We start from the raw sequence: 66,490 nt of genomic DNA, 5'->3' as shown, positions 1-66,490 counted from the left end.
AGATTGAAACATCGGGGGGAGGGTGGTTTTGTGGCCTCCCGCTGTGCCTGGAGGGTAGACCTCTAGGTCCCTCTCGATGATGTTGGATGATGTTACCAAGGTTTTCTACGTTTATGGATTTGGACTTTTTTTCAGTCTTAAATTTTTTATATTCTGTTTTTGCCTTATTTTTTTTTCTTTTTCTTGTGTGGAGGAAGAAGATTTGGGGGCCATTGTTCTCATTACATTTTGTGTTGTGGAGGGGTTTGGGGGTTAATGATCATGTTGCCATTTTTTTTGTGTGGTGGGCCTCTGAACTGACTTCCATAGTTTTTTCTTGGTTTCGTGGCTATCTGGAGAAGAAGAATCTCAGAGTTGTATACTGCATACATAATTTGATAATAAATGAACCTTTTGAACCTTTATTGGGTCGGAATGTTAGGCTGTAGTTGTATAATACACTGGTGAGGCTAAATTTGGAGTTCTAGTCACCTACCTACAGGAAAGATATCAATAAGATTGAAATAGTACAGAGAAAATTGACAAGGATGTTGCCAGAAGTTGAGGACCTGAGTTATGGGGAGAGGTTGAATAGGTTAGGACTTTATTCACTGGACTGTAGGAGAACAAGGGGAAATTTGATGAAGTTATACAAAATTGAGGGGTATAGATACGGTTAAGGCAAGCAGGCTCTTTCCCCAAAGTTGGGTGAAACTAGAACCAGAGGTGAAGAGAGAAAAGGTGAGATATTTAAGGGGAACCTGAGGGGTAACTTCTTCACTGAGAGGGTGGTGCAAGTGTGGAACGAGCTGCCAGCGGAACTGGTGAACGCAGGTTCAATTGCAACATTTAAAAAAGTTTAGATAAATACATGAATGGGAGGGTGTGGAGAGCTATGCTCCAGGCGCGGGTTGATGGGACTAGACAGAATAACAGTATAGCATAGGCTAAATGGGCCACAAGGCCCTATATCTGTGCTGTAATGCTCCATGGCTATTATGAGGAAGTGGTTGCAATGTGGGGAATTAAACGTTCTGACAAGATGGGCAAAAGTGGAAAAGGAGGTGGAGTAGCCCTGGTCTTAAGGAATGGGCTAAAGATGATAGGCAGAGAGAAAGAAACTTAACTCAGAAAATAATGAAGTAGCATTGGGGTAGGTGGAATTAAGAAACAGCAATGGGCAGAGATTGTAAATGATGTGGTTGGCTTTCACAGCTATTAAGAGGCTCTGAGAGAACAGTGAATGTAATACAACAGAATTTTGCATAAAGCAAGAGTCTCAGTCCAACCTGAAGCCAGAAGTTTTAAACTGAATAAATCAAGTGGCAAAGGCACGTTATGAATTGATTTGTTACGTACCCCATAACTGGGTTGCCAAACCAGCAGAAATGGATCACTCAGTTGGAGTCTGGATTACTAGAACTAAGAAAGTTTTATTAAAGAAACAAGCAACACAGTACTCTAATCAAAAGGATAATAAATGCAAAGTTCAGCAATGATAAACACACATGTACACAGAATTAAGATAACAGGATTAATCAAGCTCTATCGTTGTCTAGGGGTAAATGACCAGTTTCAAAGTGATGCAAAGTTCAGTTCAATTTAGTTCAGTTCAGTTCGCAGTAATCGCTGCCGTGGCGATGGACAGTGGGGGGGAAGGAGAGAGAGAGCAAACGAATGAATATTCAAGGTTTCCACACACAGACCTTCGCAGTCAGCTTTCGGGCAAGTCCTTTGTGATGTCATCTGAGGTCACCGACCGTGACCCCTCCGTTTCCAGATATGATCGTTTCCCTGCGCTGAACCTGGCACCCAGGCAAGGGTGGACACACACCAGGTTCCCGCCGATCGTCCCTTTCCACCCTGTGCGTTTATGACCCGATACTTCCCACCGACTTGTGAGAGACGCACCGCTTCCAGGGTCTTGTTACCTTGGGTGTCGTGTGTGTGTCGCCTTAGCGAACCTGTCCCTTTTTATCCCCCTGCTGGGGTATCGCCTGTCCATCACTTCAAACAGTTCAGGGTTCAAAGGGGGAGCCGCTCTTGACAGCTCTCTCCTTCTGTTATTCTCTCTCCCGTCCCTTCATTACACATCTCCAAATGCTGCTCCATTGTTTTCCTTATCTCTCTCTCTCCTGAGGACAGGTGGCAGACCAACTGCTGATCCCACTGGTGCCAGCACAGGACAGCTACATCTTAATCTATGTGTATTCTTGTCACAGATTAAATAAACTGGGAAACTACATTAAAAACAGGAGATTCTGCAGATGCTGGAAATCCAGAGCAACACACACAAAATGTTGGAGAAACTCAGCAGGTAAGCAACATTTGTGGAGGAGAATAAACAGCGAACGTTTTGGGACAAGACCCTTCACCGAGCCAATTACCTTTAAAAGTATGACAGTAAATCAGCAAGGGCTAATTTGTGAACAATATTTTGCAAGTATTATATATTCCTTTGAATGCAAAAAGAACAGGAAAAGTGGTCCAGCTGAAGTTTTCAGAAAACAAAGAATGCATTAGATGAAAATAATAAGATTTATAACATTTCTGAATTATAACATTGTAGAATTCATCAAAGAAGCATCAAAAAATAGGACCAGGAGAAGGCCCGTAGTGTTCTGGTGCAGTGTGTTGAAACTCTGACTAAACACCAAGTTAAACTGGAGCCAATGAAGACAGAGTTGTAGTAAGGTTAACCATTCACTCTTCCACATTAACATCGTATGGTGAAAACTGTTGATAAAAAAATACAAACATATACAGGGTCTGTTTCATTCTGGAGACCACGCGCGCTCACTGCTTTTAGCGAGGGTCTCCAGCCGCCCCGAGTAGCGAGTGACGGGGTCGTGTCAAACCACCATCGGGCTCCAGCCCACCCGCCTTTCAAATTGAAAAGCGCACCGCCTCAACTGCCACTTCCTTAACAGAAACCGCGTTAATATTTTTACCTCAAACATATTCTTATGAATTTACGGCATTGCTTATATAATGTTTCTTTGTGGGTAGAAACGCAGCTCTTCACGATCATGCAACACACATCAAAGTTGCTGGTGAACGCAGCAGGCCAGGTAGCATCTCTAGGAAGAGGTACAGTCGACGTTTCAGGCCGAGACCCTTCGCCAGGACTAATTGAAAGAAGAGCTAGTAAGGGATTAAGAGTAATCTCTTGTAAGTGTAGTAAGGGTAGTAAAAATCTCTTACTAGCTCTTCTTTCAGTTAGTCCTGACGAAGGGTCCTGGCCCGAAACGTCGACTGTACCTCTTCCTAGAGATGCTGCCTGGCCTGCTACGTTCACCAGCAACTTTGATGTGTATTGCTTGAATTTCCAGCATCTGCAGAATTCCGCATGTTTGCGTCTTCACGATCATGCTGCACGCATGGCGCCCGCCTTCACACCTTCCTGAACCAAGGCGCGGCAAAACTGGAGTGACATCATCGCATGCCGTGATATACCATAGACAATGAACTTACCTTTGTTAAACTGTAACATAGTTATCAACCTTTAACTTTAACTAGAAAATAGTTACAAACAAATCATTCAAAACGTAAACCCAACAAAGTCAAATAAATGCCTTAAGGGCAACACACTCCCCACCTGACCTTTGTAAGGTCACTATAAACATAGCATAGAACTTTAGTCTGTAGATCAGTCTTTAGGTGGAAGTAGAACAACCTCTGTAACTGGTCTCAGGTTTCCTTTTCAGGGTTCGTTGCAAAGATGTGAACCGGTTGACTGCCTGCTCTTTCTTGTTTGCCAAGCACTGGCACGGTACTCTGAATGGTAGTGGGGTGACCCAGTTGTTCGCTTCATCTCTAGAAACCTTTGTGTCCATTATTTTTAAGAAGATGGCGCCTTCCACCGATGGAGCAAGTTTATTATCTGCTTAGTTTGAGCGAAGACTGACTGTCCCAGTGTCTTCTCAGTGACTTTACTATGCTCGTGCCTTTGTTGTGCTTCCTTGATACACGCAACACTTGTGGAGGGCTGAGAAATTGAATGGCGGCCTCTCTCTAGCACGTTAGTCTTGAGCGTGTTAACTGTCGGTTTGTGTACTTTGCCAGGGCACACCTCTCCTATCACCACCCAGCCCAGATCCAGACGGTGGGCGAAGGGGTCATTGTGTGGTCCATTGACCTGCTGCCTGACTTTGTGCACCCTAAGAACGTCTCTTCCGAATAGCAGGAATATTTCTGCTTCCCGATACAGTTCTGGGATGTGCTTAGCAATGTGGGGGAGATGGGGCTGGTGTAGCACTGCGTTTGGCATTGGAGCCTTGGATTGGTTATTTAAGATCTCCTTGCACTCTAAGAGTGGAGGGAGACTGATGACGACTTTGCCATCCAGCGACTCGATCTGGAAGCCTTCTGCCTTCCTGCCATATGTTTCTGCGATGCCAGAGCAAGTTCTGAGGTAGTATGGGAATGGATTACCCTTTACACTGAACAGCTCTAAGAACTCTGGTCTCACTAGTGAGCGGTTGCTCTGGTCGTCCAGAATTACATAGGCTTTGATGGCCTTGTCTTTGGCTCCCTTAGGGTATACCTTAATGAGGCAGACCTTTGAGCACGAACAGCTCGACTGACCTGGACTGCAAACTTCTGTGCAGCTCGAGCTGACAATGGTTGTATCAGAGTGATGCTCTCCCTCCCCGCCATCCTCTTGTGGGAGTGGAGGAGCCTTGGCAGTTTGCGCTGAGGGGCCGGGATGCATCACCCCATCGTGATTGGTGCTGTTACATTCCGAGCACTTTACGGGGAACGTACACTCTTTAGCAAGGTGGGAGGTGGAAGAACAGCACTTAAAACATATTATTTTTTCCTTGAGAAGGGCTTGTCTTTCATCAAAGGGTTTGTTTCGAAACATTCTGCATTTTTTGAGGGGGTGAGGTTTGTTGTGCAATGGACAATTCTTGCTAGGGTCGTCGTTGATTGCGGAGACTTCAGTCTTATGAACTGAGACGGGTTTATTGATGACAAAATTGTTCAAAATGGGTTTGACTGGCTTGGTGTGGGTTGTGGTGCTGCCTTGATTCATGAAGCTGGGGTTGTTTCGCCTCTTCGCCTCCTTGCACACAAACTACAATACTCAAAGGGAGGGAATCGACCACTGTTCTCTTCCTTGTACTCTGAGCTAATAGACACCCATCTTTCCTGCAGCCCGAATGGAAGTTTGTCCACAATTGGTCCAACTCCGCGTGAAGTATCCAGATATGACAGGCCAGTTAAATCGCCGTCTTCTTTAGCACCTTGAATCTCTATGAGTAAGTCTCCAAGTTCTTGTAATTTAGTGTGGTCCTTGGCTGACACCCTAGAAAAATTGTCCAGCCGTTGAAATAGCGTCCTCTCAATAATTTCAGGGGCCGCGTAGCAGTCCTGAAGTCTCTCCCATGCTTTGTGTAAGGCTAGCTTGGGGTTGTTGACGTACACTGAGCGTATGCGTTTCACCTGTTCACTTGATTCCTTTCCTTTCCCAGCCATTTAGCTGGACTCCGCCAGTAGCACTGGTGAATGAGGAGTACCACGCACGGTAATTTTCAGGCTTATCGTCAGACTGGTACAGTCCTGAATTGACGAGGTCTTGTAGCGCTAAATACTGTGCCAATGGTTCTGCTGCAGGTGGCGTGCTAGCTGGGGGAATATGTTGGGGAACATATGACTGAGCGTGTACGTTCATGATGTGATTTGATGTTCTGACTTCGGCCTTTGTTCTTTGATCTCGCTGGTTCTGGTAAGTTCGGTGTCAGGAAGTACTCGTAGTCAGCCCTTTCATACTTGAGTTTGTGGCAAGGTTGCAATTGTGAGTTGTCTTGCCCAGGTGGACGCGATGCAACGAAGCTTCCCTGTGATTTCACATGGGATGGGATGCCAACAGGCAAGTATGGAGAGGGAGAATGAATCTGCAGGTCAATTTGAGATTGGAATTATTCGCTGGTGCGTTCCAATTTGGCCCTTTCTGACATAGATTTTCCTGTTTCGTCTAGAACGTGCATTTCTTCAGCGTTTTCCAACACTTGTGCTTCCACCGCGGCCGCATCAGCTTCTTGTTGTAGCGTCAGCACTTCGAACTCTGTATCTGTCCTTGCCTTTTCCTTCTGGTTTTCCGCTTCTCTATCAGGCTTTTCCTTCTGGTTTTCCGCTTCTCTGGCAGACTTTTCCTTCTGGTTTTCCGCTTCTCTGACAGACTTTTCCTTCTGGTTTTCCGCTTCTCTGGCAGACTTTTCCTTCTGGTTTTCCGCTTCTCTGGCAGACTTTTCCTTCTGGTTTTCCGCTTCTCTGACAGACTTTTCCTTCTGGTTTTCCGCTTCTCTGACAGGCTTTTCCTTCTGGTTTTCCGCTTCTCTGGCAGAGTTTTCCTTCTGGTTTTCCGCTTCTCTGGCAGCTTTTCCTTCTGGTTTTCCGCTTCTCTGACAGACTTTTCCTTCTGGTTTTCCGCTTCTCTGGCAGACTTTTCCTTCTGGTTTTCCGCTTCTCTGGCAGACTTTTCCTTCTGGTTTTCCGCTTCTCTGGCAGACTTTTCCTTCTGGTTTTCCGCTTCTCTGACAGACTTTTCCTTCTGGTTTTCCGCTTCTCTGACAGGCTTTTCCTTCTGGTTTTCCGCTTCTCTGGCAGACTTTTCCTTCTGGTTTTCCGCTTCTCTGACAGACTTTTCCTTCTGGTTTTCCGCTTCTCTGGCAGACTTTTCCTTCTGGTTTTCCGCTTCTCTGGCAGACTTTTCCTTCTGGTTTTCCGCTTCTCTGACAGACTTTTCCTTCTGGTTTTCCGCTTCTCTGACAGGCTTTTCCTTCTGGTTTTCCGCTTCTCTGGCAGAGTTTTCCTTCTGGTTTTCCGCTTCTCTGGCAGCTTTTCCTTCTGGTTTTCCGCTTCTCTGACAGACTTTTCCTTCTGGTTTTCCGCTTCTCTGGCAGACTTTTCCTTCTGGTTTTCCGCTTCTCTGGCAGACTTTTCCTTCTGGTTTTCCGCTTCTCTGGCAGACTTTTCCTTCTGGTTTTCCGCTTCTCTGACAGGCTTTTCCTTCTGGTTTTCCGCTTCTCTGGCAGAGTTTTCCTTCTGGTTTTCCGCTTCTCTGACAGACTTTTCCTTCTGGTTTTCCGCTTCTCTGACAGCTTTTTCCATTTTTCATTTTGGTTAGCGTATGACGCTCGCACCTTGGCGGCTTCTTTAGCTCTTGCGAGGGAAGCCACACTCGTCGACGTCCTACTGCTCTTGGCGCTGAGTGCAAGCGACCTGGTGCTTGATGGCGAAGCCGTTGTACCACTTGTCGAAACGTCTAATGATTGCGCCTTTTCACTGTAGTGTTCCGTGCAGTGTGTTGAAACTCTGACTAAACTAAACTGGAGCCAATGGAGACAGAGTGGTAGTAAGGTTAACCATTTACTGTTCACTCTTCTACATTAACATCGTATGGTGAAAACTGTTGATAAAAAATACAAACATATACCGCGTCTGTTCCGTTCTGGAGACCACACGCGCTCTCTTATTGTAGCGAGTGTCTCCAGCCGCCCCGAGTAGCGGGCGAGGGGTCCCGTCAAACCGCCATCGGGCTCGAGCCGACCCCGCGTTTTAAATTGAAAAGCTGGCATGCGCACCGCCCCAACCGCCGCTTCCTTAACAGAAACCGCGTTAATATTTTTACTTCAAATACATTCTTATGAACTTACGGCGTTGCTTCTGTAATGTGTCTTTGTGGGTGGACACGGAGCTCTTCATGATCATTCCGCACGCATGGCACCCACCTTCACACCTTCTCCAAACCAGAGGTTACACATAAGACGCGGCAAAACCGGAGGTACCATAGACCATATACCATAGACAATGAATTTACCTTTGTTATACTGTAACTCAATTATCAACCTTTAACTTTAACTAGAAAATAATTACAAACAAATCATTTAAAACGTAGACCCAATAAAGTCAAATAAATGCCTTAAGGGCAACACAAGGCCACTTCAAGCTTGTCCAATTTACTGTCATCTGCACAAGTATGTGTATATGTGTGCAATGAAAAACTAAACAGCAGCAGCTTCACAGGTACATAAGCAACATCCATAAGAAAACTATAAATATACTATTAAAACTTTAAATAATACACAATTTTTACAAGAACACAAGTAGAATAACAAAAAGCAAAGTCTATTTGTGTGCTAAACTGTAGAAATTGGGGTTTTGATGGTTGGTTCAGGAACTGAATGTTTGAGGGAAGTTACTTATATTCAGTAAGATCATTACTGATCTACCCCAAGCCTCAATTTCTTGATATTTAAAATGTACTTATCTTTAAATACTTATAATGACCTGGCCTCCACAACTCTCTCTGGGCACAGAATTCCAGGGATTCACCACTTTGCAAGAAGAAATGTCCAGATTCCTTGGTTTAAAAGACTAGTTTCTTAGGCTGAAAATGTGTCCCTTGTTTTAAGATGTTTCCACAAGTAAAAACATTTCAACATCCACTTTATCATGTCATGTCAGAATTATTTTTATTTCAATCTTATTCTTCCAAACTCCACAGTAACATAAACCTTGACTGTTAACTGCATTAACACTTGAAACTCAACCAAATAGTCCCATCTTTCAGTGCTGCTTGTACTTCTACGAATTGGCTTTTGAGGAATGAACAGAATAATTTTTGTAACCTACTTCCTCCATCTGCATACTGCTAATCCTCATGAGGTATTTTTACTTCCAGTACTGGGCCGAATATACATTTCCTTACACCCAGACTACCTTTCCCACGATTCGGTCGTTCAGATCAATGCCAGTTACACACCCGTGTAACCTATTCTCTTTCCTATTTATGTGAGTGGTAGAACCAGGGGAGGATTGATGGTAAAGAGGAGAGAATAGGTTACGTGGAAATAGGATTGCTTCGGAAACTGGCATAGAACGACCAAATTTTGGGGTGTAGGAGGAAACCAGAGCACCTGGAAGAAATCCACCTGGTCACAAGGAGAACACGCACATTATACCTCGACAGCACCAGAATTTGAGAATTAACTTAGCAGCTTTGTTGTCCGAAATGCCGAAACGTCTTTCCCGCGGGTTAACATAGCTGCAAGCAGAAGCTTCATCTCTGATGAGAGTTAAGTAGAAATTCTACAGATTGTACAAACACAAAACAACTGAATTCCAGTCAATTCCTTAAACAGTTACGACGAGAAAAAAAACTGCACTTCATGTCAATTATATTGAATTGCCTTGATTACACAATGTTTGAGAAAACTTTTGTACGTGCTTTGGGGCTTGTGATCTCTCCGTGGTTAATGCTGCAAGTGCAGCATTGTCCCCTATCAACTTTTCCGTAAATTGTCTACATAAACGAAATAAAGAAAAAATAGATTACATTAGCAGCTACAGGGATAGAAAATGTGTCAGTTACAAAGAAAATATAACGTAAACAAAAATGTAATAAAGTAATGTTAAATGGACACCAAGAGTAAGTGGGTACTGCAACAGCAGCAAGGGACGGAACCAAAGACACGCGCTTAGAGGAAGCCAGGACAGTTTTCTCGGATGCAATCGAGCCGGGTTCCGGATCCGCTGTGGGAGGTTTCCAGAATTTGCGACAACTTTTGGTGAATTTGCTCCGGGATTCAAAGCTGCAACCATGGGGATCCTGGAGAAAATCTCGGAGATCGAGAAAGAAATCGCACGGACCCAGAAAAACAAAGGTTGGCGCCGTGGAAATAAAATAAACTTCATCCGTAGCCCGTAGACTGTACGGTACAATGAGTTCTTGCTCCCCTCCCCCATGGTCTGTGGAATGTGTCCATGACCCCCTCGCCCCCTCCCGTAGCCTGTAGAAAGTGAACGTAGACACCCACCGTTTCCTTCTCCAGAATATGCCCATTGCACGAACCCCCCCAGTACCTTAACAGAATTTGCGCATTAACCCTGGGTTCATGTTCAATATGCTCATGGGCCCTTGCGCCACATACGAGGTGCTAATTAACCTCTGCATCCTTAGCATGTGCTTATTAGCCTCATTTGATTCCTTAATCCCCTGCACTTTTTAGAATGTGTTCATTATTTTCCATTTGCTCCTTATAAAACATAATAAATAAACCTTCCTTTGATTTATTAATTTACCGTTTATCGAATATTCATTAACCCCAGCTACACACTATACATTATCATTAAATCACCTTCACTCCATTCCTTGCTGTTATGTACACTGAAACATTCATTAATATCTGCATGTACTTGTTAGATTTTATTTATTAAGTCTTCACAATCTATAGATTTTTAAAATAAGCTCACATGCCATTCAGTATACTTTTAACAATACCTCCCATGTGCATTTTATAAATTTTGTCCTCAGAGGAGGGTAGTGGGTCTTGTTCTGGCTGGAGGTCTGTGACTAGTTTTCAGGGATCTGTTTTGGGACCTCTTGTTTGTGTTATGACATGAATAAAAATGTAGATTCGTGGGTTAATGAGGTTGTGAATTAGTGGTGTTATGCTTAGCGTAGAAGACTGCCGAGGGGTACTGTGGGATATAAGTCATTTACAGATATGGGGGGAAAAATAGTAGACAGAGTTTAAATTGGCCAGATGTGAAGTTTTGCACTTCGGGAGATCAAATGTAAAGAGATGGTACATTGTTAATGGCAAAATCCTTCATAGCCAGTTTTTCCCCCAAGGTTGACATGTCTAATACCAGAGAGCATGGACTTAAGGTGAGGTGTGTGGAGCAAGTTTTTTTCACAGAGTGGTGGGTGACTGGAATATGCTTCCTAGGGTGGTGGTGGAGGCAAATTCAATGGAGCGATCTTGGGGTCCAAACTTAGCTTCCAGAAAGTGTTATGTAGATTCATAGGTTGGTGAAGAAGACATATAGCATGTTTGCCTTTTATTAGTTGATGAATTGAATTCAAGAGTCAGGAAGATATTTTGCAAAATTAATTCGGTCACATCTGGGGTATTGTATTCAGTCATGTCGCCCCATTTCAGGTTTTGGAGAAGGGGTTTACCAGGATGCTGCCTGGATTAGGGGTTGTGTTATAAAGTGAGATTAGACAAACTTGGGTTTTCTCTGGGCTGGCAGAGACTGAGGGAAGATCTGATAGAGCTTTATAAGATTATGAGAGGCATAGATAGACAGTAACTTTTTCCTAGGGTTGAAATGTTTAATATCAGAGGACATACATTTAAGGTGAGGCGGGTAAGTTCAAGGGCGATATGCAGAACAAGTTTTTGCACAGGGTGGTGGGTGCTTGGAATGGGGTGGCGGTGGAGACAAATAAAATAGAGACCTGTAAATGGAAGGATATGGACATAGTGTAGGGAAAAGAGAGTAGGTCAGTTGAGCATTTCATTTCGAATTTAATTAGTTCAGCACAACATTGTGTGCCTTAGGGGCTGCTCCTGTAATGTACTGTTCTGTGTTCTAACCCTTCCCCTCTTCCTGCAGATTATATTTATTACCACTGCATCATCCTATATGTTGTTTATTTGCACTCCCTAAATGGTCATTTGTCCTCCTGCACCCAAGACCTCTTCACACCCTTGAAATTTTAAAGAAAAATTCCCCTTGCAAGCTATAGAACGATCATCATTTCCTCACTACGCACGCCAATAATTGCCAACACAACACACACAAAATGCTGGAGGAGCTCAGCAGGCCGGGCAGCATCTAAGAAAAGAGTAAACAGTCGACGTTTCAAATCGAGCCCCTTCATCAGGACTGGACATTGTGTAGGACTCCAATAATTAGCTGTTTCCATCTTACCCATTGAGCTCATTGTCCTTCACGAGCCTAGGTATATAATGCTTAGTAACCACCCCTCCCGCATGTAGATTTGTTTATCCCCCTCTGGCATTTTGTACCACACCGAGAGACAAAATGCTGGAGGAACTCAGTAAGCCAAACAGCATTTATGGAGGGAAGCAAATGGTTGATGCCTTAGGCTGAGACAAGGATGCTACCTGGCTTGTTGATTCCCTCCAGCATTTTGAGTGCATTGTTCAAGATTTCCAGCATCTGCAGAATCTCTAGTATGACCACATTGACATTCATTTGCAAACATCACACTCTGTAGTTTGTAATCCTCTTTCACCTCATTAATTTCACTGTTCCATTCCTCAGACTGAGGCCAATGGGTTTCATGACCTCAGCATTGTGTTTGGTAACTCTGTTGTGTTTGGGACAAGGTTTCTTCTTCTTCTTCTATTTCCGGCTGTTTAGACGCATCTAGGCGTATTACGGCCCTCCGCAGGATGTGTAATTAATTATAGAACTTCAAGGAACTCAAATTCTCAAATACAACCTAGTCTCATGTATAAACTGAATTTTAGACTATTCAATCAGATGTTGATTCTTTTGACGGCCAAACAAAGATTTAATAGAAAACCAAAATAAATTTAAGCCAGACAGCCTCCTGAACAGCATGCTTCTTTCAATTTTGTATCTATTACAGCTCAGCAAAACATGCTGAACTGTCTCTGGACTACCACAGTCACATAATCCAGTAGAATGTTTTCCTATTATCTTTAAATAATAGTTTAGCTCACAATGCCCCAACCTAAGTCTTGTAAATTTCACCATATCTCTGTGACTTAAAAGGTAACAGTCTGAAACCTTTTTAACTAGCGGGTGACAATAAAAATAATGCCTGCCCCTTAATTCATTTTTCCAATCCTCCTGCCACTTCTTCTCTATACCTTTTTTAATCCTACTTCTCAATTCTGCTCTGCCGAGGGGAACTCTAATTTCTACTTGCCTGCTCTGTAGGGAAGACTGCAATGCCATCCACAATTTCATTTCCCTCCACCCCACCATGCCCTGGTATCCATGAAAATCTAACTGCACAACCCATCTTCCCTACTCTAAACAGCACTAAGAGAGTCTCAATAACTATGTCAGGACGAGCTTTTGATTTACTCCCTTTTATAGACTCTAAGGCAGCCGCAGAATCCAAACAGATGATAACCCTACGTGGTCGAGAGTCTTCTATCCACCATAAGGCCCAGAGGATTGCTAATAATTCTGTTGCAAAGACAGAAACCCCATCTGAAACCCGATGACCAATCTTAACTCCAAGTTGAGACACATACATCCCAAATCCTGCCCTACTGCTCTCTGGATCCACTGAGGTGTCAGTAAAAATCTTCAGATAAGATCCCCATTTATTATTTAAATATTCATTTGTGATCAACGCTGATGAAATTGCACTGCTTCCTTGAAGCTGAAAAAGGAGGAATAGGTCTACTTCTAGTTCTGGAAAGAGCCAAAAAGGGATAGGTGGCAGGTAAATTTGGCCAACTATGTCTTCCTCAGTCAGTTTCAATTTCACAGCCCAGTTATTAACCAAATCTAAAAATGGGTATCTTTTAATCTTACTTGCAAAAGACACTATTACGGACAGCTGTGATTGAATCCATTTAGTTTTACCCAATACTGCAGGCCGGGACAAGGTTTGAGGAGTCAGGGTGTTTATAAAGCTTTGGAATTTGCATCACCTGGCCTTTCCTAACGACGATTGCGAACAAGTCATAGCCCTAACAAACTAATTAAGGTCTGACATATTGATAAAAGTTATCTGAGAGCTCAAATCTCTTGGGGTGCCCAAACTTTTGCATGGTGTTCCTTTCCTTTTTTCTCCCACTCTAAGATTGTAGAAAACAAAAATAATACACACTAATCTTCCTTAAAATGTTGAAAAGAATGTCTCATCTTCAACTTTATGACTTTTGGAGATCAGTTCATCTTCTACCCTCTTAACTATTCACAATAACAGAAATTTTGACCGGGGTGCCCAAACTTTTGCATGCCAATGTATTACTGTGTATCCAACAGCATACTCATGCCTGGTCATCGATTTCTGCTTTCAGTGATAACATCATCTGTGATTCTTTTTAATTATAAACTCATGCTGGATCTGGAGGGAGCTAATTCTTCTGTGTAATTTGGGGTGATGGATGGTATCTACAAGTTCACCAGTAGGAGTAATAGAACAATTTTAGAGACAGAGCTGTGAGTTTTATACATGAAGCATATTACCCTTGAGTGGTTTGTTTTCCATTGCATACAAATGCATTATCCTGAATTTTATGGTCATTGGACCGCACACTGAAACAGGTCCTTTGGCCTAAGATGTCTGTGCTGACCATGAGGTCAAATGAAACTAAACCCAGATCCCTCTACTCCCTTCATGTTCATGTGCCTCTTAAATGGCACTATCAGATCTTCTTTCTCCTTACAGTCACTGATCACTCCCTGTGGATTAAAAAAAAATGTCCCTCTCTCACCATAAAACTATGCCCTCTGGTATTTGACAATTCTACCCTGGGAAAGAGACTCTGATTATCTACTGTATCCATGCCACCTCTAATTTTATAAACTCCTGTTAGACCTCCCCTAAACTTCTGATACTGTAATCCAAATCTGTCCAAACAATACTCTTTAATCCAGGTGGCATCCTGTTGAACTTGCTCTGCAACCTCTTCAAAGCCTCCACATCATCTCTAATGGAGTGACCAGAACTGAATGCAATATTCCGAACAAAATATTATGCAGCTGCAACATGGCTTCCTAACTCTTACACACAACACGCTGACTGATAAAGGCAAGTATTCCATGTCCCATCTTGACCACCTTATTCAACTTGTGTTGCCAACTTTCAGGGAGTTAAGGACCTGGACCCCAAGATCACTCTGTTATTCAGTACCACTAAGCATTCTCCCATTTAATGTGCATGTTTCCCTTACGTTTGACTTCCCAAAGTGTGACACTTCATACTTGCCCAGATTAAATTCTATCTGCAGTTTCTTCACCCATATCTGCAACTGATCAATATCTTGCATTTGACAACCTTTTACACTACCCACAACTTTACCAATTTTGTATCATCTGTAAACTTACTAATAAGCCCGTCTTTTTTAAAATCTAATTATTTATATATATATATCACAAAGAATAGTCTCATAGAATACTGGAATAACTATGCTGAATAGATCTGAAGTCAACATTACCGGAGAACTGACTATAATGTGATTGATACTTTCCAGCCACTGAGTATCATTTGGGCTTGTTAAAAGCCAAACTTGCTAAGTACAGAGCACACTTGTTGGAACCCCCAAAATCTGCTGGATCCAAAGGTGAAGGCTTTGATGTGATGAAATCAGGAGATGCCAGGGTAGCATTGATTGGATTCCCTTCTGTGGGTAAGGTAGGAATAAGTTTACTCTGTATGTCTTTTACACTTTTCTACAACAATGCTGTGTGTTGGACTAACATGGTTGATGGGACAAATTGGAGGAGATACTATAAAGTGGACAGAACTTCATTCATTCAGCATCTTAACTGTGCAAGCCTTGTTTCCTTTAGAAACCACTCAATGAATGCTAACACCCAAAGCATTAATATGTTGTATTGTGCACTTCCTATTTTGGCCTTACTTTTTTTCCCTCTTGAGTAAATAAAGTTAGACTTTATCTCCTCCACATAATCCACCACCATGTTCAAGGCCAAAAAAATAAACGGGAAGGGAATCATGACCACAACAATACAAAAGCCTGTGGACCATTCGCCGTAATGTGTGTTTTTTACTGAGATGTACAAGGACCTCCACCCTCATCAAAGTTTTGAACAGAATTCTTTTGCATTCATTGTAGTGTTAGAAGTGCAATACCAATCAAATGTAGATTTATTTTTCTGGTTACAATTTCTAATTGCTATCAGAGCATAAAATCTTCGTTGTAAATGGTTGTATGAAATGATGTACACACTTGTGAAATTGTTGTTATAGGCAGTATTTGTTTTCTGTAGATCAGAAGTTTGTGATCTTCATGCCAGGTGTTTGTGTTTTTATTATCAGTGCATCAACCATATGAATTAAATGGAATAAAATATTTCCAGCTCCTTCTTATGGTTCAGATGGGCCTTAAAGAACACCACTCATTAGCATTTAAAGCATTTTGAAAATAACTCCTTCAATGCTTTGAAACATTTGATAGGATGATAAGATGCTACATAAATGTAGCTTAGCAGAGAAATGGGTTGATCCAAGGTGATTGTTGCTTGTATGGAGCAGTCAACGCAAGAAACATGAGCAAACCAAAGCATAATGTCATGTATCACTACAACACAGAAACTGGCTCTTTGGCCCCTCTGGTCCATGCTGAACTGACATTCTGCCTAGTCCCATCAACCCACACCTAGACAATAGCCCTCCATGCACCTTCCATCTGTATTCTTACCAAACTTCTCTTAAATGTTGCCGTCAATACGGCTTTCACCACTTCAGCTGGCAGCTCGTTCTGCACTTACACCACCCTCTGAATGAAGAAGTTCCTCCTGAGGTTCCCTTTAACTATTTTACCTTTTACCTTTAAGCTATGACCTCTAGTGGAAAAACCCCACTTGTGTTTACCCTGTTTATACCCCTTATAACTTTATGTACTTCTATCAAATCTCTCTTCATCTTCCTGTGGTCCAGTGAATAAAGTCCTAACCTATTCAACCTTTCCCTATAACTCAGGTCCTTAAGTCCCATCGACATCCTTGTAAATTTTCTCAGTATCCTTTCAATCTTATTGATATCCTTCCTGTAGGTAGGTCACCAGAACTGAACACAATGCTGTAAATTTGGAGTTGCCATGTCTTACGCAACTTCAGTATAACATACCAACACTTGTGACACCACTTTCAACAGATTGTGGATTTGTATTCCCAGATCCCTGTGATCCTCAGTGTCCTACCATTCACTGTGTATACTGGTTTGTTCCCAAAAGTGCAATTCCTCACACGTCTGCTTTAAATTCCATCTGCCATTATTCAACTTATTTTTCCAACTGGTCCTGATATCCTGCAAGATTTGATAGCCTTCCTCATTGTCCACTATGTCCTCAATCTCTGTGTCAGCCGTAAGTTTGCTGATCCAGTTTACCGCATTATCATCCAGATTATTAATATAAGATGACAAACAGCAATGGACCCAGCACTGCTCCCTGCGGCAGACCACCAGTCAGAGACTCAACCGTCTGCCATCACTCTCTGGCTTCTCCTAATCCAGTTTACTATTTCACTTTGAATGCTAAGCGACTAAACCTTCTGTACTAGCTCCCATGCAGAATTTTGTCAATGGCCTTGCTAAGTCCATGTAGAACATCTTCTGCCTTTCCTTCATCATCTTTTCCAGTAACCTCCTCGGAAATCTGATTGATTGGTTAGACATCACACACATGTTGACTATCCAAAATCAGGCCCTGTGTATCTAAATACTTATATGTCCTGTCCCTCAGAGTATCTTCCAATAATTTACCCACTATTGATACCAGGCTCACCAGTCTATAATATCCCAGTTTATTCTTAGAGCGATTTTTGAACAACAGACTGACATTATCTGTGCTCCAAACCTCTGGCACCTCACCCATGCCTAAGGATGTTTTAAATACCTCTGCTAGGGCCCCTGCAGTTTCTGAACTAGCCTCTCACAAGGTGTGAAGGACTTCTTGCCAGGCCCTGGCAACTTATTCTAATTTACCCCAAGACAGCAAGCACTTCCTCTTCTGTTATCTGGATACGGTCCATGATCCCACTACTGTTGTGCCTCTAATAAAAGTTCTATAGACTATATCCATTTCCTGAGTAAATACAAATGCGAAAAATCCATTTAAGATCTCCCCCATCTCTTTAGGCTTCATGCTTAGATGACCACGCTGATCTTCAAGTGGACCAGTTTTGTCCCTTGCTATCCATTTAGTCTTGATATATCAATAGAAACCCTTGGGATTCTCCTTCACCTTGTCTGAGAGAGCAACCTCATGCCTTCTTTTAGCTCTCCTGGTTTCTCTCTTTTAAGTGTTCTCTTCTGTCTCTTATACTCCTCAAGTCCTGTATTTTCTGTGTACGACAGGTACGTCTTCTTAACTGGGGCCTAAATATTCATCAATATTGATCCAAAATCTGAAGCCCTCCTTCCTGTACCATCTCCTTAGCCATGTGTTAAATTGTATTATCTTCTTGTTTTTAGCCTCACTAGCACGTGGCACAGGGAGCAATCATAGATCACCACCTTGGAGGACCTGTCCTTTAATTTAACACATGACTCCCTGAACTCACTTTGCAGGACCTCATCAACCTTCCTGCTTATGTCATTGGTACCAGTGTGGACCATGATACCTGGCTTTTCACACTGCCCATTAAGAATGCTTCTGTGATCTCAAGCTCCGCAGAAAGTTCCAAGTGACCCCACTGGCTTTTTAAATCTGGTGCTAAAATCCACAAGCAGTGGCTTCCATGATCACAAATTCTGCAAGAAAAAAAGTACTAAACTTTTATGCACAAAAGTTCTTCTCAGTAGTCTGAAAATTATCCTTAAATTTGGGATCTTTAGTGAGCATCAGTGTACAGCTTTGTACCTTCGTTGTATTGAATTAAGTCACTCCTTGTTTTTTCTAAATTATGCTACATATTTATCTTTCAGTCAACGTTTTTGAGTTTGATGACTTCCACTGCAAGTGAAGCAGCTTCGTATGAATTTACAACCCTTACCTGCATTCCAGGTGTCATAGAGGTGAGATACTTGCATCAAAAACATTTTTTAAAATTGCAGATGCTGGAAATCTGAATTGTAATCAAAATTCCATAACTACCTTCATAGCTGAGGCCATCTGTGGAAAGAGAAATGGAATTGACATTTCAGTTCAGTGATCTTTCAGCAGGACTATTCTCTTCATAGATGCTGGCTGACTTGCTAAGTAAACACAAGATAATCTGTAGATGCTGTGATCAAAGCAACATTTTCAGTACGCTGGATGAACTCAGCAGGTCGGGCAGCATCAGTTAGAAACGATGGGTCGACGTTTCGGGCCGGAACCCTTTGTCAGGACTGAAGAATGAAAGGTGAGGAAGGATTTGAAGAATGCTTGTAGCTTCAGTTGAAAGACCAGTAATTTGAAAGACAAAGGGGTGGGGGAGGGGAAGCATTGACGTCATAGCCCTGAAAACAATGGGTGGTAGAAGAAGGAGGCGGAACCATGAGGGAGCTGGGGGAGGGGGTAGAGTGAAATAGGGATAGAGGAAGGGAGGGGGAGGGAATTACCAGAAGTTGGAGAATTCTATGTTCATACCAAGGGGCTGGAGACTACCTAGACGGTATATGCTCCTCCAACCTGAGTTTTTTCCAGGTGAGACAACACTTCACTTGTGAGTCTGTTGGGGTCATCTATTGCATCCGGTGCTCCCGGTGCGGCCTCCTCTACATCGGTGAAACCTGACGCAGATTGGGGGACCGCTTCGTCGAGCACCTCCACTCAGTCCGCCACAACTCCCGGTAGCCACCCACTTCAACTCTGCTTCCCATTCCCATTCAGATATGTCCATACATGGCCTCCTCTACTGCCATGATGAGGCTAAACTCAGGTTGGAGGAGCAACACCTCATATACCATCTAAGTAGTCTCCAGCCCCTTGGTATGAATATAGAATTCTCCAACTTCCGGTAATTCCCTCCCCCTCCCTTCCCCTATCCCTATTTCACTCTTTCCCCTCCCCCAGCGCCCTCATGGTTCGACCTCCTTCTTCTACTACCCATTGTTTTCAGGGCTATGATATCAATGCTTCCCCTCCCCCACCCCTTTGCCTTTCAAATTACTGGTCTTTCAACTGAAGCTACAAGTATTCTTCAGTCCTGACGGGTTCCGGCCCGAAACGTCGACTCATCGTTTCTAATTGATGCTGCCCGACCTGCGTTCATCCAGCGTACTGAAAGTGTTGACTTGCTAAGTGTTTCCAGGGTTTAAAGTTTTATTTGAGAACACTTGTTTTACATTTCATTATTGGGATTTTTGCAAGATTAAATAATGCTGTATTTTCATGTGTGTCTTGCGATGGGGAGGCTAGTAGACTACATTCAATATGGTCTACCCTTGACAGAAGAATGTACACCATTCTGTTCAATTGAATTCCAACCAGTTTAGGTTTTAAAATTCAAACCTTAGCAGTGCTCACCCTAAGTTCACCTGCTGGTGATTAAATCAGTGTTCATTCCTAAAACAACCAGACTGCAGTTGTTGTCTCTTAATATTCACCTTCAGGTCCTTATTCCTATGTTCTCTTGCTATTTTTAGTTGACTGCTCTTTTTGCTGTATAACAGTTTGCACCTATTTCAGTATCAGTGAAATGAAAAGTAGCTCCTTTCATTTTTCAACAATCTTTTCCTCCTTTCTTCTGAATGTGAATGCTTGCCCACAGTGTCTGCAGCACCCCTGGTTTATTTGCAAGGCTGGAAGTTGTTCGGAGGCAAATCAGAAACAGTATTTGAAGGAGTTGTAATATGCCAAGTTCCTGTTAAATAGATTATCCTCTGGAAATAATGTTGATGGGATATTGCTCTATTTCTCTGTGCAGTGCATGATAACTTCTAAATTCTAACAACAGACAACTTTTGCTCTCAACTCTTGTGAAGAGTAGGTTGCAGTCAGCACTATTATTGTTTTGGAAGTTGGAAAGAGTTTTCCATTGCAAATGCAGACGTAAATGTAAAAATCCAGCTGTTAAGGTCTGTGGCTCTGCTGCTCTGTAAGCTGTGATTATTATAACTCCATATCATTCCATGTGCTTCACAGCTGGGCTTCTTTATGCGTCCTTCCTTAAAGACATGGTACTGAAGCAAGTGCGACAATGTATGCAAACTGTTTGCAGGAAAATATAACTGCTTATTTATTTTAGTGTATGTATGCCTTAATGACTTTAACTTGTAATTATTGACAAGCAACTTATTTTGGACTGAAAATTAACTTTAAGCAAACGTGCTGTTTGTCATGGAAGTTTGAAATAGCAACATCTGAATGAAATGTATTGTTCTTTAACTGGCAAGAGAAAAATAATCAGAAAATTAAATCACCATTAATGGTTATATATGAACAGTCAAGCATGATGGTAGGGAGTCTGGAGCCAGATCTTGAATATTGCATGTTGGCTGCTGCTGTTCCTAGTTTGTGATTTTGGAAATCACAAAAGATCCATTAAATGACATAAATATATTTTGTCCCTGTGTGCCACAGATTTAAGCTATTACGAGCAGATTTTTTTTTGCTTAAAACAGGAATAAAATTACTTAACATGTTTCTTTTTGTAATCCAGCATAAAGGTGCTAACATTCAGCTTTTGGATCTGCCTGGTATCATTGAAGGAGCAGCACAAGGTTTGTACGTGACATTGTAGCCTTGGGATTCATTTAATAATTTGTTCATAAAGGTTTTGCTGTTGTGCTGTTGTCATAAAATGTTTATTCAGTGTTCTGATCACAATTTTACACTCTGGCTTTGGAGGAAAGAAACTAGGAAAGTTGAAATGAAAGATTTGGTATTGAAGAATGGTCCTCCAAACTGGTTGTGCCACTAACCAAGGTACATTTGCAACAGTGGCAGCTGTCTAATAATGGGGGAAATTGCCAAAGTATGTCATGTTTGCAGAAAGTAGGACAAATCCAATGTCCATTCAGTCTTTTCTAAGTCATCAGCAAACTGATGGAAGGTGATTTCAACAGTACTATCCAACAGCACTTTCTCACCAGTAACTTGCTCATCAGTTAGTGTTTTGCCCAGATCACTTAGCTGAATTCCAGAGGTGAGGTGAAAGTGAATGCCATAAATACGATTTGACTGTATGTAGCATCACAGAGCCCTGGTAGAACAGAAGTCAATAAATGTTAGTGGGTAAAAGCGTTCCAGTAATTGGAGTCATATCTTGCACCAAGGAAGCTTGCTGTGATTATTGGCAGTGAAGAATTCTAGCCCTAGATATTGCTGCAGGAGTTCCTCAGGGTATTATCCTAGGCTCAATCACCCTCAAATGCTTCATCACTGACATCCATCAATTACATTCCTTTCATCATCAAATCAGAAGTGCTGATCTTTGATGATTGCGCAGTGTTCAGATCCATTCACTGCCTTCAGTGAATGAAGCAGAATGTCTGCAGGCAACAACGTTGAGGTATATGGGCTGATAAGTGGCAAGTAACATTTGTGCAACAAAACACAGTAAGGAACTAGACATTCCCCCCCAATGCCTGTGTACCTGTGGACAGCCAAGTGGAGTGGGAGTTGTGGGGCAAAGGTGCAAGAAATCAGTAAAGCATCATTAGAGCAGGATGAGGTCAGAGAGGGGCTTTTCAGACAGTGAGAGAATAAGGTCAGACACAAGACACTGCAGATATTGGAATATGAAGTTAAAAAAATCTACTGGAGGAACTCAGTAGATCGGGCAGCATCTGTGGGAGGAAAGGAATCGTCAACGTTTGAGATTGAGACTGCACCTGGACTAAAGGTGAAGAGGGAGGATAAACAGTATAAAGTGGAGAGGGGGAATGTTGAGACAGTGGAATACAGGCAGGCAGATTAAAAGCAATCCATCCTTGTGGGTTGAATGGTTTAAAAAGATTTTGAAATAAATGATGGCACTGGAAAGTGTAAAACTGGAGGGCAGAAATTTAGAAGGAGTAGAGATGATCTGAGGGAAGATTTTTTTCACCCAGAGGATGGTTGCAATCTGGAATATATTATCTGAAGGGGTGGTGGAGGCAGAGTTTCTCACAACATTTAAGAATTTTCTAGACAAGTGTATGAATCATCAGTACAGAGAGGGCTGTGGGAAAGTGGGATTAGTTTAGGTAGTACTGGACAGTTGATATTGGTATAGATTCATTGTTATCACATGTACCAAGATGCAGTGAAAAGCTTAGCTTGTTTACTGTTCATACAGATCAGATCATTACACTCTGCATTGAGGTAGAACCAGGTAAAACAGTAACCATGCAGAGTCAGTGATTTTAGATTTAAAAGAGTAGAATAATTGTAAGAGAGGTAATGAGTGGATCTGCAGGAAGCAGCTTGCAATAAGTTGCCGATCTCTGGCGCCATCTTGTGCTCCGTGGATGTGGACATGGTGGGCCAAAGAGCTTATTTCTGTCCTGTATGATTCTGTGACTAAAAGTACAAGAACACAAGGATATAGGAGCAGGAATAGGTCACCACTCAATATGAACATGTCTGATCAACTCCAGGTCTCAGCTCTTCTTCTTCTGTGCTAAATTCCCTTGTTTTTTCAAAAAATTATCTGCCCCCACTTTTTCTAAGGAGAGCTTTTAGCCACCTACCCATGATAATCGGTGGTACTTGATTAGATTCTCTTCATCCCCATCAAGGCTCTTTGGGTGTCTGGATGACTGCATCTCCATCAAGTCTCACAAAACTTGACGAAGCAGTATATTTGATAGATACACCGTCAGTTTCTTTCCATCAGCTGTGCACTGTGGCTACAGAGTATGCCATCCAAAAAACACACACTTTGCAGTTACTCATCTAGGCTACTGACAGCACTTCTTCAGCCCACAAAGAAGGATGACACAGCAGATGCATAGAAACACCACTCCCTTTCACATTGCTCACCATACTTGTGTGGGAAAAATGTCACTAGCCGTTCATCGCCACCGGGTCTAAATTCAGAAGTCTGTAGCAGTTGAAGGACGTGGTCAACTACTATCTTCTCATAGGCACTTATGGCTGGCAGCAAATGCTCACCTTGCCTTCAACCCTTAGATCTCAAAATGTGATTTTTTAAAAAGTTAATCACAATGACCTTGTATTTTTCAAGACATTTGTCCGGTTGGATCTTTCGTTGACCTTGTGGAAATATGATAATGTTGAGTGTGGGAATTGGTATATTTCTTATATTATCACTGTGGGCTATTTTGAGGTGATGAAGGGACAGCTTAAATATAAGCCAATTAGTTTTCTTTTATGAAGTTTTCTGTGCTCTTCAGACGCTCCTTAAAGTTCATTCTTTCAAACACACCCACATTTGCCTACCAAAAAAGTAATTCATGAAATTCTTGATTGATTCTTTTCAGCAGTTTATATTGGGAATTTTACCTAAATTTGTTGACTGCTAATATATATTTTAAATCTACAGGAAAAGGTCGTGGTCGCCAGGTGATTGCAGTTGCTAGGACAGCAGATGTTGTAATAATGATGCTGGACGCAACGAAGGGTGATATCCAAAGGTGTGTCCGCATGGAAGTGTTAAAAATGTCCATAACCAGCTATTCTCAGTTTTTCTAAATTTAGAAATGGAAGTATGTTGTTATGTTAAAAGGTAGCCTAATGATTCAGGTATTTGTTCCATTTCAAATATGAATATGCCACTATATGCTACTTTGAAGTTTGTTTTCTTGCAGGCATTTATAGGAAAATAAAGAAATACGATAGAATTAATGAAAAACTATACATGTGTATGTGCACTATACTATATAAACATCCAATGTGCAAAAGAGGACAAATCGTGCAAATAATAAAAAAGTAAATAAATAATACTGAGAACATGAGTTGTAGAGTCTTGAAGTGAGTCTGTAGGTTATAGAGTCAGTTTGGTGTTGAGGTGAGTAAAGTTATCCATGCTGCTTGAGGAACTTTTTCCTGAATCTGGAGGTGTGGGGCCAAAGGCTCCTGTACCTCCTGCCCGGTGGTAGTAATAGGAAGAGAGCGTGATCTGGATAGTGGGGGTCCTTGTAGCAGCGCTGTCTGTAAATGTGTGCAGTGATGGAGGGTTTTGCCTGTGATGGACTGGGCTGTATCCACCACTTTTGTAGACTTTTCTGTTCCTAGATATTGGTGTTTCTATACCAGGACATGCTGCAAACAGTTAGGATGCTCTCCACCATGCGTCGGATAGAAAAAGTTTTGTCAAGAGTTTTAGATGACATGCTGAAACTACGCAAACTTCTAAGAAAGTAGAGGCGCTGTTGTGCCTTCTTTGTGATGTTACTTGCATTCTGGTCCCACGATTAGATTCTCTGATATGATAATGCCAAGAAATTTAAAGTTACTGACTTTCTCCACCTTTGATATTCTAATGAGGACTGGCTCATGGACCTCCGACTTCTTACTCCTGTAGTCAATAATCAGCTCTTTGGTTTTGCTGATGTTGAGTGCGAGGTTGTTGTGAAGATATCATTCAATTAGATTCTCCATCTCCCTCCTATATGCCGATTTGTTACCACCTTTTTATTCTGCCAACAATAGTGGTATCATCGGCAAACCTAAATATGGCATTGGAGCTGTACTTAGCCACACAATCATAGGTATATATATGTAGAACAGGGGGCTAAGCACACAGCCTTATGGTGCACCTGTGCTGATGGTAATTGTGGAGGAGATGTTGTTACCAATCTGAACTGACTGGGGTCTGCAAGTGAGAAAATCGAGGATCCAGTTGCACAGAGAGGTATTGAGGCTTAGGTTTGGAGCTTAGTGATTTGCGGGAATAATAGTGTTGAATACTGAGCTGTAGTCAATGAAGATCATCCTGATAAATGCATCTTCATTGTCCAGGTAGAAACAGAAAACCTACAACACAATACAGGCCCTTCGGCCCACAAAGTTGTACCGAATACGTCCCTACCTTAGAATTACTAGGCTTACCCATAGCCCTCTATTTTTCTAAGCTCCATGTACCTATCCAAAATCCTCTTAAAAGACCCTATCATATCCGCCTCCACCACCGTTGCCGGCAGCCCATTCCACGCGCTCACCACTCTCTGAGTAAAAAACCTACCCCTGACATCTCCTCTGTATCTACTCCCCAGCACCTTAAACCTATGTTCTCTTGTGGCAACCATTTCAGCCCTGGGAAAAAGCCTCTGACTCTCCACACGATCAATGCCTCAAGATGTTCCAGAACTGAGTGAAGAGTCATTGAAATGGCATCTGCTGTTGACATGTTGTGACTAAGTAAATTGGAGCAGATCCAAGTCACTCCTCAGGCAGGAGTTGATATGTTTTATGACGAACCTCTCAAAGCACTTCATCACAGGCTATGTAAGTGCTACTGGACAATAGTAATTTAGGCAGATTACCACTTCCTTCTTAGCCACTGGTATAATTGAAGCCTGCTTGAAGCAGGTGCATATTGCAGATTGTCAAAGCGAGAGGTTGAAGATGTCCATGAACACTCCAGCCAGTTGACAGTTGTTTGGATTGTTGAACGCAAAGTGGGGATTGAATATTTTCTTTTTAATATGTAAGGTTTAATACAACATTAAATCATGGATGGTTTAACAACAGTTTCATTTTCATCACTCTTTGTTGACACAGTCTGTAGTTGTATTTTAACACTAACCAACTCAAATTTGGTTCTCAAGGTGCATGTGCTTTTGCTTAACCTGAGCTGATGTTTAAAACTTGTAATGAAGTTTAGTAGTTGAATATAGCTGCCGGAGGCCATTTTCTTGCAACCATAACTGAATTTCCAGATATTCCTTTCTGGGGATGGGGTGGGGGGGAGGGATGTGGGAGTGTGCTCCAACTGTGAATGTTATGACTGAAATTACAAATTTTAACTACTTCCTATTTTCACATTAGGAATTTACTGGTAAAAGAGCTGGAGTCTGTTGGAATCCGATTAAACAAACCTAAACCCAATATTTATTTCAAGGTAAGGCATGTAGATTTGCTTTTTCCAGGACTGCTTTACCATTGGTGAACCCAGTCTCTTCACTTTGTGTGTTGAATTGTAAATCCTATAAGTATTTTCTTATGAATTCTGTTACAACAGTTGTTAACATTTTGAATGCTTTAAAATTTTTGAATTTAGATTATATAATCTACATTTTCTGTTTCCAACCTTTCTGTAAATGTTTCGGCTTCTTTTAATGTGTTAAATGTAAACTATAAATACATGGTTTTTATTCTTGTGATATTGCAGCACTAAAGAAATGAAATTTTCTTAGCTTTTTATTGCTTCTTTGAGAATAACTTGAAACAGTACATTTTTAAGTGGAGGGGTTTGATAATGTGATGCAGAAGTTAGACTGGACATGAAAAAGCATCAGGTTTATATAGGGAGGTGAAAAGTTTTGGTGAGTGACAAGCCTGAAGCAATAGTGCACCTAGAGTGATTGTACAAATGTCACTGTATTGTTATATGGAGTAATGTATATTGTCTGACTCCAATGCAAAAGCTGAAACCTAAAGTAACTTAGGTTTCACCAAACTATCAATCTGAAGAAAGAGCAAAATCTAAATGAACCTTGACCAACGCACATCAAATTCCCCGTTCCATCAACAACAACAGAACAATTCCACGGACAGAGGACATGGGCTAAAGCTGAGGAATAAAGAAGTTAGAGGGAATCTGAAGATTTTTACACTTAGCTATTGGTTGCAATCTTGGTGAGCACGCTGCTTGAGAAGGTGTTTGAAGCCAGATATTCTTACACATTTAAAAAGTATCTGGCTGAGCACATGAATTGCAAGGCATTGGAGGCTAAGGACTAACCACTGCCAAATGAGAATAGTATAATTGGTACTTGATGGACAGCATCAAAGTGGTGGGTTGAAGGGTTTGTTTCTGTGCTATATGACTAGCAACCGATAAATCAATGTATAGAAATGTACAAACCCCATTTCCAGAAAAGTTGGGATATTTTCTAAAATGCAAAAAAAAAATTCTGTGATATGTTAATTCACGTGAACCTTTACTTAACTGACAAAAGTACAAAGAAAAGATTTTCAATAGTTTTACTGACCAACTTAATTGTATTTTGTAAACATATACAAATTTAGAATTTGATGGCTGCAGCACACTCAACAAAAGTTGGGACAGAGGCATGTTTACCATTGTGTTACATCACCTTTCCTTTTAATAACACTTTTTAATCGTTTTGGAACTGAGGATACTAATTGTAGTAGATTTGCAATTGGAAATTTTGTCCATTCTTGCTTGATGTAAGACTTCAGCTGCTCAACAGTCCGTGGTCTTCGTTGTCTGATTCTCCTCTTCATGATGCGCCATACATTTTCAATAGGAGATAGATCTGGACTGGCAGCAGGCCGGTCAAGCACACACACTCTGTGTCTACAAAGCCACGCTGTTGTAGCCCGTGCAGAATGTGGTCTGGCATTGTCCTGCTGAAATAAGCATGGACGTCCCGGGAAGAGACGTCGCCTTGATGGCAACATATGTCTCTCTAAAATCCTAATATACACCTCAGAGTCAATGGTACCTTCACATACATGCAACTCACCCATGCCGTGGGCACTGATGCACCCCCATACCATCACAGATGCTGGCTTTTGCACCTTTCACTGATAACAATCTGGATGGTCGTTTTCATCTTTGGCACGGAGAACTCGACGCCCGTTTTTTCTGAAAACTAGCTGAAACGTGGACTCATCTGACCACAGCACACGGTTCCACAGTCTTTCGATCCATCTGAGATGAGCTCGGGCCCAGAGAACTCACCGGCGTTTCTGCATAGAGTTGATGTATGGCTTCCTCCTTGCGTAATACAGTTTCAGGTTGCATTTCTGGATGCAGCGATGGACTGTGTTGAGTGACAATGGTTTTCCAAAGTACTCCCGAGCCCAGGTGGCTATAATTGTCACAGTAGCATGACTTTTCTGTGCACTTTTCAATCTTATTTTAACTGTCCCAACTTTTGTTGAGTGTGTTACAGCCATCAATTTCTAAATTTGTGTATATTTATAAAATACAATTAAATTGGTTAGTAAAACTATTGAAAATCTTTTCTTTGTACTTCTGTCAATTAAATAAAGGTTCATGTGAATTAACATATCACAGATTTTTGTTTTTATTGCATTTTGGAAAATACCCCAACTTTTCTGGAAATGGGGTTTGTAATTGGGAATTGTTGGATTATGTACTTAAGGGTTTCAGAAGATTGATGTAATTTGTGCTTCCTGATCTTGTGTTTGCATGGTGTTAGTGTTCCAATTTGTCCAACACAGAGAGAAACGACAGGTACAGGGATATCCTTACCCATATTCATGAATTTGTCATTACCGGCTATGATTTTACTAATAGCCTCCTGCTTGACCCCTTCACCGCTATAAATTCTGTATTAAATATACAGTCTGTGATGCTTTTTTCATTACTTTGCTGAACTTACCCCAGCCAAATATGAACTTCATTTCATGCCACATCGCTAACAGGCCTTCTCTGAATGCTTTCTCTTTCTGTTTGCCTGATCATTAAGCATTTCAAATCTAATTTCTAGAACTTCACTCCTAAATCAATATGCTTTTAACTGCTCGTAAAAACAACCCATTTCCCTTGTTTTTCCGTGTAACAATACAAATTATTTTCTCTTAAATTCCTATCCTGATCTAATACTGATAGCCCTAATTTGACTCTGATCTCCACCAACTTAATAGTGATGAGCAAGAACTTAACTTGCATTGTCCTATTATATTTTTACTTCTGTATGCTTTATCCATCACTTGAAATCTGTAGTCCTAGTTCTTGAAGCATTTGACTGAAGGTCAAAGCTTTTCCCTACTCTGTCTAAACCTTTCATGATATTGAACACCTTTATCAAAATTCCTCTCAATGCCTTTCCTTGAATGGCATTTCTGTAAATCTTCCTTGTGGACATCTGGGTCTTATCCAGTTTATTAGGCTCCATATTGCATGTTATAAGTATGTGTCACTCTCTCAAGTAGATCAATGGATAGAAAGATCAGAATGACAAAGATTTCTGAAGGCACCTGCAGTAGTGCGGTTTCCATTGCTTTCTGATCAGTGAGGTCACGTGCATGTAATATGCATCTGGGGCTGCCCAGTGTGTTGGAAGTGGAAGAATGTTAAACCAGCTAGCTCTGAACACTAGCATGTTAAACTTCCCCAATTACCCTCCATTGAATGACTAAACAATCTTGAATTCCCCTATCACCACTCAAGCTTTGAAATTTGTAGCACTGTTTATACTTCAAGCTTGGCAACTATTGTGCAAACTCTTACTAATTGGCCACTTCCTTTATTCAGGGAACAAGTGAAATTAAAAATATATATTGAGATATGGAGAATTTAAAAATCTTCACGTGCTTTTCACATCAGTAGACAGTAAATATTGTTGTGTCATAAAGTCATCTAGTAACAAAGCACCAACTCATCCACCTAAACCTCTCCTAACTGTGTGCTTATCCAAATGTCTTTTAAATGTTGTATCTGTCTCAATTAATTTCTCTGGCCGCTTGTTCCATATACACACCATTCTCTGTGTGAAGAAGTTGCTGCTCAGGCTGTTTTTAAATCTTTTCCCCCCTCACCTTAAGCCTATGCTCTCTAGTTTTTGGTTCCCTTTTCCTGAGAAAAAGACTCTGCATTCACCCTATCTATGCCCCTCCTGATTTTATACACCTCTATAAGGTTACCTCTCAGTTGCTTCTATTCTAAGGAATAAAATGCCGGCCTGCCTAACCTCTCCTTTGATTAGTTTTATTGGGGATGAAACAAGCTTGCTACCTGGATTGGCTCTGTAGTGTTGTGTTGAATTTACTGGTCCAGCACAGGAACAAGCCCGTCCAGCCCAATGAACCCACGTTGCCCAATTACACCCATCTGACCAATTAACCTACTAACTGTATATCTGTAAAGTTGGAGGAAACTCAGTCACAGGGAGGATGTACAAACTCCTTACAGACAGTGGCAGAATTGACCTCAGGTCACCAGCGTTCTAATAGTGTTCTTAATCAATTTAGCCAAAATATGTTTTTTACTTAAACTGTTTTAATTATTTATGTGACTATTAGGTTATGTGGTTACTAGGTTATGTGTCTAAACTTTTACACTTAGCTTCATATATTTCTTTTTCAGCCCAAGAAAGCTGGTGGGATCTCTTTCAACTCAACAGTTACATTGACTCAATGTTCTGAAAAGTTAGTACAGCTCATCTTGCATGAATACAGTATCCTTTGTTGTGCTGACAAATCTTCAGAGTATCCTCACTACTACCACCACCACCACAAGCAACAATATTCTAAGCATACCACCATCCCTTCAAATAATGCTTTAACGTGGAAAAATCACCCCATGGTATTTCCCATTACAAGAAGAATAAATAGAGATCGATTCAAAAAAGAAAATAGAATTGTGGCTGAAAGCATTCTCAGTAAAATGAATCTCCTGGATGTATTAAAGAAGTTTCAGGAGCCAGAGATTCAGTTTGAGGACTACTGAGCCAACGGGACATGTTTAAGAGACCAGAGAAAGGGAAAGATTGGAATGTAAAAGTTATAGATGCTGGAAATCTGAAATACAAAGAGAATATATTGACAAAACTCGGCGGTGAAGTAGTACTTGTGAAGAGAGGAACAAAGTTAATGTTTCATGTTGATGAGTTTTTATCAGAGCAGAAAATATGAGAAAGCAAGCATATTTTAAGTTGCAGAGGAGGAGGAGGGGTGGAAATCAAGAGAGTCCATATGCTATTGTTGATGAGTAGTCATTCATCATAATTGATCTTGAAATTCCATTCTGTTTGTTCTCTAGAAATCCCACAGTTCCATCACTGTCCTTCTCCCCAAAACACACACCAAATACTAACTCTTAATTTATTGCAGCAATATGACATTTCCTTTATGTTTTTCATCCAACCTTGGATGTTCTGAATGAATTTGTAAGCTATTGTTTTAATTGGCTTGAAAACAGGTTATCCAGAATTTGATTCATTTTAAGATTATAATTGTTACTGTTTGTTAATGTGTTGTCTGAACTGTTTACAGGGGAACATCATATCAAATTGCCCGCAATTCAATTCAGTATGATATAAATACAAGTCACTTGTAAAGACATAGACTCACTTTCTTTGGGTTTCAGAGTATGGTTGGAGAGCTAAACCTTTTGAGAGGAGTGAAAGAAAACAACGGGAGAAAGTCATAGAATTATGGTCAATAAATCACACTATTCCTGTTCCACAAGGGTAGGCAGAGCAAACATTGGTGAGCAGTTGTATTGCTCATACTCTCCGTTGGTTCCAACCAAAGTGAGACTCCAATTTATACCTAAGTAATTTAAGTCAGATTTGAGCAGGATTAGTGGCTTATTGTGTTAATTGGCTTCAGCTGTTCCAATGAAATTTAAGAAGTTTATTTGGTCCTTAATATTTTCCATCCCAGAAATTTTCAATGCAGAGGTTCTTTTCAGGGAAGATGCAAGTCCAGATGAATTTATAGATGTAATCGTTGGAAACCGTGTTCACATGCCATGTCTTTATGTAAGTTAAATTCCAAATCTCTTTATACAGTAGTGTTTAAGCAGCGTGTTGTGTTTTAACCAATGGATGAGGAAGGTGATGCAAAAATAAAAATTTTATTTGAGGAATGAATATACCCCATTTGCCTTCTGATGTGGAATCTGTGCCTTTGCATATCTGTAAAAAATGAGAATAGACTTAATAGAGGTAAATAGCACAAGCAACAGATGTCTGATTCTCCAATAGAAGATAGTGGTTGATATACTTTGACTCCACTTGCCTTCCCAATCCCCATTTCCCTTCTTTCTCCTGGATTCTACAAATCTGTTGAACTGAGCCTTGAATATATTGAGCATTCATATGGTTTAGGGTTAAGAATTCCAAAAAATAAAGGAATTCTTCCTGACCTCCATTCTAACTATCCAGTCCCTTATTCTGAAAAATGTGTAGTTTGCCTACCACCCTACAAACTTCTTGACACGCAGCTGACGGAAACAGTCTTTTCGTATCTGCATGACCAATTCCCCGTAGATTCTTCAGCGTTTTAATTATATTAATCTTGCTGTTCTAAACTGCAGAGGTTACCCATTATTTCTTCACATGATCCTTATGTCTTCGTACGTCTTAAGAATTGCTCTTACGAAGTTTACTGCACTGCCTCTAAGGAAGTTATATCTTTTATGAGAAAAGGAGACCAAAACAATGCTGCATTTGTTTCTTGCCAGAACCCAGTCTAAATTAAGCAGTTACTCTTGTATTCTTTGCAATAAAAGTCAACATGTCATTTTTCTTTATGATTGCATCCTGTGTATATATACTAACTTAAGGTATAAATGTGCAAGTGCCCTGAATACCATCAGATAGTGAGCAGAGGTCTGGCATTTAGCTACATAAGTTCTTCATGTTGTAAATGTAGTTGGTGTCGTCTATGTTGACCACTTTTTCAGTGCACAATTTAGTCTTGTATCTAAGATACTATGGATGTTCTGTATCGGTTGGTCAGAACAGATGTTGCTGCTGTCATGAAAGGAAACGGCATAACTTATTTGAAAGATTGGTTATAATAGTTTTGAGGGAATGTTGTTAAGATGATCAGTTTCTCTGCATATTCAAGATAAGCATAAACATTCGATGCCCACCCTGTAAGATTATTACAGTCTTTGCGTTTAGAGAAAGTAATCAGTAATTTATAATAATATTTCTAGACTGTCTCATGGGGGAGTAATACATTGAAAAAATATGGATTTCACTTGAGATTATTAATGTTATAATGGGCCTTGAGTTTTAACATGTTTTCATGTTTTTTATTATAAGGTATGGAGCATTATTGATTTTTCTCATTTTGTTAAACAGGTATATAATAAAATTGATCAGATCTCCATGGAAGAGGTAGACCGTTTGGCCAGACAACCACACAGCGTTGTCATTAGGTAGGCATAAACTGAAGTGCTGTCATTTTAATTGTGTACAGTGAGGTTTAACAGTAGTAAAACACATTAAGTAACCTAAATGAGCACCAAAGGCTGTAGTGAGTATGGAGTAAAAGCAGGAATGCTGGAAATGCATATGTGGATATGCTCTGTCTTCTGACAGACACTTGTCCTGCTGAATATTTCCAGCATTTTCTTTTTTATGTCAGAAAGCATCTTCAATTTTTTGCTTTTACACCAGTGAGTATGATAAGTCTCACTGGGTTTTTGCAAGAACTTGTGAAATGTTTCTTTACTTCATCATATCCTTTATTCTTCTGAAATCATAAACTTGCCGTTTATCGACACTACCCAACCACTAGAGCGGTGATCAGTGAGCATTCTTTTGATGGGCTAGGGTCCTTTGGGAATGCTGAAGGGCATTAGGGGTGAGGTAGGGGGTAATGATATTGTTAATGGGATATGATTGGGCTGACAGGAGGTGATCCATTGTGTACAAGTTGAGGACAAGCAATCCCTATTGTTTTAATGGGCAAGATAAAGGGTAAGCAGCAAAGTGCACCTAAACCCAGTTAGTTACATAAGATCAGTCTATCAAAGTGAACCCGCCAAAAGATCTGGCCTGATGGTATCCCTGGCTGTGTCCTTAGATCCTGAGCTGGTGGGGATACTTGAACATAATTTCAGCCTCTTCCTGCTTCAATCAAATATCTAATGTCTAACATGTTCTTTCTAGCTGTGAGATGAAGCTCAATTTAGATTATCTGCTTGACATGCTTTGGGACTACCTTGCATTAATCTGCATCTACACAAAGAGGAGAGGAGGTAGGAGAATATTCAGTACTGATTAACCTTGTAGTTTAAATTTATGTGTACATATGTATAATACATTATTTCATTTTGACAGAACGACCAGATTTTTCAGGTGCTATTATTATGAGAAGATCAGCTTCAGTTGAACATGTGGTAAGAAAAAAACTGCTTCTTTCTGAAACACGGAGCACCTTGCCTCTCAATATAGCATTTATTTTTTGTCTAAATACTTGCTGTTGTCACAATTTCCTCTTTATTTCTCAAAAAAAATGAGTTTTAATTTATAAGCAGTCATAAAACAAACTTCAAGACTTGCCATTTTTTCAATAGATAAATATGCTTTTATAGCAAATACCTTTCACAAACCCTGCTATTTCTTTCACTGTTCATTCTTTGTATGATATAGTAATGTAATTGCTATTATTGTGGAAAGCAATCCTGAGGTTAAGAATCTCAGTACCAGCAAATTGCAAAAATGGAGATAGAAATTTGAAATGACATGTTGAAAGATGACTCAGCTTTTCAAGTTCACCTTCTACAACACTTTAGGTGAAATAATACAATAATAATACTAATTAGTTGTTGACAATCTAACTTACAATTTTATAGAATCTTTCACAATGTCAGGATGCCCAAAATATTTCCTTACAACGCATTACTTTTACTCTGCTCACACACGACTGCACGGCCAAACACCCGAGTAATCACATTGTCAAGTTTGCTGATGACACCGGAGTGGTGGGGCTCATTGCCAACAATGATGAGACAGCCTACAGAGAGGAGCTGGAAGAATTTATGGCCTGGTGTGAGGCAAATAACTTCTTCTTCAACGTCAACAAGGCAAAGGAGATGGTTATTGATTTCAGGAAAACCCACACTGCTTACATCGACAGCACAGCAGTGGAAACTGTGAGCAGTTTCAAACTTCTGGGAGTGTAGGTTTCACACTAGTTATGGTTCCAGAACACATCCTTCACAGTCAAGAAAACTTACCAACCAACGCCTCCACTTTCTGGATGGGCTGAAGAGAGCTGGTCTATGCACACCAGTGCTCATGACCTTCAGTAGATGTGAAATAGAGAGTATCCTAACATGCTGCATCATTGTATAGTACAGAAACTGCATTGTGGTAGATAGGAGGGCTCCTCAGGAAGTAGTTAAAATTGCCCAACACATCAATGGCAGTAGTCTACCCATTGTCAAGGATATATGTACAGAAGAATGCTGGCAATATCTCACCCACTTCTGCTTATGGACTTTCTGTCCCACTCCCATCAGGGGAGAGGTTATACGCCTTCTACACTTAGACCACTAGATTCAAAGACAGTTACTTCCCCAAACTATCGGACTGATCAACACCTCCATCCATTAACCACCCCATTAGCACTACATACACATCACCTAGCATCACTTTACCCTCATTCAGTTGGACTACGTATATGTTGTTTGTACATTGTGTTTTATAGGATTGCTTTTATATTTATTATTTTTTAAAATTTTTGTTTATTGTGTTCTTTATGCTTGTGTTTTTTTTATACAGCATCAGATCTGGAGTAACAATCATTTTGCTCTCCTTTACACTTATGCGCTAAAGAATGACAATAAACAATCTTGAAGCTTGAATTTTGAAAATGTATTACTGCTGCAATGTTCCATAGCAGATAATTTGCATAAAACAAATATTATTCAGATAAATGGTCTTTCTTTTGGAGATGTTGATTAAAGGAACCATTCTGTCCAGAACACAGAGGGCATCTTCTTCCTTTTGTGTCACACAAAGGTTTTGCATTCATGTAGAAAGGCAAATATTTAGGATTTCATCAAGAAGATAATATTTCTGATAGTACAGTACTGTCTTGGTACTTCATTGAAATATCTGCCTAGATTATGTCCTCAAGCCGTAGAACATTGCTTGAAATCTTAGTCATAGTCATACTTTATTGTTCCGGGGGGAAATTGGTTTTCGTTACAGTTGCACCATAAATAATAAATGGTAAGAAAACCATAAATAGTTAAATAGTAATATATAAATTATGCCAGGAAATAAGTCCAGGACCAGTCTATTGGCTCAGGGTGTCTGACCCTCCAAGGGAGGAGTTGTAAAGTTTGATGGCCACAGGCAGGAATGACTTCTGATGACGCTTTGTGTGGCATCGCGTTGGAATGAGTCTCTGGCTTCATATATCATCATATCCTTCAGGGATGAGAATGCTGATAAAGGAGCTAAACTGACAAGTTAGAAATCTCATGCCACTTTCTACAAATTTATCGCTTGAAATGATTACAAGATTTCAGCAGTATTCATGTGACATAAAAGAAGTGTATCATCCATTTAGACAGCTGACAGTGGTGTAGTGGCATCAGCACTGGACTTTGAGGCGAGTGGTCCCGAGTGCAAATACGGACAGCTCCTTGCACGCTGTCCATCTAGCAACTCGACCCCACTAAAAAAAACAGACAAAAAAGATGCACGGGGAGGAGACACACACACACACACACACACACACACACACACACCTACCTGGGAAGCAAAAGATGAACTACATTAATAATGGTCCTAGTTTCAGTTTTTCATTTTGTCTAATAGTTGTAGACTAAAGCAGATTCTGGCTTGCTGTGATTTGCTGTTTTGATAAGTATGCTTGGGGAAGAGAAGTAAGTAATTAGCATGATAAATAATTGGTGTTGTGAACATAAGAGTGTGTATGAAAGTAATTATGTTGTCCTTGACTGTCACTTGCAGTGCCATCGAATTCACAGAACCTTAGCAAGCCAGTTCAAGTATGCTCTCGTCTGGGTATGTATATGTTGAAATTGTGAATTGATTGGGTCCTAAATATTCCACTTAGCCAGCTGATTTGCATGGCCACCTTAATTACTATTGTCACATACCCCGTGACAGGTTAAAGAACCAGCAAAAATAGAAAACAGCTAGAGTCTGGTATTGGTGTTAACATTAGCTAATTTTATTAGTAACTACATAATAGAGTCATATATAGCCAGATAAATCAAACAAGTTAGCAGTGTTACGTGTATATATGTGTGTGCAAATATAACTCCCAAACTATTGAGTTTGGGGGAGACCAGGCTTAGAGTCTTAAGATGGTAAAGTATGAAAGTTCAGTTCATCCACGGAGTAGGTGATGAGAGAGAGATATTTGTAATCCAGGGTAAATGTCGGGAGAAGGCAATTACGTCGATATTCCACAGATTCCACGACAGCAATACAAAATAACAATAGTAGTAGGTTTTATCTCTGAAATTGTTCCAGTCCACACACGAAGTATCACCGACAGTGATCTTTAATGAATATCCTTTCAACACAAGTGGTACCACACCCAAATTCAGCTACGGGTCATTCCAAGGTGGTGGCCACATGATACTCAAACAGAATCCATACATGGATGATCACCAACAGTAGTTTATCACTAAGGGGACCCTCTTCAACGGAACCAACCCCAAACACACAACGTGATAGCCACTTATCCAGTTCCACGACATACGAAATAACTCCAACAGTGATTTGCCACAGGGGTGCCTTTCTTCAGTGAACTACCACACCCAGACAAGGGTAACACATAAGTGGTATTCACAAAGGTACTCCCCTCACCAGAGAACCCACTCTTGTGGATGAACTACGTGACAGTCACACCTTCGTATTCGAATGGAACTGAAACTCACCCTTACGGGCTACTTAGGAGAGAGTTCAAACAATGATCTCTTTGTCACTAGGTTTCTTCTGTTTCAAATCTTCCTCTCCCCTCTTCTCTTCCTTTAAAGTCACCGAATGTGACTACAACAAAGGGGACCATTCTTCTGTGGTGGAATTATCAACCCAGGCGAGGGTTGACACACGAATAACTCCCCACTGGGCACACCTTTTCCACACTGCGAGAGCCACTGATCGATTCACCTGACCGATCCTCCAGACACCCACCTTTCTGTGGGCACAACAAAGCTCATCCAGTGTCCCAAAACCATGTGTCTATGTGTCTATCAGCTGATCTATTTATCTCACCATGCTGAACACCAGCTGTCCATCAAGTAGTTCCTCCTTTCTCTCTCTGTAAGAACACAGAAGCGGGCAGTGTCCTTGCAAAAGTGTAAACACGCTGCAGAGAAACCATAACACCATCTGAAAGCAGTCTATTCGCCTCTCTCTCTCTTAATAACAAGGTGTTTGTGTTGTACAACTCTCTCTCTTTTTAAAGGTATAGTCCATAAAAAAATATGACCCCTAGGGGTACATAACACTATTATCCCATCAACCTTTGCCAATAATGTTATTCTTTACTTTCTCCGTATCTGTTGGATTTACTCTGATAGCAACTACCTATGAGATATCTACCCCTTTATTTTGACATCTGAGTATTCCATCTACTTTAGTTAGTAAGTCTCTTGGCCACAACTTTGCCATTTCTTGGATTTCCCCTCCCTATTAGAAATATGATATGGTTTCCATTATCTTTGCTGTCCATCTTGCAAGTCTACATATGCTTTCAGTGGATTGTTATCAAGCATCTTTTTGCCACCTCCTGTATTACATCATAAGGCTATTTATGTTTTCTATTTCAGTATTCTAAAGGCTTTTGTATTTTCTGCAATATCCTGGTCCTCTCCTCCATCATCACCAACATCCATTTCTTTCTCACAACACCTACTCAAGCAAGCACAAGAGATACATCACCTAATATCTTTGTTTCTTCCTTTCCACCAAGCACATTTTCAATGATTTACTTGAAAGACTTGAAGTTTTGGTATGTTAGTCTCAATATAGTATAAGTAAGGTGAAAGGCTGTGATGCTGGAACAAGCCTATATTAGAATGTGAAGGTCAGCGCCAATTTAAGTTTAAGCTTGAGATTCTGTCACAACCTAAGCTACATTTTGTGAGATGCTTTGAATCTTCAAGGATGTTTTTGCCATCCAGCTCCCAGGCAAGTCTTCTGCCCTTGGTGAGGGGTACCCCGGTAGTGATAATCTGAACTCAGTGTATTCAGGGCCCATTCCCATTGCTCACTATAACTCTGAACCATTGTGTATAATCATACAACATTTTGTTTCCCAGAAGATTTTAGGAAAATCCCATGTTTTATTTGAGATTGTGGTAGTGAGCTTGGGGTTCCCCATGTCCTTGCACAAATCCTGTATGCCACCACTTCAAGGCTTGGGTTACATTGAATTAGAGAAAATTCCTATGCCAGTGTCTCAGATTATTTTATCAAGTATTTAAGGGGAACCTGAAGAGCTTCTTTACTCAGAAGGTGGTGGGAGTGGGGAACGGACTGCCAGCGGAAGTGGTGGATGTGGGTTCAGTTGCAACATTTAAGAAAAGTTTGGATGGGTACATGGATGAGAGGGGCCTGGAGGGATATAGTCCTGGTGCAGCTAGGTGGGACTATGGAGGTAAACAGGTTGGCATGGACTATATGGGCAGAAGGGCCTGTTTCTGTGCTGTAGTGCTCTATGACTATGACTATTATTTTTCTCATTCTGATGAAAGGTCATCAGCTTGGAATGGTCAGTCTTTCTGTCTTTTTAGATGCTGCCTTACTGCTGAATGATTTCAGCAATTTTGCTTTCATTTCAAATTTCCAACATCTACACAGTTTTGCTTTTAAACCTGAGATAATGAAACTGGAAAGAGTTTGATGGAATTGATCATTCATTTATACATTACATTGTTATGGGAAACACCAAGGTAAAATAAAAACGATACCTCTAAATTGGGGAAGCCAATTTTAGTAGACTGAAAAGTAACTTAAGAAAAATGGACAGGAAGCACTTTTGGAAGATAAAGTAGTGTCAGTAATGAGAAGCATTCAAGAAGGAAAGTTGAGGGCTTCAGGATAAAATGTTGCCAAAAAAAGTCTTGAACTATCAGATCTTAAACCCCTGGATAATAAAGTGTAGATAGACTGAGGTAAGGCAATGAAGATTACTTTATGTTGGTGATCAGTTCTTAGAGCTGTAGAGAATGGAGTGGTAAAATTAAACTGAAATTAAGAAAGCAAAGGGAGGACATGAAAATAATGGGAAGGAAAATCAAAGACATTTTAAAATTATATGGAGTAGGAGGTTAACTATAGAAAGAGGAAGACTACTAGGAACCAAAAAGCCAAGCTTTGTGTGTAGGAATTTGTTAAGCAGTGCTTTGTGACTCTTCAAAGTAGAGTGGGCTGATGCTGAAGTTTTTGTAAAAATTCTGGTTAGAAGAAAATGTTGGATAGGCTGAGGTTATTTTCTCTGGAACAGAGGAGAAACCTTATCACATTTAAAAATTCTCGAATACTTCAAGAACTTTGAGCTTCATGGTTATGGGTTAAGGCAGATAGGTGGGATTACTCTGTGTAGATTTTTTTTCAATAAGTACAGGGACAGTAAGTTAAACAATCTTCTGTGAAGTTTATAGACTTTGTGATTTTGTTTTTAATCATTCAATGATAAACTTTGTGTTTGATTCCAGGGTACAAGTACAAAGTACAGCCCTCAAAGAGTGGGACTGAATCACATAATGGAGCACGAGGATGTCATTCAAATCGTCAAGAAATAAATATTGACCAGCATTTCCCAAGTAACTGCAGTGTTATCATCTGCCCTCCCCTTTCTTGGAACAGCAGGCAGTGTGAAAGTGGACTGTTCTGAAATTGTGATGAAAGAAGTTATTGTATAGAGATGGCTTGCTGTGGCAGCCCTTTAATTACAAATTTACCATTATTCTGGTACTTTACAGTATGCTGAATGTTAAAATGGGAGCATATAGCCTATTATGAAGGCCATTGATTGTACCTTGTAGCTCCTGCTTAAACAGTTACACATCTTAATTTGCAGTACATTTTGGTATCAAGATGATTTCCTACTTCAAAGAATTCTAGTACAGGCATTCCTTTGTTTGCTTATTGAGTAAACATTCTTTACTAATTCTCGGTACATCATTTTGGTTCCTCATAGAACTCCAAAGACGCTGAACTTACAGTGATTCTGAATAATATATATCCGAATTGAGATGAAATCTCAATGAAGTGGCAAAGACAGATTGAATGCTTTAATCAGTAAATATTAAAAGTTGTAGGGTCAAGCCTATATGATGCTAGTACCAATACATCAAAAAGAGCATTTGTTCAGTGGGCCCACTTTGGTGTGCTCTCTAGCCTTGCAGTAGTTCCTTTAAAAAATACTTTTAAAATTTCTCCATGATATTTTCAGACCATACCTAGATGAATCATCCGTTTTTCATCTGTGAGTATAGTAGGATAACAAACCTGAAGAATTTCATTGTATCTAAATTTATCTTTGCACAGAATGCCGGAACTTTAAAGCAGATTTAGAGCATAGCAGTCCCTTACTTTTTAGATTTGAGCCAAGTTACGCTAACAAGCTTTTTGGGGAAAGAGTTTGTTCCCCAAGAGGTAAACCATGGTTTGACCCTCATTGATAGAGTTTATTTGAAAGTTCGTGAACCTTCAATTTTGGATATACAAAATTTGGGGTTATTAATTAATTTTTGATTTAATCAAAATTTTGTATTTAATAAGAATGATGTTTGTTTCTGTGGCACTTTTCCACATTATTCTGAGAATGTTGTGATTTGGTAGATGTGGTGCGACCTGGAGTTATTTGGGTGCATATTTGTAGTGCATTGATTTGCTGACATCTAATGGTGTACAGTTCATGATTTCCATGTCTACAATGGATGTTACTAGTGACTGTTGAACTGAAGACAGGATCTGCAGCAAACAGGCAATGAAAAACCAAGAAAATGGCATTTTTGAGATTGGATCTTCTGCCTGATTGCTGTTCATTTGGTGGCTGAACATCAGTTCACAATTGCTGTAAGCCTGACTTCTAGTAAAAAGAAATAAGTAGAGAGCAGTGCTGAAAGATTGTGTGTGTGTCTCTCTCAATGTGGCCTTACCTGTTATATGACATCAATATAAACAGCCAGGAACTCAGACAGTGTATGTGGTTGTTGTGTTCTGAACCAAAAGGTGGGATTTGGCATTGAAAATTAGAGTGTAGCAATAAATTCAGGAAGAAAAGTTACTGATTTGCAAGAAGAAAACTATAGATGCTGAAAATCTGCAGTAAAATTAGAAAATATAGGGAATATATTGGTGCAGTGGTCAATGTGCATGTGTTGGGTCAAAGTGTCTTTTTTGTGATCAAAGACGGATATGTTCAGCGTGTCAGGAAGTACCTGTGTAGAAAGAAACAGAATTAAAGATCCAGGTCAGTGATACAGAAAGGTCATTAACTGGAAACATTAACCTTTTTTTTCTCTTTCAAAGGATGCTCCCTGAGTATTTCTAGTATTTTCAGTTCTTATTTAGACACAGTTGTAGGACTGTATGATCAAATAGTTAATCTTTTTTAATTCTCAAGTAATACTGATTCTTTGTTTAACAACAGATAAGTTCTCTAGTTTTTTTAAATAGTTCCAGAGGATCTTTTGTGATCACCTTAAAGAGCAAACAAGACTGGTGTCATCTCTCAAATAAAAGGCTTCCAGCAGTAGAATAAATCCTCAGTACCATGTGTCAGCCTAGCTCAGCTGCTCAAGATTTTCAGTAGCCCTTGGACTACTCCCTTCTAATTAGGAATATGTTTTCTGAGCCAAAGTTGATATCCAGTACTTGGTGAAGTTTCAATTCTGTTTGATAGTCAACATTGAAAATCACTAAGCAGATGAATAATTTAGAATTAATAAGTTTATTTGAAATTATTTTGCCATATTACTAATTGTTGAATATTCTGCAGAAAATTTTTGGATTTGGAATTAGTCAAAGTTGTTAAGTAATTCATACGCCATGTGTATCCTGGCCACTGCTCTGATGACTTCAAAGAAGTTCAACACTATGTTTATTTAATGTTTTATTGACAATTGACTACTTCATAGGTCAACATATTTTGCAATACACTACAGGTGTATTAGATAACATGATGCATAATGGGAAATGTAGAGTAACATATGGATTTGCAATGGCTGTTCTTGAGGTTACAGTTAATAGTTTTTGTTCATGATTCTTATTGATCATCGTCATGTTCATTTAATAAGTCTTATATTAACTGTTAGTGACAGCAGCTGCATAGTAATGAGGAAATATGTGCAGTTTTCCTGAGAGCATGCCATTTCTTTTAATACAGCCTTTTTTCAAAATCTCAGAATATTTCTAGCAGGGAAAGAGCCCATTCTGCCTGTTGGGGTTGCACCAGCTCTATGTAAGATCCTATCAGCCATCCCACATCCACACTTGCTTCCATAACTCTCAGAATTCTTTCCTTTCAGATACTTATCCAGTTTTTATTTTCAATGCTGCAATTCAATCTGTCTGCACTACTACCCCAAGGAATAAATGAATTTCTTTATTTCACTTTGGTTCTATTGTTAAGTCACCTTTATTTGACGTCCACTCATTCTTGACACCTCCACTCTGGCGGTGCACTCCATGATTTGCAATAATCTAAATCACATTCACATTCCTTCATAACTTCCACCATTTGAAAGAAAATAACTCCAGCTTTTCTAATCTATTCAGATAATGAAAGTTCCTCATCCTTGGGATCATCTGGTTAAATCTTTGGCATCTCTGCTAAATTGCAGCACCCATAAATGGAAATGCTACCCCAAATGGAACTGTGGTTTTGGCTTTGGTTGCATTCCCCAGAGGAATCCCATTTCCCCATCAATATCTAGAATTGTATGCAAGATGCTCTTGGGGGTAGGGTGGAGGGTGTCTCCTGAATTACTTAACTGCTCAGTATTTCTTTGTCTCTGCCAACTCTTGACATTGTTGCTACCTGTTATTTGTTATGATGCTTCTTGCGTGCCTGGTAGTGATAGAGCACTAATAGAAAAAGTTACTGCAGTTGACTAATAGGAAGACCAAAGCCATTGGCTTTGTCTTCAATAACAAACTCTTTTCCCTGGCTGTGAGTTCTTGAGGATAAACAAGCTTTTGTCTCGGTAATATTGTTCATTCTTGCCCTGCCTCATGTTCGTTTACTGCTCAGATTCAAACTCTTCTCTTATTTCGAGACTTGAAAATTACAATGCTTTCCTGTACCCTCCTTGTATTCTTTGTTGTCTTGTGCTCTTCCAAGATATGACTACCTATAGAGGCAAGAAAAAGTTTGTGAACCCTGTGCAATCACCTAGTTTTCTGCATCAATTATTCATACAATGTGGTTTGATCTTCATCTAAGTCACAATAATAGACAAGCACAATCTGCCTAAACTAATAATACACAAACAATTGACTTTTCATGTCTTTATTGAACACATTGTTTAATCATTCACAGTCCAGTCTGGGAAAAGTATGTGAACCCTTCTATTTAATAACTGGTAGAACATCCTTTAGCAGCACTAACCTCCACCAGACGTTTCCTGTGGCTGCAGATCAGACTTGCACAATGACAAGGAGGAATCTTCCATACAAAACTCTTTCAGTTCATCAATATTTCTGGAATACCTTGCAAAAACAGCCCTCTTCAGGTCATGCCACAGCATCTCAATTGAGTTAAGGTCTGGACTCTCACTTGGCCATTCCAAAACACAAATTTTCTTCTTTTTAAACCATTCTGGTGTTCATTTACTCTTGTGTTTCAGATCATTGTCTTGTTACATCATCCAACTTTTATTAAGCTTCAGGCGATGGACTGCTACCCTGACATCCTCTTGTGAAATGTCTTGATACAATTTTGAAATCATTGTTCCCTCAATGATTGCATTCTGCCCAGGCCCTGAGACAGCAAAGCAGCTCCAAATCAAGATGCTCCTTCCACAATGCTTCACTGTTGGTATGAGGTTTTGGTGTTGGTGTGCTGTTCCCTTTTTCCTCCAGATATAGCAATGTGCACTTCTGCCAAGAAGTTCAACTTTTGTCTCATCTGTCCACAGAACATTGTCCCAGAAGTGTTGTGCAACATCCAGGTGGTCTTTTACAAACTTGAGACATGCAGCAATGTTTTTTTGGAGAGCAGTGGTTTCCTCCATGGTGTCCTTCCACGAACACCATTCTTGTTCAATGTTTTTCTTATAATAGACACATGAACAGAGACTTTAGCAAGTTAGAGATTTCTGCAGGTCTTTTGCTGTTATCCTTGGGTTCTTCTTTATGCCCTTCAGCATTGCATGCTGTGCTCTTGGTGTGATATTTGCAGGATGCCCACTCCTAGGGAGAGTAGCAACAGTACTGAATTTCCTCCATTTGTAGACAATTTCTCTTACTGTGGACAGATGAACACCCAGGTCTTCAAAAATGCTCTAGTAGCCTTCTCCTGCTTCATGCATCTCTATAATTCTTCTGTGGTCCTCTGAAAGTTGTTTTGATTGAGGCATGATGCATGTAAACAGATCTTTCTGGAGAAGAGCAGACTCTGTCAGTAACTTGACTTTGTGTGTTTTTTTATAGGGCGGGGCACCTCTATAATAAACACCTCCAATCTCAGCTCATTGATCAGAACCCTTGACTCCGAATAGCTTTTGTAGAAGACATTACCCCAGAAGTTTACATACTTTTTTGAACCTAGACTGTGATTGTTTGAATGGTGTTCTCATTATTGATGAAAAGTACAATTGTTTCTGTGTTATTATTTTTAGGCTGATTGTGTTTATCTATTATCAAGTCAAGTCAAGTTGCTTTTTATTGTCATTTTGATCATAAACTGCTGGTACAGTACACAGTAAAAATGAAACAACGTTCCTCCAGGACCATGGTGCTACATGAAACAACACAAAACTACGCTAGACTAAGTGAGACAACACAAGGCTACACTAGACTACGTAAGACAACACAAAAACTACACTAGACTACAGACCTACACAGGGCTACATTAAGTGCACAAAACAGTGCAGGACAGTACAATAAATAATAAACAAGACAATAGGCACAGTAGAGGATAAATTACAATATAATAACTCATGTAGATGTCAGTCTAATCTCTGGGTATTGAGGAGTCTGATGGCTTGAAGGAAGAAATTGTTGCCCAGTCTGGTCATGAGAGCCTGAATGCTTCGATACCTTTTGCCAGATGGCAGGAGGGAGAAGAGTTTGTATGGGGGGGGGGTGCATGGGGTCCTTCACAATACTGTTAGCTTTGCGGGTTCAGTGTGTAGAGTAAATATCTGTAATGGCGGGAAGAGAGACCTTGATGATCTTCTCAGCTGACCTCACTATCCGCTGCAGGGTCTTCCGACCCGAGGTGGTGCAATTCCCGAACCAGGCAGTGATACAGCTGCTCAGGATGCTCTCAATAAATCCTCTGTAGAATGTCTTGAGGATGGGGGGTGAGAGATGGACTTTTCTCAGCCTTCACAGAAAGTACAGATGCTGCTGTGCTTTCTTGGCTATGGAGCTGGTGTTGAGGGACCGGGTGAGGCTCTCCACCAGGTGAACACCAAGAAATTTGGTGCTCATAAGGATCTCAATGGAGGAGCCATTAATGTTCAGTGGAGAGTGGCTGCTCTGTGCTCTCCTGAAGTCAACAACCATCTCTTTTGTTCACATTCAGAGACAGGTTGTTGGCTCTGCACCAGTCTGTTAGCCGCTGCACCTCCTCTGTATGCTGACTTGTCGTTCTTGCTGATGAGACCCACCACGGTCGTGATATCGGCGAACTTCATCTGCTTCGAGCTGAGTATTGCTGCACAGTCATGGGTCAGCAGCCCCGTGCTCAGTGTGATTGTGTTGGAGATGCTGCTCCCGATCAGGACTGACTGAGATCTCCCAGTCAGGAAGTCTAGGATCCAGTTGCAGAGGGAGGTGTTTAGGCCCAGCAGTTTCAGCTTTCCAATCAGGTGCTGGGGAATGATTGTGTTGAATGCTGAACTGAAGTCTATGAACAGCATTCGAACGTACGTGTCTTTTTTGCCCAGGTGGAGGGTGGTGGCGATGGCGTCGTCTGTTGAACAGTTGGGACGATACGCAAATTGCAGGGGGTCCAGTGAGGGGAGCAGCAGGGTCTTGATGTGCGTCATGATGAGCCTCTCAAAACACTTCATGATGACGGATGTGAGTGCAATGGGATGGTAGTCATTGAGGCAGGGCACTGAAGACTTCTTTGGCATGGAGACGATGGTGGCGGCCTTGAAGCACGTTGGAACGACGTGCTGCTCAGAGGTGTTGAAGATGTCATTGAGAACATCTGGCAGCTGGTCTGCACATCCTCTGAGCGCTCTGCTAGGAATATTGTCTGGTCCAGCCGCCTTCCGTGGGTTGACCCTGCATAGAGTTCTCCTCACATCGGCCACGGTAAGACACAGCACCTGGTCATTGGGAGGAGGGGTGGTCTTCCTTGCCAGCATGTCATTTTCCACCTCGAAACGAGCGTAGAAGTTGTTCAACGCATCTTATTATGTCATGACTTAGATGAAGATCAGACCACATTTTATGAGTAATTAATGCAGAAAACCGGGTAATTGCAAAGGACTCACAAACTTTTTGCATCTGTACATATTAATTCACATTCATCTATTATTCTTCTGCCTACTCAGACCAGCAGTTTCTCAAATTATCATTCATCTAAAATCCCTCTATACCTTGCTTTATTTTTCTAACCTTATTTGAACTTCTCCACACAATTTGATTATAAGTGAGGGCTGCGTGTGTAACATTATCTGGGACTTGAGATTCAATGTTATCAAAGTTTAGAGCTCTTTAGAACAGAGACTGGTTTCTTTCCATCATTCCCTTGTCATTGTCTTTCTGTCTTCAGTTCCAATGATTTTGATTAATGGAATTGAATAGATGCTTTACTTCACTATTTTCTAAACCCTCTGTTGATATCCCAATTTATTAATCATACCACTGCCTCAAAGTTATAGATATTAATAAAACAATGTCTAAAATTTACACTTAATTGTGAATGTGCTGTACTTAAAATTGTCGTACCAAGAAAATCACTGGAAAGGCTTTAAATGTGCACCAAGGTCACATAGCAATTAACGCAACACTATTACAGATCAGGGCATCGGAGTTCAATCCCAGTATCCTCTACGAGGAGGTTGTACATCCTCTCCATGGAAGGCATGGGCTTTCCCCGGCTGCTCTGCTTTCCTTCCACAGTCCAAAGGTGTGTCGGGTAGGTTATTTGGTCATTGTCAATTGTCCCGTGATGAGGTTAGGGTTAAATCGGGATGTTGGTGTTTGCTGCATGCTACATCTCCAAATAATTATTTACAGATTCCTTGCCTTCAGTAAGAAGTATTCTTATGATCTCTCTCAAAATCAATGAACATTTACAATTACATCATATTTGTAAATAAAAACAGAAAATGCTGGTAATTTTTAGCAGGTCAGGCAGTGGTTTTTTAAATGGGGAATAATTAATGATATGAGTCCAAGAATTTGTTTGGTTCTGTTAATTCTGTGTCCACAACTGCTGACTGACGCTGAGGTGATTCCAGTACAGTATTTTCTGTTTTTGCAGATGCTGGATATCTAAAACAGTATGATATTATGATTTTCATAGTGCTAATTGTGCTGGAGATTTCTGTACCCAATATGGCCAACCAGAGCACAATTACATTAGAAGATATTTGGACAGGTAAGTGAATAAGAAATATTTAGAAGGAAATGGGATTAGCTTGAGCAAGCAGCTTAGTTGGCATAAGCAAGTCCTTTCTGTGCTGCCGAGACCTTATGACTATGCATGACGTACAATCTCTTAAAAGCTTCAGAACTGTCAAACAGGTCGAAAATGGAAATTTCTTACCATTGTTACCATTCTATATTGCCCAGTGGCATGCAAACAATAATTCTAATCAGCGGATCTACTACAGTTCAAATCCCTCAGCAAATTTTGGTCAAATAAATCCATGTCATTGCAACTACCTTCTTCTCAATACTCCTTCCTAAAATGCTTCACATTACCTTTAACAAACTTCCATTGAAATGGACAGTGACTTACAGCACACAGACATATGTATATCAATGCTCTGCACCCAACTCCAAGTCATTGTTGGTTCTTTCAGGCAAGTGTACAAGAGGATGGACCGTATGCTAAATGTACAGAAAACAGACCAGCTTGTGCTTACTGCCAAATACAGGGACCAGTCAGTTCATAATAAGACCCTATAAAAATGTGAATCACCCTCCACATCTTGGAATCCATGTCTTGGCAAATGTAGATGATAATGACAAAACTAATCACTGCCCGTGTTGTGTAAACTGAGGAAAAAGAGTATTCAAGGACAATATCTTATACCCAGTGCCAAAGGTATGGAACACTGACAGAAGCAATCTCTGCCCTCTAATCTTCAGGGACAAAATAACATGCAGCAGTTACCTTAAAACAATCGAAAAATACAGCCAAAGCTGTCAGTGAAATTCTTTTGGTAGGATAAGTGAACCAATGTTGAGCTTTGTCACATGAAGTCAGACCAAATGCTTCAAGGACGTTCTCAAATACTGGAAACGTGATGTCCTCACTCACATGGAAATTCTTGGCACATGGCACTGAAAATAAAGGAGGAGCACTTGGAGAAGGCAGGTGTGTGCACACATAGAGGTCACGCATGTGAGTACAGCACCCCAAAGAACCCACACCTTGTCAAGCACTACCTCACCCAACTGTGGGTCAAATAATCTCTTTAACCACCAGAGCTCACAAAACGGGTGTGAAGCTAGGTCATCTTGAGCCTTGAAACTGTCTAAGAAGAATTCAGCCTTTGGAGTGCTAATTTTTTAAGAGCTGCAGAAAAGTTTTCTCCCCTTTGGAAGTTTTCATGTTTTATTGTTTTACAATACTGAATCACAGTGGAGTTAATTTGGCATTTTGTCACTGATCAACATAAAAAGAATCATGTCAAAGTGAAAACAGATCTCTACAAAGTAATCGAAATTAATAACATATAAAACACAAAATAATTGATTGCATGAGTACTCACCCCTCTACCCACCTTTAATATGACACACCAAATCATCACTGGGGCAGCCAAATGGTTTTAGAAGTCACATAATTAATTAAATGGAGATCTGTTTTTGGAGACCTGTGTGCATTCGAGGTGTTTCAATTGATTGCACTAAAAATACACCTGTATCTGGAAAGTCCAACTGCTGGTGAGTCAGTATCCTGGCAAAAACTACACCATGAGGATAAAAGAACACTCCAAGCAATTTTGCTAAAAAGCTTATTGAAAAGCACAGGTCAGGGGATGGATATAAGAAAATTTCCAAGTCACTGAGTATCCCTTGGAGTACAGTTAAGTCAATCATCAAAAAATGGAAAGAATATGGCACAGTGTAAACCTGCCTAGAGCAGGTCATCCTCAAAAACTGAGTGACCGTGCAAGAAGGGGATTAGTGAGGGAGGTTACCAAGAGACCCAATGACAACTCTGGAGGAGTTATGTGCTTCGTTGGCTGGGATAGGAGAGACTGCATGGGTGCCTCACCAGTTGCAGCTTTATGGGAGAGTGGCAAAGAGAAAGCCATTACAGTATTTTAAAAAACATGAAATTTCAGCTAGAGTTTGCCAGAAGCCATGTAGGAGACTCTGAAGTCAGCTTGAAGGTCTGATGATAACAAAATTGAGCTTTTTGGCTATCAGACCATAAGCTATGTTTGGCATAAGCCAAAACACTGCACATCATTAAACACACACATCCCTACTGTGAATTGTGGTGGTGTCTGTATTATGCTGTGGGGGTGATTCACTGCGGCAGGCCCTGGAAGGCTTGTGAAGGTAGAGGGTAAAATGAATGCAGGGAAATCCTAGAGGAAAACCTGATGCAGTCTGTGAGAGAGCTGCGACTTGGGAGATTTGTTTTCCAGTAAGACAATGACCCCAAGCATAAAGCCAAAGCTAAACAGGAGCGGCTTAAAAACAAAAAAGTCAATGTCCTGGAGTGGCCAAGTCAGAATCCAGACCTCAATCTAATTGAGAATTTATGGCTGGACTTGAAAAGGGCTGTTCACTCACGAACCCCATGCAATCTGACAGAGCTTGAGCAATTTTGTAAAGAAGAATGGGGGAAAATTGCAGTTCCCAGAGGTGCAAAGCAGATAGACACCTATCTACACACTCAAGGCTGTAATTGCTGCCAAATGTTCATCTGCTAAATGACTTGAAGGGGGTGAATACTTATGCAATCAATTATTTTGTGTTTTATATTTGCAATTAATTTAGATCACTTTGTAGAGATCTGTTTTCACTTTGACACAAAAGAGTCTTTTCCTGTTGCTCAGTGTTAAAAAAAAACAAATTAAATCTGGTTTTAGTGATTTAGTGTAGTAAAACAATAAAACATGAAACCTTTATGTGTGTGTGTGTGGGGAGGGGGTGAATACTTTTTTTTATAGGCATTCATGCTTCTACATATCCTGCAAACATGTCCAATAATGAAGACAAAATAAAGGTTAAACTACCTAATCATGAGAAAATCTGCAGATGCTGGAAATTCAAGCAACACACACAAAATGCTGGTGGAACGCAGCAGGCCAGGCAGCATCTATAGGAAGAAGTACAGTCGATGTTTTGGGTTGAGACCCTTTGTCAGGACTAACGGGAAAAAGAGATAGTAAGAGATTTGAAAGTGGGAGTGGGAGGGGGAGGGGGAGATCCGAAATGATAGGAGAAGACTGGAGGGGGAGGGATGGAGCCAAGAGCTGGAAAGTTGATTGGCAGAAGGGATACAAGGCTGGAGAAGGGGGAGTATCATGGGATGGATGCAAGGACTTGGAAGAAAGAAAGGGGGAGGGGAGCACCAGAGGAAGATGGGGAACAGGCAAGGAGTTATTGTGAGAGGGAAAGCAGGAGAAAAATAAATAAATAATAAATCAGGGATGGGGTAAGAAGAGGAGGAGGGGCATTGATGGAAGTTAGAGAAATCAATGTTCATGCCATCAGGTTGGAGGCTATCCAGACAGAATATAAGGTGTTGTTCCTCCAATCTGAGTGTGGCTTCATCTTTACAGTAGAGGAGGCCGTGGATAGACATGTCAGAATGGGAATGGGATGTGGAATTAAAATGTGTGGCCACGGGGAGATCCTGTTTCCTCTGGCAGACAGAGCATAGGTGTTCAGCGAAATGGTCTCCCAGTCTGCGTCGGGTCCCGCCAATATATAGAAGGCCACACCGGGAGCACCGGACACAGTATATCACACCAGCAGACTCACAGGTGAAGTGTCACCTCACCTGGAAGGACTGTTTGGGGCCCTGAATGGTGGTAAGGGAGGAAGTGTAAGGGCATGTGTAGCACTTGTTCCGCTTACAAGATAAGTGCCAGGAGGGAGATCAGTGGGAAGGGATGGGGGGGACGAATGGACAAGGGAGTCACGTAGGGAGCGATCCCTGTGGAAAGCAGAAAGTGGGGGGGAGGGAAAGATGTGCTTAGTGGTGGGATCCCGTTGGAGGTGGTGGAAGTTACGGAGAATAATATGTTGGACCCGGAGGCTGGTGGGGTGGTAGGTGAGGACCAGGGGAACCCTATTCCTAGTGGGGTGGCGGGAGGATGGAGTGAGAGCAGATGTGCGTGAAATGGGGGAGATGCGTTTGAGAGCAGAGTTGATGGTGGAGGAAGGGAAGCCCCTTTCTTTAAAAAAGGAGGACATCTCCTTTGTCCTAGAATGAAAAGCCTCATTCTGAAAGCAGATGCGGTGGAGATGGAGGAATTGCAAGAAGGGGATGGGATTTTTACAAGTAACAGGGTGGGAAGAGGAATAATCCAGGTAACTGTGAGAGTCCGTGAGTTTATAATAGACATCAGTAGACAAGCTGTCTCCAGAGACAGAGACAGAGAGATCAAGGATGGGGAGGGAGGTGTCGGAAATGGGCCAGGTAAATTTGAGGGCAGGGTGGAAGTTGGAGGCAAAGTTGATGAAGTCAACAAGCTCAGCGTGCGTGCAGGAAGCAGCGCGAATGCAGTCGTCGATGTAGCGAAGGAAAAGTGGGGGATGGATACCAGTATAGGCACGGAACATGGATTGTTCTACATAGCCAACAAAAAGGCAGGCATGGCTGGGACCCATACATGTGTCCATGGCTACACCTTTAGTTTGAAGGAAGTGGGAGGAGCCAAAGAAGAAATTATTAAGAGGAAGGACCAATTCCACTAGACGGAGCAGAGTGGTGGTAGAGGGGAACTGGTTGGGTATAAAATCCAAAGAGAAACAAAGAGCTTTGAGACCTTCCTGGTGGGGGATGGACGTATATAGGGACTGGACATCCATAGTGAAAATAAGACGCAGGGGCCAGGGAACTTGAAATCATTGAAAAAATTCAGAACGTGAGAAGTGTCAGGAACATAGGTAGGAAGGGATTGAACAAGGGGGGATAAAACAGCGTCGAGGCATGCAGAACCGAGTTTGGTGGGGCAGGAGCAAGCTGAGACAATGGGTCTACCTGGATGGGCAGGTTTGTGGGTCTTGGGTAGGAGGTAGAAAAGGGGAAGTGCGGGGTGTGGGATCTATGAGGTTGGTGGCAGTGGATAGGAGATCCCCAGAGCTGATAAGGTTGGTGATGGTGTGGGAGACAATGGCCTGGTGCTCCTTAGTGGGGTCATGATCGAGGGGTAAATAAGAGGAGGTATCAGCGAGTTGTTGCTGTGCCTCGGCAAGGTAGAGGCACATTATCCATTCAGGGCCCCAGACAGTCCTTCCAGGTGAGGCGACACTTCACCTGTGAGTCGGCTGGGGTGATATACTGTGTCCGGTGCTCCCGGTGTGGCCTTCTATATATTGGTGAGACCCGAAGCAGGTTGGGAGACCACTTCGCCAAACACCTACGCTCTGTCCGCCAGAGGAAACAGGATCTCCCAGTGGCCACACATTTTAATTCCACGTCCCATTCCCATTCCGATATGTCAATCCACGGCCTCCTCTACTGTCGAGATGAAGCCACACTCAGGATGGAAGAACAACACCTTATACTCTGTCTGGGTAGCCTACAACCTGATGACATGAACATTGATTTCTCTAACTTGCATTAATACCCCTCCTCCTCTTCTTACCCCATCCCTAATATATTATTTATTTATTTATTTTACCTCTCCCCCTCCCCCCTCTTTCCCTCTCACAATAACTCCTTGCCTGTTCTCCATCTTCCTCTGGTGCTCCCCTCCCCCTTTCTTTCTCCCTCGGCCTTCCGTCCCATGATACTCCCCCTTCTCCAGCCTTGTATCCCTTTTACCAATCAACTTCCCAGCTCTTGGTTCATCCCTCCCACTCCTGTCTTCTCCTATCATTTTGGGTCTCCCCCTCCCCCTCCCACTTTCTAATCTCTTACTATTCTATTTTTCCGTTAGTCCTGATGAAGGGTCTCAATCCGAAACATCAACTTTAAACTACTTAAATTGCTTTAACTCTTGAATAGGGTAGTATGTAAAACAAAAACTCTGTCAGTTTCTTTGAATGTTAAAGCAAGGGAATGTTGCATATTTCTAACAAACAAATACAATTAAAACTATGTTTACTCAGCTGCTGTTTGATTTGCATTTTGTGTAAATTTCTGGATTCCTCTCCATGACTGAAGCAAAACAGTGCAACCTGTTGTTTCAATATTTAGAGTAGTTTCTAAACATGGAGCTGTTTTTACTTTCTAATGCCATCAGTAAGGTAATTAAAGACTGGAGTATTCCATTTTTAACATTTTTTTGATACTTCTAGTCAAATATAATACTTGCACCTTCAATGTCACTTCCAGAATATTTCAAAATTAATTGATGTGCAATCATTGTAATATACGAAGCATGATAATGAATTTATTGCCATAGACAGTGATATGATAATGACTAGATAATATATTTTGCAAATGTAGACTGAGTGATAAATATTGGCCAGAGCTCCCCTACTGACCCTCATCATCATACCACAGATTTTCACCTGAGAAAGCAGGTGTCATCCAGAAGATGCCATCTCTGACTGAGCTGGAATGTCAGCATAGATTTACCTGATCAAGTTTCCAGAATGGAGCCCAAATCTAGAACCTCTGACTTGGAGGTAGGTCTGTTGCCAAATGAACTTGGCTGATCTCTCAGTTACCTCTCAGCATAACCACAATTACTACCAGTGCCACGTGCAGGCGGGTTTAGAAATAGTAAGATAGTGCAGATTAATACATGGCTGAAGACATGGTGCAGGAGGAGGGGGGCTTCAGATTTATAGATAATTGGGCAGTTTTCCAGGGAAGGTGGGACCTGTTCTTGCGGTACGGTTTACATCTGAACTGGAGGTGGGCAAATATTCTTGCAGGTAGATTTGCTTGAGAGGCTGCAGTGGATTTAAACTAGATATGGGGTGGGGGTGGAGGGGAACCAAAGTGTAGGAACAGATGTAGGGGAGAAAGAAGAAAAAGAAAATAGTAAAGTTGTTTGCACCATTAGTGATAAACGGAGAGTAAAAAGTGGAAAATGTCTTAAATGCATTTTTTTTAATGCGAGGAGCATTATAAGAAAGGTGGATAAGCTTAGAGCATGGATTGATACCCGGAAGTATGATGTGGTAGCTATTAGTGAAACATGGTTACAGGAGGGGTGTGATTGGCAACTAAATATTCCTGGATTTCGTTGTTTCAGGTGTGATAGAATCGGAGGGACAAGAGGGGGAGGTGTTGCATTGCTTGTCAGAGAAAATATTACAGCAGTGCTCTGGCATGATAGATTAGAGGGCTCATCCAGGGAGGCTATTTGGGTGGAATTGAGGAATGGGAAAGGTGTAGTAACTCTTATGGAGGTGTATTATGGACCACCTAATGGGGAGCGAGAAGCGGAGGAGCAAATTTGTAAGGAGATAGCAGATATCTGTAGTAAGCACAAGGTGTGATTGTGGGAGATTTTAATTTTCCACACATAGATTGGGAAGCTCATACTGTAAAAGGGCTGGATGGTTTGGAGTTTGTAAAATGTGTGCAGGATAGTTTTTTCCAGCAATACATAGAGGTACCAACTAGAGAAGGGGTAGTGTTGGATCTCCTGTTAGGGAATGAGATAGGTCAGGTGATGGAGGTATGTGTTGGGGAGCACTTCGGGTCCAGTAATCACAATGCCATTAGTTTCAATTGTTACGTACCCCGTAACTGGGTTGCCAAACCAGCAGAAATGGATCACTCAGTTGGAATCTGGAGTACTAGAACTAAGAAAGTTTTATTAAAGAAACAAGCAACACAGTAATCGAAAGGATAATAAATGCAACAGTTCAACAATGATAACCACACATGTGCACAGAATTAAGATAACAGCATCAATCAAGCTCTATCGTTGTCTAGGGGTAAATGACCAAATTTCAAAATGACTCAAAGTTCAGTCCAGTTCAGTTCACAGTAATCGTTGCCATGGCGATGGACAACGTGGGGGAAGAGAGAGATAGAACAGGAACAACTGATCATTCAGAACGGCTTCACTCACAGACCGGCGAGATTGCTCACAAGCAACTTTTTTTGGGCGGGTCCTTGGTGATGTCACCTGAGGTCACCGACTGTGACCCCTCCTCCAGATGTGTTCGATCCTCTGCAGTGAACCCGGCACCCAGGCAAGGGCGGACACACACCGGGTTCCCGCTGATCATACCTTTCCACCCTGGTCGTTGTCTGGTACTTCTCACCCACTCGTGAGAGGCGCACCGCTTCCAGGGTCTCATTACCTCGGGTGGCGTGTGTGTGTGTCTTAGCGAACCTGTCCCTTTTTATCCCCCTGCTGGGGTATCGCCTGTCCATCACTTCAAACAGTTCAGGGTTCAAAGGGGGGGGGGGAGCCGCTCCAGACAGCTCTCTCTCTCCCCCGTTCCTTCATTACACATCTCCAGACGCTGCTCCATTGTTCCTTATCTCTCCTTCCCCTGAGGGCAGGTGGCAGACCAACTGCTGATGCCACTGATGCTAGCCCAGGCCAGCAAACATCTTAATTTTATGTGTATTCTCGTAACACAATATAATTATGGAGAAGGATATGTCTGGACCCAGGGTTGAGATGTTTGATTGGAGAAAGGCTAACTTTGAGGAGATGTGAAAGGATTTAGAAGGAGTAGATTGGGACAAATTGTTTTGTGGGAAGGATGTAATAGAGAAATGGAGGTCATTTAAAGGTGAAATTTTGAGGGTACAGAATCTTTATGTTCCTGTTAGGTTGAAGGGAAAGGTTAATAGTTTGAGAAAGCCACCATGATTTTCAAGGGATATTGGAAACTTGGTTTGGAAAAAGAGAGATATCTACAATAAATATAGACAGCATGGAGTAAATGAGGTGCTCGAGGAATATTAAGAATGTAAAAAGAATCTTAAGAAAGAAATTAGAAAAACTAAAAGAAGATACAAGGTTGCTTTGGCAAGTAAGGTGAAAATAAATCCCAAGGGTTTCTACAGTCATATTAATGGCAAAAGGATAGTGAGGGTTAAAATTGGTCCCTTAGAGAATCAGAGTTGACAGCTATGTGCAGAACCAAAAGAGATGGGGGAGATTTTGAACAATTTCTTTTCTTTGGTATTCACTAAGGAGAAGGATATTGAATTGTGTAAGGTAAGGGAAACAGATAGGGAAGTTATGGAAACTATGATGATTAAGGAAAAGGAAGTACTGGCGCTTTAAAGGAATATAAAAATGGATAAGTCTCTGGGTCCTGACAGGATATTCCCTAGGACATTGAGGGAAATTAGTGTAGAAATAGCGGGGGCTCTGACAGTAATATTTCAAATGTCATTAGAAACAGGGATAGTGCCGGAGGATTGGCGTATTGCTCATGTTGTTCCATTGCTTAAAAAGGGTTCTAAGAGTAAACCTAGCAATTATTGGACTACACATCAAAGTTGCTGGTGAACGCAGCAGGCCAGGCAGCATCTCTAGGAAGAGGTACAGTCGACGTTTCAGGCCAAGACCCTTCGTCAGGACTAACTGAAGGAAGAGCTAGTAAGAGATTTGAAAGTAGGAGGGGGAGGGGGAGATCCAAAATGATAAAAGAGGACAGGAGGAGGAGGGACGGAGCCAAGAGATGGACAGGTGCCTGGCAAAAGCAGCGGTCCCCAACCACCGGGCCACGGACTGCTACCGGGCCGTGAAGAAACGATAGGATTTGGCGATATCACTCAGCTGCACCTTTCCTCATTCCCTGTCACGCCCACTGTTGAGCCATTACGCATGCGAGGTTATTACCTGCGCGTCATCCATGTCAGCGCGGGAAGAAGATCAACTCCTCAAGCTTGCAAATGACGGCGGGCTGAAAAGTATGTTTGACATAACATCTCTGCCGGCATTCTGGATCAAAGTTAAGGCTAAATATCCTGAGATTGCCACGAAAGCACAGAAAACGTTGCTTCCAACATGTTTCTGCGAAGCGGAGTTTTCTGCAATGAATGCAACGAAAACTAAATTGCGGAATAGACTGGACATAAGGAACCCCCTTCGAGTATCACTGTCTCCCATCACCCCTCGACGGGACCATCCTGTTGCAGGAAAACAAGCCCAGGGCTTCCACTGATTCAGTGATATTGGTGTGTTGCAATGATTTTATATGTTCATACGGGGAAAATATGTGCTGTGTTTTTAATATCCAAATGTTACTTAAAATGTTATGATGCTATTGACTGATAAGTGACTTATATAACCATATAACAATTACAGCACGGAAATAGGCCATCTCTGCCCTTCTAGTCCATGCCGAACGCTACTCCCACCAAGTCCCACCGACCTGCACTCAGCCCATAACCCTCCATTCCTTTCCTGTCCATATACCTATCCAAATTTTCTTTAAGTGATAATATCGAACCTGCCTCTACCACTTCTACTGGAAGTTTGTTCAACACTTACTTCAAGCTCCCCTGATAATTGACTTATCACTATATTCATGTGAGGAAAATATGCGCTGTGTGTTTAATATTAAATTCGTTAGATAAACCCTTTTAGAAACGAAATGACGAAGGGTCTCAACCTGAAACGTCGACTGTACCTCTTCCTAGAGATGCTGCCTGGCCTGCTGCGTTCACCAGCAACTTTGATGTGTGTTGCTTGAACTTCCAGCATCTGCAGAATTCCTGTTGTTTGCGTTAGAAATTAAATTGAGTGTATTAGCTAATTATCACCTATATTCCGGTTGTGATTAACACCCCCTCCCCACCGAACAGAATCGCCAAAACGATTTCCAGGAAGACAACAGGAATTCTGCAGATGCTGGAAATTAATGGCATGAACATCGACTTCTCTAACTTCCGCTAATGCCTCACCTCCCCCTCGTACCCCATCTGTTACTTATTTTTATACACACATTCTTTCTCTCACTCTCCTTTTTCTCCCTCTGTCCCTCTGAATATACCCCTTGCCCATCCTCTGGGGTTCCCCCTGCCTTTCCTTCTCCTGGACCTCCTGTCCCATGATCCTCTCGAATCCCTTTTGCCAATCACCTGTCCAGCTCTTGGCTCCATCCCTCCCCCTCCTGTCTTCTCCTATCATTTTGGATCTCCCCCTTCCCCCTCCCACTTTCAAATCTCTTACTAACTCTTCCTTCAGTTAGTCCTGATGAAGGGTCTCGGCCTGAAACGTCGACTGTACCTCTTCCTGGAGATGCTGCCTGGCCTGCTGCGTTCACCAGCAACTTTTATGTGTGTTGCAGGAAAAATAATCAGGAGGCGCACGCATACGCACTGGTGCGCGCGCAAGGCTTCATGCTTATTGTAGTCTTTCCTTGGGTAAACACAACGTATTTGACTGCTACTCTTGTCCGTTGGCAACCCTACCCCCTCTCCCCCCACCCCCCCCGCCCCGGGTCGGCCAGTCTGCAAGAATAGTGTCAATATTAAACCGGTCCACAGTGCAAAAAAGGTTGAGGACCCCTGGGCAAAAGGATTATGAGAGGATCATGGGACGGGAGGCCCAGGGAGAAGGAAAAGGGGAAGGGGGGAAAAAACCAGAGGATGGGCAAGGGGTATAGTCAGAGGGACAGAGGGAGAAAAAGGAGAGAGAGAGAAAGAATGTGTGAATATAAATAAATAATGGATGCGGTACGAGGGGAGAGGCGGGGCATTAGCAGAAGTTTGAGAAGTCGATGTTCATGCCATCAGGTTGGAGGCTACCCTATATTTGGAATATAAGGTGTTGTTCCTCCAACCTGAGTGTGGCTTCATCTTTACAGTAGAGGAGGCCGTGGATAGACATATCAGAATGGGAATGGGACGTGGAATTAAAATGTGTGACATATCAGAATGGGAATGGATTTTAATTCACACATCACGACAACTCAAGCACGGTTAAATGCTTTTATTAGTAAGAATATAATTTCCTTTTTAAAAGTATTTACAAAAGGTTACTATGAATGTTAATATAAACTATGCCAAGTCATTGAAAGGCACTTGATAAATTCTTCATTCCTTCACTGAAGTTGCTCACAGTGTGTCCTTTCAGTCTTTAAATTTTGTTCTTCACAGAGGCATCTGATAAAGCCTCTTCACCACTCTCGTCACCTTGACTCGATGCACATAATGTCGGAGAAGCTCACCAGCTGCTGCTTTTCAAAGTAAACACTCTCCAATGAATTGGGTAGTGGATTTTGAGTGGAGTGGTACTGTTCAGTACCTGTACGATCATATCTCAGAACCTGCGATCCATCCTCGACACAGGTGTATGGGCTGCCATTCTCTATTCCAAAAAATTGATGAAGGTCTGGGAGAACACAGATTATCTCCTGCACCATCATGAACACCAACCAACCTGGAACTCTCATGGTGTTGATTTCTAGCACTCAGGAGTGATATTGCTGAGTCTGACTGCAGAAACTGGAGTTGTTGCTGCTATTTATTGGGGGAAGATAAATTGTGTGACATAGTTACACATCAACAATGGTTGACAACTAGATGAACCAAATGACTAAATATGGGAAGATATAATGTGAATGTCCTAATATGATGAAGCCATCATTACAATGACCATATTTGAGCACAGTGTTTATCTTCCCCCAATAAATAGCAGCAACAACTCCAGTTTCTGCAATCAGACTCAGCAATATCACTCCTGAGTGCTAGAAATCAACACCATGAGAGTTCCAGGTTGGTTGGTGTTCATGATGGTGCAGAATATAATCTGCGTTCTCCCAGACCTTCATCAATTTTTGGGAATAGAGAATGGCAGCCCATACACCTGTGTCGAGGATGGATCGCAGGTTCTGAGATATGATCGTACAGGTACTGAACAGTACCACTCCACTCAAAATCCACTACCCAATTCATTAGAGAGTGTTTACTTTGAAAAGCAGCAGCTGGTGAGCTTCTCCGACGTTATGTGCATCGAGTCAAGGTGACGAGAGTGGTGAAGAGGCTTTATCAGATGCCTCTGTGAAGAACAAAATTTAAAGACTGAAAGGACACACTGTGAGCAACTTCAGTGAAGGAATGAAGAATTTATCAAGTGCCTTTCAATGACTTGGCATAGTTTATATTAACATTCATAGTAATCATCTGAAAATACTTTTAAAAAGGAAATTATATTCTTACTAATAAAAGCATTTAACCGTGCTTGAGTTGTCGTGATGTGTGAATTAAAATCCATTCCCATTCTGATATGTCACACATTTTAATTCCACGTCCCATTCCCATTCTGATATGTCTATCCACGGCCTCCTCTACTGTAGCCACACTCAGATTGGAGGAACAACACTTTATATTCCAAATATAGGGTAGCCTCCAACCTGATAGCATGAACATTGACTTCTCAAACTTCCACTAATGCCCCGCCTCTCCCCTCGTACTGCATCCATTATTTATTTATATACACACATTCTTTCTCTCTCTCTCCTTTTTCTCCCTCTGTCCCTCTGACAATACCCCTTGCCCATCCTCTGGGTTTTTTTGCCCCTGCCCCTTTTCCTTCTCCCTGGGCCTCCTGTCCCATGATCCTCTCATATCCCTTTTGCCAATCACCTGTCCAGCTCTTGGCTCCATCCCTCCCCCTCCTGTCTTCTCCTATCATTTTGGATCTCCCCCTCTCCCTCCCACTTTCAAATCTCTTGCTAGCTTTCTACCTCCTACCCAAGATCCACAAACCTGCCTGTCCTGGCCGACCTATTGTCTCAGCTTGCTCCTGCCCCACCGAACTCGTTTCTGCATACCTCGACACTGTTTTATCACCCCTTGTTCAATCCCTTCCGACCTATGTTCGTGACACTTCTCACGCTCTTAAACTTTTCGATGTTTTTAAGTTCCCTGGCCCCCACCGCTTTATTTTCACCATGGATGTCCAGTCCTTATATACTTCCATCCCCCATCAGGAAGGTCTCAAAGCTCTACGCTTCTTTTTGGATTCCAGACCTAATCAGTTCCCCTCTACCACCACTCTGCTCCTTCTAGCGGAATTAGTCCTTACTCTTAATAATTTCTCCTTTTGCTCCTCCCATTTCCTCCAAACTAAAGGTGTAGCTATGGGCACCCGTATGGGTCCTAGCTATGCCTGCCTTTTTGTTGGGTTTGTGGAACAATCTATGTTCCGTGCCTATTCTGGTATCTGTCCCCCACTTTTCCTTCGCTACATCGACGACTGCATTGGCGCTGCTTCCTGCACGCATGCAGAACTCGTTGACTTTATTAACTTTGCCTCCAACTTTCACCCTGCCCTCAAGTTTACCTGGTCCATTTCCGACACCTCCCTCCCCTTTCTAGATCTTTCTGTCTCTGTCTCTGGAGACAGCTTATCCACTGATGTCTACTATAAGCCTACTGACTCTCACAGCTATCTGGACTATTCCTCTTCTCACCCTGTCTCTTGCAAAAACGCCATCCCCTTCTCGCAATTCCTCCGTCTCCGCCGCATCTGCTCTCAGGATGAGGCTTTTCATTCTAGGACGAGGGAGATGTCTTCATTTTTTAAAGAAAGGGGCTTCCCTTCCTCCACTATCAACTCTGCTCTTAAACGCATCTCCCCCATTTCACGTACATCTGCTCTCACTCCATCCTCCCACCACCCCACTAGGAATAGGGTTCCCCTGGTCCTCACCTACCACCCCACCAGCCTCCGGGTCCAACATATTATTCTCCGTAACTTCCGCCACCTCCAACGGGATCCCACCACTAAGCACATCTTTCCCTCCCCCCCTCTCTCTGCATTCCGCAGGGATCGCTCCCTACACAACTCCCTTGTCCATTCGTCCCCCCCATCCCTCCCCACTGATCTCCCTCCTGGCACTTATCCGTGTAAGCGGAACAAGTGCTACACATGCCCTTACACTTCCTCCCTTACCACCATTCAGGGCCCCAAACAGTCCTTCCAGGTGAGGCAACACTTCACCTGTGAGTCGACTAGGGTGATATACTGCGTCCGGTGCTCCCGATGTGGCCTTTTATATATTGGTGAGACCTGACGCAGACTGGGAGACCGCTTTGCTGAACATCTACGCTCTGTCCGCCAGAGAAAGCAGGATCTCCCAGTGGCCACACATTTTAATTCCACATCCCATTCCCATTCTGACATGTCTATCCACGGCCTCCTCTACTGTAAAGATGAAGCCACACTCAGGTTGGAGGAACAACACCTTATATTCCGTCTGGGTAGCCTCCAATCTGATGGCATGAACATTGACTTCTCTAACTTCCGCTAGGCCCCACCTCCCCCTCGTACCCCATCTGGTACTCATTTTTATGCACACATTCTTTCTCTCACTCTCCTTTTTCTCCCTCTGTCCCTCTGAATATACCTCTTGCCCATCCTCTGGGTCACCCCCCCCCCTTGTCTTTCTTCCCGGACCTCCTGTCCCATGATCCTCTCGTATCCCCTTTTGCCTATCACCTGTCCAGCTCTCGGCTCTATCCCTCCCCCTCCTGTCTTCTCCTATCATTTTGCATCTCCCCCTCCCCCTCCAGCTTTCAAATCCCTTACTCACTCTTCCTTCAGTTAGTCCTGACGAAGGGTCTGGGCCCAAAATGTCGACTGTACCTCTTCCTAGAGATGCTGCTTGGCCTGCTGCGTTCACCAGCAACTTTGATGTGTGTTGCTTGAATTTCCAGCATCTGCAGAATTCCTGTTGTTTGCGTTTAAAATCTCCCTTCAGTTAGTCCTGACGAAGGGTCTGGGCCCAAAATGTCGACTGTACCTCTTCCTAGAGATGCTGCCTGGCCTTCTGCGTTCACCAGCAACTTTGATGTGTGTTGCTTGAATTTCCAGCATCTGCAGAATTCTTCGTGTTTACGTTTTTAAATTATCGGACTGTGAGTTTGACGTCAGTGGTGGGTAAATTGATGGAAAGTATTCTTAGAGATGGTATACATAATCATCTGGATAGACAGGGTCTGATTAGGAACAGTCAGCATGGATTTATGCATGGAAGGTCGTGTTTGACAAATCTGACTGAATTTTTTGAAGAGGTTAGTAGGAAAGTTGATGAGGGTAAAGCGGTGGATGTTGTCTATATGGACTTCAGTAAGGCCTTTGACAAGGTTCCACACGGAAGGTTAGTTAGGAAGGTTTAATCATTAGGTATTAATATTGAGGTAGTAAAATTGATTCAGCAGTGGCTGGATGGGAGATGCCAGAGAGTGCTGGTGGATAACTGTTTGTCAGATTGGAGGCTGGTGACTACTGGTGTGCCTCAGGGATCTGTACTGGGTCCAATGTTGTTTGTCATATACATTAATGATCTGGATGATGAGGTGGTAAATTGGATTAGTAAGTATGCAGGTGATACTAAGATAGGTGGCATTGTGGATAATGAAGTAGGTTTTCAAAGCTTGCAGAGAGATTTAGGCGGGTTAGAAGAGTGGGCTGAAAGATGGCAGATGGAGTTTAATGCTGATAAATGTGAGGTGCTACATTTTGGTAGGACTACTCAAAATAGGACATCCATGGTAAATGGTAGGGCATTGAAGAATGCAGTAGAACAGAGGGATCTAGGAATAATGGTGCATAGTTTTCTGAAGGTGGAATTCATGTGGATAGGGTGGTGAAGAAAGCTTTTGGTATGCTGGCCTTTATAAATCAGAGCATTGAGTATAGGAGTTGGGATGTAATGTTAAAATTGTACAAGTCATTGGTAAGGCCAAATTTGGAGTATTGTGTACAGTTCTGGCCACCGAATTATAGGAAAGATGTCAACAAAATAGAGAGAGTACAGAGAAGATTTACTGGAATGATACCTGGATTTCAGCACCTAAATTACAGAGAAAGGTTGAACAAGTTGGGTCTTTATTCTTTGGAACGTAGTAGGTTGAGGGGTGACAATAGAGGTATTTAAAATTATGAGGGGGTAGGCAGAGTTTACATGGATAGACTTTTTCCATTGAGAGTGGGGGAGATTCAAACAAGAGGACATGAGTTGAGAGTTAAAGGGCAAAAGTTTAGGGGTAACATGAGGGGGAACTTCTTTACTCAGAGAGTGGTAGCTGTGTGGAACGAGCTTCCAGCAGAAGTGGTTGAGGCAGGTTCAATGTTGTCATTTAAAGTTAAATTGGACAGCTATATGGACAGGAAAGGAATGGAGGGATATGGGCTGAGCGCAGGTCAGTGGGACTAGGTGAGAGTAAGAGTTCGGCACGGACTAGAAGGGCCGAGATGGCCTGTTTCCGTGTTGTAATTGTTATATAGTTATATAAAGACTAACTCTGGATTGACCATAAGAATGACTGGTAGAGAAGCTAGTATCAGATGTGCAGTTCAACGTGCTTCCTAAGGTTGGACTTAAGATTGTTAAGAGCAAAAAAAGTAATACTCTGGATCATTCTCTGCTCTATTTTATTCCACTCCGCTCCGCCCAGACATGGTGTTAATATCAGAGCCTACAAAGCAAGTGGTTCTGCTGGAACTTACTGTCCCCTGGGCAGACAGGGTTGAGGAGGCCAACAAGCACAAGAGGGCAAGATACACAGATCTTGTTGCAGGATGCTGGAGCAATGGCTGGAGAGCTCGCTGTGAGCCAGTCGAAGTTGGGTGCCGGGGCTTTGCTGGCCATTCATTACAGCAGACTCTAAAACTCCTTGGAGTTAAAGGACTGCAGTGCAGAAGAGCCACCAAGAACATTCTGGAGGCTGCTGAAAAGGCCTCGTGGTGGCTGTGCATCCGGAGGGGGATCCGTGGATTCATAGAAACATAGAAACATAGAAAATAGGTGCAGGAGTAGGCCATTCGGCCCTTCGAGCCTGCACCGCCATTTATTATGATCATGGCTGATCATCCAACTCAGAACCCCGCCCCAGCCTTCCCTCCATACCCCCTGATCCCTTTAGCCACAAGGGCCATATCTAACTCCCTCTTAAATATAGCCAATGAACTGGCCTCAACTGTTTCCTGTGGCAGAGAATTCCACAGATTCACCACTCTCTGTGTGAAGAAGATTTTCCTAATCTCGGTCCGAAAAGGCTTCCCCTTTATCCTCAAACTGTGG

General features: G+C 41.7%; 1 protein-coding gene across 1 annotated transcript; it reads left to right on the top strand.

Moving 5' to 3' along the window:
* The first annotated feature begins 9,510 nt into the window (after nt 1-9,510).
* On the top strand, nt 9,511-43,631 carry drg2 (developmentally regulated GTP binding protein 2). The gene is made up of 13 exons (XM_063058778.1): nt 9,511-9,650; nt 14,988-15,148; nt 18,407-18,496; nt 21,067-21,127; nt 23,896-23,986; nt 26,343-26,415; nt 30,598-30,688; nt 31,899-31,996; nt 33,329-33,405; nt 34,142-34,230; nt 34,313-34,371; nt 36,962-37,015; nt 40,684-43,631. Exons 1-13 carry the CDS (start codon nt 9,587-9,589, stop codon nt 40,768-40,770), a joined length of 1,095 nt encoding a protein of 364 aa, XP_062914848.1. The 5' UTR covers nt 9,511-9,586; the 3' UTR covers nt 40,771-43,631.
* The last annotated feature ends 22,859 nt before the right edge of the window (nt 43,632-66,490 follow it).

The sequence above is a fragment of the Mobula hypostoma genome, chromosome 9 (assembly GCF_963921235.1).
Source record: "Mobula hypostoma chromosome 9, sMobHyp1.1, whole genome shotgun sequence".
Taxonomy (NCBI): Eukaryota; Metazoa; Chordata; class Chondrichthyes; order Myliobatiformes; family Myliobatidae; genus Mobula; species Mobula hypostoma.
Note: the sequence above shows the minus strand (reverse complement) of the source record. Positions and strands in the feature narration are given on the sequence as shown.

Excerpts from the sequence above, each read along its gene's own strand:
- drg2 (XM_063058778.1), top strand. The coding sequence starts at position 9,587 with ATGGGGATCCTGGAGAAAATCTCGGAGATCGAGAAAGAAATCGCACGG. Across the intron at positions 34,372-36,961 it reads CAGCTTCAGTTGAACATGTG|TGCCATCGAATTCACAGAAC; the intron begins GTAAGAAAAAAA and ends TGTCACTTGCAG. Across the intron at positions 37,016-40,683 it reads TCAAGTATGCTCTCGTCTGG|GGTACAAGTACAAAGTACAG; the intron begins GTATGTATATGT and ends GTTTGATTCCAG.